Source organism: Hyla sarda, chromosome 1, assembly GCF_029499605.1.
Source record: "Hyla sarda isolate aHylSar1 chromosome 1, aHylSar1.hap1, whole genome shotgun sequence".
Classification (NCBI taxonomy): domain Eukaryota; kingdom Metazoa; phylum Chordata; class Amphibia; order Anura; family Hylidae; genus Hyla; species Hyla sarda.
The window spans coordinates 473,341,941-473,414,029 of NC_079189.1; the positions used below are offsets into that span (position 1 = coordinate 473,341,941).

The 72,089-nt window shown below is 43.2% G+C and overlaps 1 protein-coding gene across 1 annotated transcript; it reads left to right on the top strand.

The window, feature by feature from the left end:
• Positions 1-3,918: 3,918 nt before the first annotated feature.
• On the top strand, positions 3,919-28,380 carry LOC130285591 (phosphatidylethanolamine-binding protein 1-like). Its single transcript, XM_056537193.1, has 4 exons — positions 3,919-4,086; positions 7,964-8,073; positions 14,437-14,537; positions 27,903-28,380. The coding sequence occupies exons 1-4, from the start codon at positions 3,952-3,954 to the stop codon at positions 28,115-28,117; spliced, it is 561 nt and encodes a 186-aa protein (XP_056393168.1). The 5' UTR covers positions 3,919-3,951; the 3' UTR covers positions 28,118-28,380.
• Positions 28,381-72,089: the final 43,709 nt, after the last annotated feature.

The following is a 72,089-nucleotide window of genomic DNA, read 5'->3' on the forward strand; positions in this document are numbered from 1 at the left end:
CCCATTTTGGAAACTACACCCCTCACAGAATTTAAGAAGGGGTGCAGTGAGCATTTACACCCCACTGGCATTTGACAGATCTTTGGAACAGTGGGCTGTGTAAATGAAAAATTAAATTTTTCATTTTCACAGACCACTGTTCCAAAATCTGTCAGACACCATTTTTTAAAATGGGGTCACATGTGGGTATTTATTTTTTTGCGTATATGTCAGAACTGCTGTAAAATCAGCCACCCCTGTGCAAATCACCAATTTAGGCCTCAAATGTACATAGTGCGCTCTCACTCCTGAGCCTTGTGCGTCCGCAGAGCATTTTACGCCCACATATGGGGTATTTCCGTACTCAGGAGAAATTGCGTTACAAATTTTGGGGGTCTTTTTTTTCCCTTTTACCGCTTGTGAAAATAAAAAGTATGGGGCAACACCAGCATGTTAGTGTAAAATATATATTTTTTTTTACACTAACAGGGTGGGGTAGCCCCCAACTTTTCCTTTTCATAAGGGGTAAAGGGAGAAAAAGCACCCCAAATTGTAGTGCAATTTCTCCCGAGTACGGAAATACCCCATATGTGGCCCTAAACTGTTTCCTTGAAATACGACAGGGCTCTGAAGTGAGAGAGCGCCATGCACATTTGAGGACTAAATTAGGGATTGCATGGGGTGGACATAGGGGTATTCTATGCTAGTGATTCCCAAACAGGGTGCCTGTTTGGGAATCACTTGCATAGTTTAGGGTTGCTAAACTCCTAGAATGCCTGGACAGTCAGTGGCTGCCTGGAAATGCTGGGAGTTGTAGTTTTGCAACATCTGGAGGGCTACAGTTTAGAGACCACTGTACAGTGGTCTCCAAACTGTAGCCCTCCAGATGTTGCTAGGCAACTCACCGACTTCCCTAGGATCTAGGTAGCCGCATTGCCGTCCTCTGCTGCCGACGATCGCTGCCAAGTGGACCTTCGTGCCGGTAACAGTCGGACCCCCCGCTTTGTCCAGACTGCTCTGGGTGGGCAGAGCGGGGGAACCGACCATAACCCCCCCCCTGCTATTGGTCGTCTCTTCTGGGCGACCAATAGCAGGGATAGGAGGGGTGGCACCCCTGCCACCTCACTCCTATCCCTTTAGGGGGATCGTGGGTGTCTTGGACAACCCCAATCCCCCTTATTTTCCGGGTCACCGGTGTGAATTCATGATCGCCGACATAGGGGGTTTCAGGACTCCCCTGGGCATTTGCACGGGGTGCCTGCTGATAGTTACCCTGGTCTGGTCTCGGCCCAGCGGGGACCGAAATTCCCATGGGTGTACAGGTACGCCCTTGGTCCTTAACCCCTTAAGGACCAAGGACATACAGGTACGTCCTTGGTCCTGCTCCCATGATATAACACGGTAACCCCGCAACATATCACGGCGGGCCCGGCGTCATAATGAAGCCGGGACCCGCCGCTGATAGCGCGCAGCGCCGCGCGCTGTTAACCCTTTAGCCGCGCGCTCAGAGCTGAGCCGCGCGGCTAAAAGTGAAAGTAAAAAGTGCCGGTTAACTCAGTGGGCTGTTCGGGATAGCCGCGGCGAAATCGCGGCATCCCGAACAGCTTACAGGACAGCGGGAGGGCCCCTACCTGCCTCCTCGCTGTCCGATCGCCGAATGACTGCTCAGTGCCTGAGATCCAGGCAGGAGCAGTCAAGCGGCAGAATCATCGATCACTGGTTTCCTATGAGAAACCAGTGATCAATGATGAAGATCAGTGTGTGCAGTGTTATAGGTCCCTATGGGAGCTATAACACTGCAAAAAAAAGTGGAAAAAAAAAGTGAATGAATATCATTTAACCCCTCCCCTATTAAAAGTTTGAATCACCCCCCTTTTCCCATTTAAAAAAAAACCACAGTGTAAATAAAAATAAACATATATGGTATCACCGCGTGCGGAAATGTCCGAATTATAAAAATATATCGTTAATTAAACCGCTCGGTCAATGGCATACGTGCAAAAAAATTCCAAAGTCCAAAATAGTGCATTTTTGGTCACTTTTTATATCATTTAAAAATGAGCCCTCATACCGCCCCATACACGGAAAAATAAAAAGTTATACGGGTCAGAAGATGACAATTTTAAACGTATTAATTTTCCTGCATGTAGTTATGATTTTTTCCAGAAGTACGACAAAATCAAACCTATATAAGTAGGGTATCATTTTAATTGTATGGACCTACAGAATAAAGATAAGGTGTCATTTTTACCGAAAAATGTACTACGTAGAAACGGAAGCCCCCAAAAGTTACAAAACAGCGTTTTTTTTTCAATTTTGTCGCATGATTTTTTTTCCGTTTCACCGTAGATTTTTGGCCAAAATGACTGACGTCATTACTAAGTAGAATTGGTGACGCAAAAAATAAGCCATCATATGGATTTTTAGGTGCAAAATTGAAAGAGTTATGATTTTTTAAAGGCAAGGAGCAAAAAACGAAAATGCAAAAACGGAAAACCCCCCGATCCTTAAGGGGTTAAGTACCAGGGCGTCAGGGCGTACCTGTACGCCTGTGGGCCCTAAGTGGTTAAAGACAAGTCTTCCCTGGAAGAAATCATTGTGGCCTTCCAGGCAATATGGAAGAGAAAAGTGAATGACTCTAATCAGAGAAGATTCCCCCTATTTGAGTCACTGGACACAACTGCACTGTAATTACTTATACAGTAACCCCCCGACCTACGATGGCCCCGACATATGATAAAATCGACATACGATGGCCTCTCAAAGGCCATCGCCTGTCGATGTCAGCATCGACATACGATGCTTTTATATGTCGGGGCCATCGCATTAACTGCTATCCGATAGCGCAAAATGCTTAAGCTGCTGTCGGATAGCAGTTTAAGCATCCCGGGCAGGTTCACTTACCTATCCCCGCTGCTCCGGGTCCACTTCGCGATCCTCCGGTGTCTTGCGCATCTTCTCCAGGGTCCGGGCCTTGCTTTCACGTCACTACGCACGCAGCGCCGGCGCAGCAGCGTAATAACGTCACCAGAAAGCGAGGCTCGGACCCTGCAGAAGATGCGGAAGAAGCCAGAGGATCGCGAAGAAGACACCGGAGCAGCGGGACAGCATCAGGAGCCCCTTGGACAGCATCGGGAGCGGTGAGGACCTGGTCTGGAGCGGCGGAGACAGGTGAGTACAGCTTCCTATACTTTACATTGCACGGATCCCTCAACATACGATGGATTCGACAAACGATGGGTCGTTTGGAACAAATTACCATCATATGTTGAGGGACCACTGTATATTGTCTAGTCTGTGTATTAATTGTAGGTAGCACAATATGGTGGAAATGTCTTTGCCCATAGCAACCAATCAGTGCTTGGCTTTCATTTCTTAGCGCTCTTGGTTTCTATGCACAACACAGCTTTTTTCCTGTTTTAAAGATATGCCGTACTGCTGTGTATTCGGTGACAGTATGGAGGGATTGCTTTACCATTTTAATATCCCTGCCCATTCTCCAGCGGTGTATTTAGTAACACTGCCTTCGGGCTGTTCTAGGTGACCGCTTCTCGTTATGATATGAAAGGTGTTAGTTGTATCAAGTGACCGCCTCTGACGGTATGACGGGAGTATGAGCGCAGGAATATGTGAGGACAAGCAGCAGGAGTGGGAGGCCCTCGCAGCAGTGGGCAACGAACACGCCCGTCTCGCCTCTCCGTAGTACACATTCCCGCCCAGCAGCACGAGCACTGGAGCGGCTTCTGCAGCGTCTAGCGCTGGTCACCATCCACCACGCTGCAGCTGTCGCTCCGCGTCTGCAGCCTGAGCGCTGATTGGTCCGCTGACACGGGTGATCCCCGCCCGCCAATAGGATCGTAGCGCTAATCTACGCCCCTTGCTCTATTGGCTGAATCTGCCGTTTAGGGGCGGAGTTTTGAGAGCCGTACTGTTAGTTGCGAGGTCGGTAGCGCAGACTTGTGTGAGAGCACGATGCCTGTGGACGTGTCTCAGTGGTGCGGGGCTCTGGCCCTGGACGAGGTAGACGAAAAGCCGGCGCAGCCGCTCAATGTGACCTACGGTCCTTTGGCGATAGAGGAGCTGGGCCAAGTGGTGACCCCTACCCAGGTAGTGATTGTGCAGCCCTGGCATGATCGCCACTCCCACCCTGAGGGCACGGAGCACGCCTTCCATATATATACTGTATATATATCTATCAGCAGCGGGGTATATGCGGCTTTATATAATCATAGGTCAGCTCCTATATACTATGAGGGAATTGTGTATACCGCAGTGTTTCCCAACCAGGGTGCATCCACCTGCTGGGAGTTGTAGTCTTGCAACAGCTGGAGGCACCCTGGCTGGGAAGCCCTGGTATACTGTGCAGGAATTTCGGGCACCTAGTGAACAATGCCAGGTGTACTGGCTGCATAGGGATAAGTGTGAATGATAGCTAAGAGACCTGGCATCAAACTGATAAGGCTCTGTTCACACTGCTGGCATAGAATCCATGATAAAGGACAGGGCTTCACTTTCTGCTCTATAGTGCAGGATGCTATTTCATCAACCAGGGTGCCTCCAGCTGTGGCAAAACTACAACTCCCAGCATGCCTGGACCGCCACACTGGTTGGGAAACGCTGTTTTCAAAAGTGAAGTTGTTTTCCAGGATTTTAGGGGGAAAGAATAGAAATACCAATCCTGCTCTTCTGCCCCTCCGGACTGCCTGGTGAATTCTACATGGGTGGGTACACAACCTCGGCGACCTGAGGACTGGACTAAAAGATTTTTTTATTTTAAATTTTTCCTGCCCTATAGCATTTTTTATTTTATTTTTATTTTTTTTATTAATTTTTTTGTTTAAACCAAGAATTCAGTGCAAAGGCTTTTTATTGGAAGGGTATGTTCACACGTGCATAGCTTGCTGATTCTATTCACATACACACAGTATCCTGCGCATATTTAAAGCTGTGTTCAACCACTTAGTTTACGTCGAACTCTGCAGCTTCGAATCGTGCGCCTCAAATCTGCACAGGATACCGTGCGTGTGAATACATCCTTAGGGTTTGGGCACACCTCTGTATTTTGCTGCTGCTTACTTTCCTACCCTTGAAAGCCAATGGGTTGGAAGATCGGCTTCAGAAAATGAGCATCGAAATACGGCACATGTGACCCGATGGGTGTATTCACACATGTATCTAAGTGACTAAACGTAGCTTCAAATATGCCCAGGTTACTGGAAGTGTGAATTGACCGCTAGGATACATTTACACGTGCATATTTTCTGCAGCGGATTTTGCGGTGCATTGACTTCAATGGGTAGCAAAATCTGCATCCTGAATACACACGTGAACGTACCCTCAATACAGTGTTTTCCAACCAGGGTGCCTCCAGCTGTTGCAAAACTACAACTCCCATCATTCCCGGACAGCCTTCGGCTGTCCGGGAATGCTGGGATTTGTAGTTTTGCAACAGCTGGAGGCACCCTGGCTGTACGTGGGTGTCTGATCATGGGGGTCCCGCCGCTGGGACCCCCCACAATCTATGTGCAGCTCCCAGCATTCTGTACCTGGCGCTGCTCCCGAAACAGAAACATGACCTCAAGCCACGCCCTCTTCATTCATGTCTATGGGAAGGGGCGTGGGCAGAGATCGCAGGAGTCCAGACATCTGCATGTCCTCCCATACTTCCTGTATTTGGTCTCTTTACAGAAATATACAGGCAACAGCTATAGGGACAAAAATATACACATTTTTTAACCAGTGTATATTACAAATCTACATATAATGTTGTTTTCTACATTATATAAAAAGTTTTTGCTAATGACAGGTGCACTTTAAGTGATTACAAAGTACAATTGGGCCTGCAAAAAAAATAACAAGCCCTGATATGGGTGTGTAGATAATAATAATAATAATAAGCGTAAAAGTAAAAATTACTGTACACAAATTGGCCTGGTCTTTAACCCCTTAAGGAATCAGCGGTTTTCCGTTTTTGCATTTTAATTTTTTTTCCTCATCACTTTCTAAAAATCATAATGCTTTCAATTTTGCACATTAAATTCCATATGATGGCTTATTTTTTTTTGCGCCACCAATTCTACTTTGCAGTGACATTAGTCATTTTACCAAAAAATCCACAGTGAAATGAAGAAACAAAATTGAAGAAAAAATGTCATTTTGTAACTTTTGGGGACTTCCGTTTCTACGCAGTGCATATTTTGGTAAAAATGACACCATATCTTTATTCTGTAGGTCCATACGATTAAAATGATACCCTACTTATATAGGTTTGATTTTGTCGGACTTCTGGAAAAAATCATAACTACATGCAGGAAAATTAATACGTTTAAAATTGTCATCTTCTGACCCCTGTAACTCCGTGTTCTGAAGTTTTTATCGGTGCCATTTTTGCATTGATCAGACTTTTTGATCGCTTTTAATTCATTTTTTTTTATATAAAGTGACAAAAAATACGCTATGAGGTTTTTGCGCGTACGCCATTGACCATGCGGTTTAATTGACATATTTTTATAGTTTGGACATTTACGCACATGTTTGTTTTTTATTTAGTTTTTTTTATTTATTTTTTTTTTATGGGAAAGGGGATGATTCAAACTTTTATTAGGGAAGGGGTTAAATTACCTTGTTTCACTTAATTTTTTTTTTTTTTTTTTGCAGTGTTATAGCTCCCATATGGGGCTATAACACTGCACACACTGATCTTTTACCTTGATCCCTGCAAAGCCATAGCTTTGCATGAATCAGCGTTCTAGGGGCTCGATTGCTCAAGCCTGTAGCTCAGGCTTGGAGCAATCAAACGCCGATCGGACGCGACGGAGACAGGTGAGGGGACCTCCGCTGGCGTCCTAGCTGATCGGAACATCGCAATTTTATTGAGAGAGTCCCGATCAGCACGACTGAGCTGTCGAGAAGCTTTTACTTTCGTTTTGGTCCGCCGTGACAGATCTTTGTGCCGTGCGGTATTAGCCCAGGGTCCCGGCTATCATTAGCGGCCAGGACCAACCCGGTGTGATGCGGGGTCACGGCGTGACCCCGTTTTAAACACCGGGACCGGGTGCAGGGCATACAGGTACGCCCTGCGTCCTTATAAAGTTAAAGCGTAACAGTCAGATCCAACAATAAACATTTTATTTTATATCACTCAATCAAATTTTTGTGTCTAGCACCTTTTATTTATTTATTTTTAGACTTAATTTAGCTCACTAGTCTGAATTCCTCTCAAAGGGAGGGGGCGTGGCCTCACTGTGCAGGTCTCAGTAGCGGGACACAAGCTGACAGTGGGAGGATTCTTCCTCCAGCTGTGAGCCCTGCACTCACAGCTGTCAATCAAGGAAGTGTGTCCATGACCTGGGGATGACACATGGACACAGCAGGACTAGAATGTGTCCAAGCAGGCAGGGGGGTGACAGTTCGGCTTTTTCAGTATGAAATACAGAAAATTTTCTAATGAAAGCAATTGCAAAACCTTTTTGTTTTGTATGCTTTACAACATATCAAAAGTTTTTGTATCTGACAGTGCCTATTTAAGGGGTTTAGTGTCAAAACCCCTGGTATTTGGTCTCTTGGGCCTTTAACCTTTTGTTAAAACAGACGAGGGGGCACTCCCTCCGTCTGGAGAAAAGGTTTAGTCTCAAGGGGCGACATGCCTTCTTTACCATAAGAACTGTGAACTTATGGAACAGTCTACCTCAGGAACTGGTCACAGCAGGAACATTTTACAGCTTTAATTCAGGGTTAGATACATTCCTGGAACAAAATAACATTAATTCTTATGAAGAAATTATAAAATCCCATCCCTTCCCCAATATCGCGCCACACCCCTACCCTTCAATTCCCTGGTTGAACTTGATGGACGTATGTAACTAACTATGTAACTATGTAAGATGTAAAATCTCCACTGTGTCTATATCCCAGCGATTCAATGTATTGTTCAGTAAGCGGATACTAGATAATATTTCAATTAAAATTTTTACCTTGTAAATAGGTCCAGAACCGTCCAACCAGCCTATCGTGGGAGGGAATGGATAACGGCAAGCTGTATACTCTTGTGCTTACAGACCCTGATGCACCAAGCCGAAAAACTCCAAAATTCAGGTTAGATCTGTAATGTTACAAGGGCCGTAGTCACTTATGTGCTGCAGAAACAGTGTTTTGTGGATAGAGGACAGGCTGCAGATTTCTATTCCCCAGTATGCGCTGTTCTGCGGCAACTTTCCTCTAGATTTCATGCAGATTTTTATCTGTGGATTGCAATGGAAAGCTTAAAATCAATAGCAAGCAGTCAGTAGGTAAACCGTGCACATATTACTGTGGAATTCAGGCTATTGCCATAGTTAAAGTTTAGTTTGCGGAGTGGAAGGAGATATGGCTGGATACTTCCAAATTTTTTTAAATTTACTGGGGCAAGATAGTGCTGCAAAACTGAAATAAATAGCCTGCATGAAAGTAGTTTTATACATACAACAAAATGGATTGCAGGAGCAAAATGGATCTGTCTTGGAGTGTGAATACTGAATTCTGAATTAATTGAATTTGAGCCCTCTGTCAGATTTAGTACATTATATTAAGTACCGTAGTTTTTCAGAACTTGGACCTGTTGCACACAGGCGTATTGGTATACATTGGTCCCTCAATGTACAATATTTATTGGTTCCAGGATGACCTTTTGTAAGTGGAAATCATTGTACCTTAACCCCTTGGACGGAGGGTTTTTCCTCCTTACATTTAAAAAATCATAGCTCTTTCAATTTTGCACCTAAAAATCCATATGTTGGCTTATTTTTGCGCCACCAATTCTACTTTGTAATGACATCAGTCATTTTACCCAAAAATCTACGAAACAGAAAATATTTTTATAATTCGGACATTTCCGCACGCGGTGATCTCACATATGTTTATATTTATTTTTATTTACAGTTTTTATTTATTTTTTTACTTTTTTTTTAATTTTTTTTACTTTGCAATGTTATAGCTCCCAAAGGGGGCTATAACACTGCACACACTGATCTTTTACATTGATCAATGGTTTATCATAGGAAACCATTGATCAATGATTCTGCCACTTGACTGCTCATGCCTGGATCTCAGGCCCCTTTCACACTATATAAAAACACTTCTGTTATGAATGCCTGTCAGAAAATTCGCAGTTATACGGCCGGTACAAAATCACTAACGGCCGATAGAAAATCCCATTATAGTCTATGGGATTTTTCTGATCGCCATTTTAACCCGTTATCGCCAGTTATTAATAACGGCCATTACTTTGTGATGGGCGTTAGTAACGGGAGAACTAGTGCATGCACTATTTCTCCCGTTCATTCGCCCATCACAAAATAACGGCCGTTATTAGTAACGGGTTAAACCGGCTATTAGAGGTTCACTTCGAGCCAATTTACTGTTTGCTCAACTCTACTTAACCCCTTACGGACCACAGGTTTTTCTGTTTTTGCACTTTCGTTTTTTCCTCACCTTTTTAAAAATCATAACCCTTTCAATTTTGCACCTAAAAATCCATATGATGGCTTATTTTTTGCAGTGACATCAGTCATTTTACCCAAAAATCTATGGCGAAATGGAAAAAAAAAAGAATTGTGCGACGAAATTTAAGAAAAAACACAATTTTGTACATTTTGGGGGCTTCCGTTTCTACACAGTACATTTTTCCCTAGAAATGACACCTAATCTTTATTCTGTAGGTCCATATGATTAAAATTATACCCTACTTATATAGGTTTGATTTTTGTCATACTTCTGGAAAAAATCATAACTACATGCAGGAAAATTTATACGTTTAACTCCTTAAGGACTGAGGGCGTATGGGTACGACTCCCAGAATGCCCTTTGGTAGTCTGTGCATGCCTGGGGGTTGTAGTTATGCAACAGCTGGAGGCACATTTTTTCTATGAAAGTGTGCATCCAGCTGTTGCATAACTACAACTCCCAACATGCACAGACTACCAAAAGGCATGCTGGGAGTTGTAGCAGTGTGCCTCCAGCTATTGCAAAACTACAACTCTCAGCATGCCCTTCGACTGTCAATGCATGCTGATTGTTGCAGTTTTGCAACAGCTGGAGACACATTGGTTGTGAAACACTGAGTTAAGTAACGAACACTGTTTCGCAACCAATGTCAAACTCCCAGCGAGAAACTCACTGTAAACCCAACCGTGTGAATGTACCCTAAAAACACTACACTACACTTACACAAAATAAAAAGTAAAACACTACATATACACATACCCCCTACACAGTTCCCCCCCCCCCCCCCCCCCAAATAAAGTCTATTCCCACCAAAACAGAGCCTCCAGCTGTTGAAAAACAACAAATCACAGTATTGCCGGACAGCCACTGACTGTCAAGGCATACTGGGAGTTTTGCAACAGCTGGAGGCACCCTGTTTTGGAAACACTGCCGTAGGATAATTTTGTGGCGGATCCAAACCCCCAATTTAGTCCTCAAATGCGCATGGTGCTCTTTCACTTCTGAGCCCTGTCGTATTTCAAGGAAACAGTTTAGGGCCACATATGGGGTATCTACGGTAAAGGTAAAGTTCGGGTCTACACCGGCATGTTAGTGTAAAAAAAAAAAATATATATATATATTTTTACACTAACATGCTGGTGTTGCCCCATACTTTTAATTTTCACAAGCGGTAAAAGGGGAAAAAAGACCCCCAAAATTTAACGCAATTTCTCGGTAGTACAGAACTACCCCATATGTAAAGTGCTCTGCGGGCACACAACATTGCTCAGAAGTGAGAGCGTGCCATGTAGATTTGAGGTCTAAATTGGTCATTTGCACTGGGGTGGCTGATTATACAGCTGTTCTGACATAAACGCAAAACAATAAATACCCAGATGTGACCCCATTTTGGAAACTACACCACTCACGGATTGTAACAAGGGGTATAGTGAGCCTTAACACCCCACAGGTGTTTGACAAGTTTCCGTTAAATTTGGATGTGAAAATGAGAAAAAAACTTTTTCACTTAAATGCTGGTGTTATCCTACATTTTTTTTCATTTTCACACGGGAGAATAGGAAAAAAGCACATATGTGGATGTAAAGTACTCTGCGGGTGAACTACAATGCTCAGAAGAGAAGGAGCGCCATTGGGCTTCTGCAGAGAGAATGTCTGAAATTGAAGGCCACGTGTGTTTACAAACCCCCATAGTGGCAGAACAGTGGACCCCCCATGTGACCCCATTTTGGGGTGATTGGGGTGTTTTTTTTTTTTTTGCTTTTTTTTGAGGGGTTTGGTTTCCAAAATAGTATGCCATGTGTTTATTATTTTTTTTTTTTTTTGCTGTTCTGGCACCATAGGGGCTTCCTAAATGCGACATGCCCCCCAAAAACCATTTCAGCAAAACTTGCTTTCCAAAAGCCAAATGTGACTCCTTCTCTTCTGAACCTTGTAGTTAGCCCGCAGTGCTCTTGACATCCTAACATGGGGTATTTCCATACTCAAAAGAGATGGGGGTTACAAATTTTGGGGGCATTTTCTCCTTTAACCCCTTGTAAAAATATAAAATTTGGGGGAAAACCAGCATTTTAGTGAAAAAAAAATATAAAATTCATTTACACATCCGACTTTAACGAAAAGTCGTCAAACACCTGTGGGGTTTTAAAGCTCGGCGAACCCCTTTTTACATTACTTGAGGGGTGTAGTTTCCAAAATAGTATATATATTTTTTTCCTCTTTCTTCTGGCACCATAGGGGCTTCCTAAATGGGACATGCCCCCCCAAAAAGCCATTTCAGAGAAATATTCACTCTCCAAAATCCCATTGTCGCTCCTTCCCTTCTGAGCCTTGTAGTGCACCCACAGAGCACTTGACATCCACCAATGAGGTATTTCCTTACTCAAGAGAAATTGGGTTACAATCTTTGGGGGGCTTTTTCTCCTTTTACCTCTTGTAAAATTTCAAAAACTGGGTCTATAAGAACATGCGAGTGTAAAAAAAATAAAGACTTTGAATTTTCTCCTTTACCTTGCTGCTGTTCCTGTGAAACTTCTAAAGGGTTAACACACTTTCTGAATGTCATTTTGAATACTTTGCGGGTGGAGTTTTTTTTTATTTTTTATAATGGGGTCATTTATGGGGTATTTCTAATATGAAGACCCTTCAAATCCACTTCTAAACTGAACTGGTCCCTGAAAAATTCAGTTTTTGAATTGATCCTGATCTTTGAAGCCCTCTGATGTCTTCCAAAAGTAAAAACATGTCAACTTTATGATGCAAACATAAGGTCGACATATTGTATATTTGAATCAATATATAATTTATTTGGAATATCCATTTTCCTTACAAGCAGAGAGTTTAAAAGTTTTATTCAATTTTACCGTAAATTTTACGGCGTGAAAACGAAACCTTCCAAAGTTTGCAAAATTGCGTTTTTCTTTTTAATTTCTCCACACAAATAGTATTTTTTTTTTTGGTTGCTCCATACATTTTATGGTAAAATGAGTGATATGAACAACCGGTCGCACAAAAAACAAGCCCTCATACTAGTCTGTGGATGAAAATTATGAGTTATGATTTATTTGAAGGCGAGGAGGAAAAAACGAACGTAAAAATAAAATTGTCTGTGTCCTTTAAAGGGGTAGTCCAGTGGTGAATAACTTATCCCCTATCCTGCGATCTCTCTGTACGGGGGCCAGGCTCTCCGGCCAGATAGCGGGTGTCGACCACCGCACGAAGTGGCGGTCGACACGCCCCCTCAATACATCGCAATGGCAGAGCCGGAGATTGCCGAAGGCAGTGTTCCGACTCTGACATAGAGTTGTATTGAGGGGGCGTGTCGTCCACCGTTTTGTGCGGAGGTCGACACGCCCCCTTCCCACTGGCTGTCAGGGCCCCGTACAGGAGATTGCGAGGGGCCCCAGTGGTCGGACCCCCTGCGATCTGCAACTTATCCCCCATCTTTAGGATAGATGATAAGTTATTCACCACTGGACTACTCCTTTAAGGGGTTTAATAGAAGTAATTTACAAATCTGTTTAAAGGAGTACTCCGCCCCTAGACATTTTATCCCCTATCCAAAGAATAGGGGATTAGATGTCTGATCGCGGGGGTCCCGCTGCTGGGAATCCCCATGATCTCTCCTGCAGCACCAGCTTGTCATTAGCTGCACGGAGTGAAGAGCGAGGTGCTGATGACTCGCGATACAGGGGCCGGAGTATCATGACGTCATGCCCCACCCCCTCAATGCAAGTTTTTGGGAGGAGGCATGGTGGCTGTCAAGCCCCCTCCCATAGGCTTACATTGAGGGGGAGGGGCATGTCACAACCCCTCCCCCTTGTAATGTCATGCCCCACCCCCTCCGTGCAAGCCTGTGGGAGGATACTCCATCCACTGTATCGTGAGTCATCTGCATGGAACTATTTTTGCTCCGTGCAGCTAAGTGGATGCTGCAGCAGAGTGGCGGGACCCCTCCCCCCCTCAGAGTACCCCTTTAACTTTCTGGCACCAGTTGATTAAAAAAATAATAAAAAAAAAAAAAAAAAGCTTTCCAGTAGAGTACCACTTTAAGCAGAAAACGAGTTCCAAATGTCATAACATTTGTGACTAATTTTATGGGGCGGCACTGCGATCTGCCCACTTCTCGGCCGGCTCCCAGCGTGGAAATCTGCAATTGTGGATCCGGAGTTTGTGAATATACACAAATAGCTCATATGGTGTGACTGTTCACCATGCTGACCGCAGAGAAGCACATTTTTGGTTACCTAACTTTAAGCTGAGTCAGTTGACCCTGACTGATCGCCATCGATATACAATGTTTTATAAATCAGGCAGCACGCACATAACAACCAGTCTTAGATTTATTAAAACCATTTGTACGAATACTACTATACTAGTCAGATTGTTTTTATAACAATGTGGACATTGTCTAAGAAGGTGGCTGATGTATCTTATTGTAGAATTCTTAGATTGTGTAGTCAAAGGTTACACTGTTTAAGAATGCACCAGATTTATTAATTATCAGGCCGTTTCTTAAAGGGGTATTCCGGGCAAAAACATCTTATCCCCTATCGAAAGGATGGGGGAGAAGATGTCTGATCGTGGGTGGCCCGCCGCTGAGAACACCTGCGATCTCCCTGCAGCAGCCCGCATTCTATGCGTAGCTGCGTCTGAAGTTTCGGAAACCGCTGGGCTTCCGAGACGGCGACGTGACGCCACGCCCCCTTCATTCATGTCTATGGGAGGGGGTGTTTTTACAGGTGACCAACGGTAGTGTGAAAGGGCCTTAGAATGTCTAGTCTAAGTTTAGACCAACTGTTGGTTTAATCTGGGCTAGAATCTTGCAACAGAATTCTGGCACATTTTTGGCCAGATGGTACATGTGTGGCATCTTGAGCCAAGCCCCCATTTTCTTGAAGCCTCATGTTTTGGACAAGCCTTACTGTTATGAAAATTGTCCATTACTATCTGTCCCAGGTATTTTCTTATGTGTTCCAGGGAATGGCATCACTTCCTTGTTGTAAATATGAAGGGAAACGACATCAGCAGTGGTTGTGTCTTGTCCGATTACATTGGTGCAGGTCCACCCAAAGGAACTGGTGAGTGTAACCATATTTCCCTCGAGTGTTGTCCTGTAATTTTGTAAATGTGCTCCAACTATGCAAAAATATACTTTGCATATAACATTGCTTACATTTTGGCTGAAGTGTAAGGTCTAAGAAGGTGGTACATAACACAGGGATTCAAAGGACACCCAAGGGAATCCATTTGTCATACACACTGTTTTCAGGGTTCCAGTTGTGTCATGAGAACAGCTGTGATGACCAACGGAGACATGGACTTCACAAGCCTCTGACCGTATCCCTTGGTATCTGGTACAAATATGTCAGCATATACTTTAGTCTGTGTGTGTTGTAATGTGAAGGAATGGGAACCCCCCCCCCTATTGGGTAGATGGGTTGCTCAGTAGGTAGTTTTTCCCATTATACAAGTGCCCCCTGTATGTAGGTGTCACAAGTGTGTATGTTCCCCACAGTAGGTAGGTTTCCCCAGTTTTCTGATGTTCCTAGTATGTCGCTTTCTGTAGTGATTTTGTCCTCTAAATAGAACCCCCTCCCCCTTTTCCTGTAGTTATTTGAAGTTTACCTACAAGAGGATCCTACATACTGGGGCAACCAATCTTGCCCCCCCCCCCCCCCTGTATGTACCTTGATCCCTGTAGGTAGGACCCTCCTGTAGGGAGCTTGCTCTTTGTATGTAGGACCCCCTGTAGGAGGTATTTGGCCCCGGGAGATAGGTAACTTTGCCCGAGGTAGGTATCTTGGCACCTGTAGGAAGGACTCTGCTGTAGGTAGCTTAGAGTAGGTCTCCCCTGCAGGTAGCTTGCTCCCTGTATGTAGGATCCCTCTGTAGGTATGTATCTTGGCCCCAATAGTACCCCTTTTACAGGTGTAGAGGAGTACGGGGCTGTGTAGGTGTAGAGGGTTGTAATGGAGTATTGGGGTGCCATAGGAGTGTAGAGGGGTGATAGCGCTGTAGAGGAGTACAGGGGTGTAGAAGGCTGTAGAGAAGCACAAAAGTGACAGGGTGGTAGATGGGTCACAGAAGACACTAGAGGGGTGATATAGGGGTGTAGAAAGATACAGGGATGACATTGGGGTGTAGAAAGGTGACAGGACTATAGGTGTGACATTAATGGACAGAGGACTGTAGAAGAGCAGGGGGTGACATAAGGGTGCACCGAAGTGAAAGGGCTGTGGAGGACCACAGGGGTGACTGGACTGTAGAAGAGTATAGGGGTGACTGAGGACTGTAGAGGAGTGAGGGGAGGGGGTTGGAGGGTCACATCCATATAGATGATGAGAGAGTGGTACCTGAAGTTCAGCACGGCAATGTGATTCTGGATCCAGGCCCAGCAGTGCTGCACCAGCTCCTTACCACCATGCACATCATCCTGCTGGGGGACCGTGCAACATCATAACGGAGGATCCAGAGGCCAGAGCTGCCATTTACCGCCTGGAGGAGCAGGATACCCGGAGGACAGAGCCACTGCATCCCCATTCCAAAGCACGTGAAACACAGATGTCTCTTCTTCCATCAGCACAGTTAGTGAGTTACAGGAGTATCGTGGCATCCTGGATGAGAATCACTGGCCTAAAGCATCTCACTATCTTGACCAGCTTGTCTTCTTTCTATAGTGTATCCTGGTGCCACCTCTTCCCTGTGCATTGCACATAGCCATCCACATGATAAAAAGAAAATGCAATTCATCAGACCACGCCATCTTTTACCATTGCTCCTCGTCCAGTTCTGATGCTTGTGACCTCTGTAGGCTCTTTTAGCAAAGGAGAATCTGCACTCCGATGGATTTATGACATGTGCAGCAAGCTGTGAGGACTCCTTTTGATCATAGCTAGCATTAAAGGAAAACTGTCAGCTTGCTCCCCCCGCACTTACCAGCGGCCGCTGATGTCAGAGTGCCAGTTACCCCGCCTGCGCCAATTAGCACCTAATTAGCATATGCGGAAAAACAAAGATTTCGGCAGAACGGATCCGGGCACAGTAGGCATTAAACTGATGGCATTAGCAAGCTGACAGTTTTCCTTTTTAAAGGGGTATTCTGGTGGAAATTTTTTTTTTTTTCACTTTGTCCACTCATGACAGCACCACATGAGATTGCCCCCTATCTGCATAGGAACAGGAAGCACAAGAGAGGTTAAAAGGCCCCTCCCTCTATACTCCCTCAGTGTTTCCTGTTCCTATGGAGCAGTGGTTCAGAGAGGTCTGTACCTTTTTCCCTGCGGGCTGTGCATGGTGGAGTCCAGACGGGGGGAGTCGGCCGCCTTGGGCCTCCCTCTCCTCTTCCCCGCACCGGGTTGAGGCCTGCTGTGGAGGCACATCTCTGGTTCCGCTTTCGGTCCCCTGCGGCGCTCTGGGAATTTATGCAGGGGACCTGGTTCATGTGGCTGGCTTCGGGTGCTCCGGCTCCCCTGGTTGCTTGTGGGTTCTGGCGGGGTCGTGCACATTCAGTGATGTTGCGCATACGTATGACCCAGCGCCCACGTGCGTCTCCAAGGATTGGATGGAGCCCGAGGCCCTCCAAGATGGCGGCGCCCATCGGAAGTGAATTTGGGAGGCGGGCGCCAATTTTCAAAACCCTGGGCATATAAGGAAGCCCCAGGTCTATCCACATCCTCTGGACACCATGGATGGTTCGGTCGCTGCCCACTCTGCATCTCTGGGGTGCACAGGACCCGGCAATCCAGTGAGTAGCTGACCCATTGTGAGTACACTTACTACTTTTTGGGGGGGGGGGGGGGGGGGAGAGAGAGGAGAGAGTGTATTGTCTATAATTGTACACAGAGGAGTTATAAGAGGTATTATTTCTACTCTGAGGACACAGCAGAAATTTTCGCTAATACTGTCAGAAATGCGATGAACATTCCGGAAACTGACGAACCTACCTCTGTCCAAGACCGCATGTTTGCGGGTTTGAAACCTAAAAGACAACAGGTGTTCATAACAACATTAACCCCTTAAGGACCGGGGGTTTTTCCGTTTTTGCATTTTCATTTTTTGCTCCTTGCCTTTAAAAAATCATAACTTTCAATTTTGCACCTAAAAATCCATATGATGGCTTATTTTTTGCGCCACCAATTCTACTTTGTAATGATGTCAGTCATTTTGCCCAAAAATCTACGGTGAAACGGAAAAAAAATCATTGTGCGACAAAATTGAAAAAAAAACGCTGTTTTGTAACTTTTGGGGGCTTCCGTTTCTACGTAGTAAATTTTTCTGTAAAAATGACACCATCTTTATTCTGTAGGTCCATACGATTAAAATGATACCCTACTTATATAGGTTTGATTTTGTCGGACTTCTGGAAAAAATCATAACTACATGCAGGAAAATTAATACGTTAAAAATTGTCATCTTCTGACCCCTATAACTTTTTTTTTTAGTTTTCCATGTATGGGGTGGTATGAGGGCTAATTTTTTGAGCCGTGATCTGAAGTTTTTAACGGTACCATTTTTGCATTGGAATTTTTTTGCGCGCACGCCATTGACCGAGCGGTTTAATTAATGATATATTTTTATAATTCGGACATTTCCGCACACGGTGATACCATATATGTTTATTTTTATTTACTGTTTTTTTTTTTTTTTTTTTTATTGGAAAAGGGGGCGATTCAAACTTTTAAGGGGGAGGAGTTAAATGATCTTCACTTTTTTTTTTTGTTTTTCACTTTTTTTTTTTTTTTGCAGTGTTATAGGTCCCATAGGGACCTATAACACTGCACACACTGATCTTCATCATTGATCACTGGTTTCTCATAACGCTATTAGAGGCGGGTCCCGGCTTCACTATGACGCCGGGCCCGCCGTGATATGACGCGGAGTTACTGTGCTTCTCAATTATTTTCTATTTTCTGTCATGCCCCCCCCTTAGGAAGAAGAAAACATTTTGCGCCCCCCTCGCGCTGTAAATGGTATCATTTGTCTATAAAATTGTTAGAAGTACACCTCTGCATAACACTGTATCATAGCAGAAAAAGAGAATGGAGACACTTATAATGTAAAAATTATATAACTTTATTGAATATACATTAAAAATTAATTAATTTAAAATCACAAATAGGGAGAAGCATCCACAAAGTGGGAAGACAAAGGCGTTGCTCACAGACAGATCCACATTAATAAGTTATATAAGGAAAAGTAACATGGTGCATAGTCACACATGTGTGCATTAACAGCACATACCGTATTTATCGGGGTATACCACGCACCGGCCTATAACACGCACCCTCATTTTACAAAGGATATTTGACGTCATGCGCCGCGCCATTCAGCGCATAGCAACGACGCCGGGGACGCATGCCGGAGGCCTGCAGCAGCGCGGACCCGACTCAGGTAATTATGCCACCGGGGATGGGGGGAGGCAACGGGGCAGTGGCGCCGGCAATGGGTGCCGCTGCCCCTTCTCTCCCCCTGGCTGTCGGCGCCGCTTCTCTCCCCCTGGCTATCGGCGCCGGCACCGATAGTCAGGGGGACAGAACGGGCAGCGGCGCCGATAGCCAGGGGGTGAGAAGGGCCGACAGCAGCGCTCTAGACCCCAGGAAAGGCAGCGGGAGAGAAGCGGGCAGCGACGGCCTCTCTCCCCCTGCCTTTCCTGGGGGTGTATCGGCGTATAACACGCACACAGACTTTAGGCTAAAAATTTAAGCCTAAAAAGTGCGTGTTATACGCCGATAAATACGGTATATAGGCACAACAATGCTCTAATTATCATACAGTACAATGCACACAGTGAAGACAATAGGCATACCAAACTGTAACATCCAGTTCCCAACAGGGTCTGCTGGAGCAACGCCACCCCAACGCACGTTTCGGCGAGTCCTTCGTCCTGGGGATAACACTGTATCCTTATTAACGTATATGGGGCTCTGTACACTGAGGACAAGCAGGGCTCTGTACACTGAGGACAAGCGGGGCGGCGGACGCACTGCTCGGTGGCACAGTGAACTCTGACATGGTGGGCTGCTGCGCTTAGATGTGAGGTCACGTCACCCCAGTGACGTGACCTCACGTCTGAACGTAGCAGCGCGCCACGCTGGAGTTCAAAGCGCCTCTCCCAGGCAGCCACATTGACAACCCAGGGCCGTAAGTAAGATCCAGCCGTAAAGTTGCTAGGCAACCGACGCCGTGTGAGTTGCCGCTTGCGAGTAAGTCGGCTAATCCGATCTAGACATCCAATATGACAGTATTTGCCAAGGACAAACGAGCCCCCCCCTTTACGGAGCCTCGCGTGTCCCCCCCCCCCCCCCAAACACACACTATTTGAGAAGCACTGCCCTAAGGGAAGCCATGTCCCTACTGGGATCCATGACTTCCTGCATACCAGCTGTTTCCTGGTGCCAGTCATTCCAGATCTCTGATAAATACTGAAGACCTGGGATCGCTCTCAGTTCTCTAGGAAAAAAAGATGAGAATTCCTCTTTTTGTAAAGAAATCGCTAAAGTGGTGGCTAAAGAAGGAAAATCTTCTGGTAGGGTTGCCATGGATTCTTCTTCCATCTATCTCTAGAACAGATGCCAGTCTATGGGACTGGGGAGCTATAGTGGAAGATCTTCATCTGCAGGGTTCATGGTCCCAAGAAACCCGAACCTGTTCCTCGAACTATCGAGAACTAAAAGCGATATTCAAAGCTTTAAAAGCTTCAAAAGATCTAGTGAGGGACCTTCATGTAAAAGTCTACTCGGACAACACTACAGAAGTGGCCTTCATCAATCATCTGGGGGGGGAACAAGACACACACCCCTGAAGATTCTAGCACAGAGGATTATTTTTTTTTTTTGGGCAGAACAAAGTGCTATCCCTTTCCGCAGTACACCTAAAAGTATTGGACAATCAATCAGCCGATTTTATTTTTGTCGCCATATTCTGGATCCAGGGGAATGGTCCCTGAATGCACAGGTCTTTCTCTCTCTGACTCGATCTTGGGGTCTTCTGGAAATAGACCTTTCTCTATCGGCTCCATTGGGGGACACAGACCATGGGTGTATGCTGCTGTCTCTAGGAGGTATGACACTATGGCAACAAAAAAGTCGGCTCCTCCCAACAGGATAAACCCGCCTCCAGGCCCTGAGCTAATCAGCTAACCCAGAAGCGTCAGATGCTCTTCAACAGATATGGTCGTTCAATCTAGCTTATGCTTTTCCACCAGTTCCTCTAATCATGAGAGCTCTCCAGAAGGTGAGACTAGGAAGAGGAAAACTAATCTTCATAGCTCCGATGTGGCCAGAGAGAAGCTGGTTTAGCCTTCTAAAAGAACTTGCCATAGCAGAACCCATCCTTCTTCCTCAGAGGGGCGATCTGTTGTCCCAGGACCCTCTTTTTCACAAAAATCTAACCAATCTCCACTGGCAGCCTGGCTATTGAGAGGGTTGTGTTAGAGTAAAAGGGTCTCTCAAAAAAGGTGATTGATACTCTCCTAAAAAGTAAGAAGGATTCTACTTGCTCCATTTATCTTAAACAATGGAACAAGTTCCTGTCCTGGTGTGGCTCCTCTCTGCCAGATCTGCTTAACCCTGATATTCCCAGGATATTAGATTTCCTGCAGGATGCTTTTGATCTAGGTTTATCTCTGAGTACACTAAAGATCCAGGCGGCAGTACTTGGCTGTTTGACGTTAGCATTGCTGAACACAAATGGGTCAAAAGGTTTTTTTCAGCAATTTCCAGAATGAGACAAAAAATTTCTAATCTTTCTTCCCCTTGGGACTTAAATATTGTATTATCATCCTTTAACTAAAGATCCTTTTGAGCCTTTGGGTTCCTTACCTTGAAAACTGTTGTTCTGGTGGCAATAACATCTGCCAGAAGAGTAAGTGAAATCCAAGCCTTGTCTATTGATTATCCTTACCTTTTTGTACTTGAAGATAAGATTATTTTAAAGGGGTATTCCAGGAAAAAACTTTTTTATTTTTTATCAACTGGCTCCAGAAAGTTAAACAAATGTGTAAATTACTTCTATTAAAATCTTAATCCTTTCAATAATTATCAGCTGCTGAAGTTGAGCTGTTTTCTGTCTAGCAACAGTGCTCTCTGCTGACATCTCTGCTTGTCTCTGGAACTGCACAGAGTAGAAGAGGTTTGCTATGGGGATTTTCTTCTAAACTGGGCGGTTCCCTAGACACATGTCATCAGAGAGCAACTTCAGCAGCTCATAAGTACTGAAAGGATTAAGATTTTTTTAATAGAAGTAATTTACAAATCTGTTAAACTTTCTGAAGCCAGTTGAGATATATATATATTAGTGTTTTTTTCCTGGATAACCGCTTTAAAACATAATCCTGCTTTCCTCCCAAAAGTTGTATCCAATTTTCATTGGTCTCAAGACATAATTCTTCCCTCTTTCTGTGCCAGTCCCAAAAATAGTAAGGAGGAAGAAATCCATAAGCTGGATGTCAGGAGAGTGGTCTTAAACTATCTAGAGACCACTAGAACCTTGAGAAAAGACTCTCTAACCTTGGTTCAGTATCAAGAACCAAACAGAGGGAAGAAGGCATCGAAAAACTCAATCTCCAGATGGATTAAGTCATTCCTATACTTCTGCAGGTAAAGAGATTCCGGTAGGCATCAAGGCTCATTCCACTAAGGCTGTTTCAGTCTTCTGGGCCGAGAGAGCTTCAGCCTTTCTAGAATAGATATGCAGAGCAGCAACATGGTCTTCTCCGCATACCTTCTTAAAGCATTTTAAGCTGGATGTGGCCTCCTCTCAGGACCTCAGTTTCAGCCGGAAGGTGCTGCAGGCTGTGGTCCCTCCCTAAGTCTACATTTATCTGGTATGTCTCGAGGTGCTGTCGTGAGTGGACAAAGTGAAAAGTGGGATTTATGACTTACCGATAATTCAGTTTTCATGAGTCCCTCACGACATCACCTATCTATTCCCACCCTTATTATTTATATGTACATGTATATAAACATCTGCTCTCTTAGTAATTTATAAACACTGAGGGAGTATAGAGGGAGGGGCCTTTTCCCCTCTTGTGTTTCCTGTTCCTATGCAGATAGGGGGGCAATCTCATGTGGTGCTGTCGTGATGGACTCATGAAAACAGAATTATTGGTAAGTCATAATTCCCCCTTTTTAAATCGTCTGGTGTCAGAAAGTTAAAGATTTGTAAATTAATTCTATAAAAAAAAAAAAAAAAAAAAAATCTTAATCCTTCTAGTACTTATCAGCTGCTGTATGCTCCAGAGGAAGTTTGTTTTCTTTTTGAATTTCTTTTGTCAGCTCTGCTGACACCTCTGTCCATGTCAGGAACTGCAAAGGATTAATGTGACCGTGCATGTGATTGCATACATGGCAGTCACGCCCTTACACAAGCTTTCCACACTGCCAGCTCATCATCGCATACTTGGCTGGCCAGAAGGCTGGAGCTGCAACAGCTGGAGGCACCCTGTTTGGGAATCACTGGCGTAGAATACCCCTATGTCCACCCCTATGCAAATCCCTAATTCAGGCCTCAAATGCACATGGCGCTCTCAATTCGGAGCCCTGTCGTATTTCAAGGCAACAGTTTAGGGCCACATATGGGGTATCGCCGTACTCGGGGAAAAATTGCCTAACAAATTTTGGGGGTCTTTTTCTGCTTTCACCCCTTATGAAAAGGTGAAGTTGGGGTCTACACCAGCATGTTAGTGTAAAAAAATAAACTTTTTACACTAACATGCTGGTGTTGCCCTATACTTGTAATTTTGACAAGAGGTAAAGGGGAAAAAAGCCCCACAAAATTTATAACGCAATTTCTCCCGAGTACGGAGATACCCCATATGTGGGCGCAAAGTGCTCTGGGGGCGCACAACAAGGCCCAGAACCGAGAGTGCGCCATGTACATTTGAGGTGATTTGCACAGGGGTGGCTGATTGTTACAGCGGTTTTCACAAACACACACAAAAAAAAAATGTGACCCCATTTCGGAAACTACACCCCTCACGGAATGTAATGAGGGGTGCAGTGAGAATTTACACCCCACAGGTGTCTGACAGATCTTTGGAAGAGTGGGCTGTGCAAATTAAAAATGCTGTACAGCCCACTGTTCCAAAGATATGACAGACACCAGTGGGGGGTAAATGCTCACTGTACCCCTTTTTACGTTCCTCAAGGGGTCTATTTTCCAAAATGGTATGCCATGTGGGGGTTATTTTGCTGTCCTGGCACCATATTGGCTTCCTAAATGCGACATGCCCCCGAGCAAAATTTGCTCTCAAAAAGCCAAATATGACTCCTCCTCTTCTGAGCATTGTAGTTCACCCATAGTACACCTCAGGTCAACTTATGGGGTACCTCCATACTCAGCAGAAAATACCCCCCAAAATTTGTAACCCCATCTCTTCTGAGTATGGAGGTACCCCATAAGTTGACCTGAGGTGTACTATGGGTGAACTACAATGCTCAGAAGAGGAGTCATATTTGGCTTTTTGAGAGCAAATTTTGCTCGGGGGCATGTCGCATTTAGGAAGCCCCTATGGTGCCAGGACAGCAAAAAAAAAAAAAAAAAAAAAAACACATGGCATACCATTTTGGAAACTAGACCCCTTGTGGAACGTAACAAGAAATAAAGTGAGCCTTAATACCCCACAGGGGTTTCACGACTTTTGCATACGTAAAAAAAAAAAAAAATTTTTTTTTTAAAAATCGCTAAAAGCTGTTTCCCCCCCCCCAAATTTCATTTTTGCAAGGGTTAATAGCAGAAAATACCCCCCAAAATTTGTAACCACATCTCTTCTATTAACCCTTGCAAAAATGTGAAATTTGGGGGGGGGGGGAAAACACACCTTTTAGTGATTTTTTTTTTTTTTTTTTTTTTTTTTTTACGTATGCAAAAGTCGTGAAACCCCTGTGGGGTATTAAGGCTCACTTTATTTCTTGTTACATTCCACAAGGGGTCTAGTTTCCAAAATGGTATGCCATGTGTTTTTTTTTTTTTTTTTTTTTTTTTTTTTTTTTTTTTCTGTCCTGGCACCATAGGGGCTTCCTAAATGCGACATGCCCCCGAGCAAAATTTGCTCTCAAAAAGCCAAATATGACTCCTTCTCTTCTGAGCATTGTAGTTCACCCATAGTACACCTCAGGTCAACTTATGGGGTACCTTCATACTCAGAAGAGATGGGGTTACAATGTTTGGGGGGTATTTTCTGCTATTAACCCTTGCAAAAATGTGAAATTTGGGGGGGGGGAACACACTTTAGTGAAATTTTTTTTTTTTTTACATATGCAAAAGTCGTGAAACCCCTGTGGGGTATTAAGGCTCACTTTATTCCTTGTTACGTACCTCAAGGGGTCTAGTTTCCAAAATGGTATGCCATGTGGGGGATTTTTGCTGTTCTGGCACCATAGGGGCTTCCTAAATGCAACATGCCCCCCAAAAACCATTTAAAAAAAAAACGTACTCTCCAAAATCCCCTTGTCGCTCCTTCCCTTCTGAGCCCTCTACTGCGCCCGCCGAACAATTTACATAGACATATGAGGTATGTGTTTACTCGAGAGAAATTGGGCTACAAATATAAGTATATATTTTCTCCTTTTTCCCCTTGTAAAAATTCAAAAATTGGGTCTACAAGAACATGCGAGTGTAAAAAATGGAGATTGTGAATTTTCTCCTTCACTTTGCTGTTATTCCTGTGAAACACCTAAAGGGTTAAAACGCTGACTGTCATTTTGAATACTTTGGGGGGTGCAGTTTTTGTAATCGGGTCATTTGTGGGGTATTTCTAATATGAAGACCCTTCAAATCCAGTTCAAACTTGAACTGGTCCATGAAAAATTGTGAGTTTGGAAATTTTGTGAAAAATTGGAAAATTGCTGCTGAACTTTGAAGCCCTCTGGTGTCTTCTAAAAGTAAAAACACGTAAATTATATGATGCAAACATAAAGTAGACATTGTATATGTGAATTAAAAAAAAAAAATTATTTGGAATATCCATTTTCCTTACAAGCAGAGAGCTTCAAATTTAGAAAAATGCAAAATTTTCAAATTTTTCATCAAATTTTGGGATTTTTCACCAAGAAAGGATGCAAGATACCACAAAATTTTACCACTGTTAAAGTAGAATATGTCACGGAAAAACAATCTTGAAATCAGAATGATAACTAAAAGCATTCCAGAGTTATTAATTAAAATTACAGTGGTCAGATGTGCAAAAAATGGCCGGGTCCAGAGGTGTAAAATGGCTGGGTCCTTAAGGGGTTAAAAAAGCATAACTCTTTTAAATTTTTCACCTAAAAATCCATATGATGGCTTATTTTTTGCGCCAATTCTACTTTGCAATTACATCAGTCATTTTACCCAAAAATCTACGGCGAAACGGACAAAAAAATTGAGACAAAATTGGGAAAAAACAAACAATTTTGTAACTTTTGGGGGCTTTAATTTCTACACAGTAAATTTTTTTTTGGTAAAAATGACACCTTCTTTTTATTCTGTAGCTCCATACGATTTAAATGATACCCTACTTATATAGGTTTGATTTTGTCGTACTTCTGGAAAAAAATCTAACTACATACAGGAAAATGTATACGTTTAAAATTGTCATTTTCTGACCACTATTACTTTATTTTTCCGTGTATGGGGCGGTATGAGGGCTAATTTTTTTGCACGTGATCTGAAGTTCTTAGCGGTACCATTTTTGCATTGATAGGACTTATTGATCGCTTTTCATTCATTTCTTTTTTTCATGATATAAAAAGTGACCAAAAATGCATATTTTTATAATTCGGACATACGATATGTTTGTTTTTATTTACACAGTTTTGGGGTTTTTTAATGGGAAAAGGGGGGGATTCAAACTTTTATTAGGGGAGGGGTTAAATGATCTTCACTTTTTTTTTGCAGTATTATAGCTCCCATAGGGACCTATAACACTGCACACACTGATCTTTTACATTGATCACTGGTTTCTCATAGGAAACCACTGATCGATGATTCTGCCTCTTGACTGCTCATGCCTGGATCTCAGGCAATCGGACAGCGAGGAGGCAGGTAGGGACCCTCCGGCTGTCATATAAGCTGTTGAGGATGCCGTAATTTCGCCGCGACTATCCAGAACAGCTCCCTGAGCTAACCGGCATGGTTTCACTTTCATTTTAGACGTGGCGTTCAACTTTGAACGCCGTGTCTGAAGGGTTAATAGCGCGCGGCACTGCGATCAATGCCGGACGCTATTAGCCACGGGTCCCGGCCGTTGTTGGATGCCGGGCCCGACCCGCTATGACGCAGGGCCATGCCGTGGCCCCCTGTTATAGAACGGGAGCGGACTCGGGATGTACAGGTACGCCCTGTGTCCTTAAAGGGGTTTTCGGTGCTTACACATCTTATCCCCTATCCAAAGGGCCTGTGGTCGAGCGTAATCAGACCCGGAGCGAACACGCTCCGGGCACTGATTACAAACGGGGTGCCGCATGCATGATCGCGGGCGTCCACAGGGATTATGCTGGGGGATAAGGGGATAAGATGTGTAAGCAACGGAGTACCCCTTTAACAGGTTAAACTATGTTTAACTTTCTAGCACCAGTTGATTTAAAAAATAAATACAATTTCCACTGGAGTACCCCTTTAATACTAGCCATGATCAAAAGGAGTCCTCACAGCTTGCTGCACATGGGGGCTGCATAGTCACAAATCCATCGGAGTGCCCCTCTAACATTTATTGCAATTTGTGCTACATAGGCTCTTTTTTTAGATCAGACAAGCTAGCCTTCTCTGTGTAGTATTGAACCTTGTGCATACATGATTCTGGCTCACCATTTGTCTTTCCTTGGACCATTTATGGGAGGTACCACAGCATACAGGGTACAGTCTACACAAATATATATATCTATATATCTATGCTCTGATCCAGTTACCTAGCCTCACATCTTGACTCAAGTCAGTCTCAAATCCTTACACTTGACCATTTTTGCTTCTTCAAGCACATCCGCTTTAAGAACTACCTGTTCACTTGCTGCTATCTATATCCTACCCCTTGACAATTGCCACCATCACCAGTCAATATTGCACCACACCACTGCTTTCTATAGGGGAGACTACAGAAACCATATTATGGTCAAGGTGATAGGGATATTTTCAAAACTGTGTCCACAGGACTTCTTAATGAGGGTCATCCTTCACATTGATGTGTGTATTAATATGACTTCTGGATGTGTGATGTCTATGCTGATAACCTGTCAAAAACATATATTGCTTCATTCAAACAGTGGGTCCGTTGAGTTTACCAGGCTGTACCTAGTCACTTAGTGACTTATTTAACCCACTTTCCAAACATATACGTTCCAGCGGGACTGGAAAATAGAGACAGGCACACTTTTTAGTCTCTCATCCTATTTTGACAGGCTATATGGGTAAGGCAATGTGGTGTAAACTGAGCCTAAATGATGTGTGTATCTTGTTGTGTTATTTTCCAGGACTTCATCGTTACGTCTGGTTGGTCTACCAACAGAAAGAACAGCTCAAATGTGATGAGCTAATTCTCACCAATCGCTCTGGACAGCATCGAGGGTTGTTCAATGTCCTTTCTTTTCGCAAAAAATATGGCCTGGAAAGCCCGGTTGCAGGAAATTGCTTCCAGGCAGAATGGGATGATTATGTCCCCAAGCTGTATGAACAGCTGGGATCCTAAAAGATAACGTGCCCCCTTATTGCTCTCTAGTAATCATTGCACCTAACTATTTAGATGACTTGTAGTGGCATAATGGGTGGTTCAGTTTTTCTATTGCTCAAGATTCCTGCTCATTGTCAGTACCTTCTGTATTAAATCTCCATTGCCAAATACCGCAGCATTATAACAGTGTTAATGAACATTGCCTTAAAATGTGTTTTAGTGCATAACTGATCCCATGTAGAATGACTTTTCATAAAAATAAAGCAAAACATATGGGTGTATGAATTGTATTGCTGCCTTTTTTTTTACCACATCTGCTTTTATTTTATTTTTTAAACACTTATTTTGCTTTGTCTCCCAAGGTAGGAAAACTATAGAAAGGGATAAAAGTTCATAATCTGTTGTCAATTTTAGCTTTGTGGTATATACAGATATAGTATGGGAAGAATCATTCATTTTTACAGACTGGGTTGGATAGTGACAATGCTCTTGTACTGCTGGAGTCTGGGTAACCTAGTAAAGTCAGGATCTGAGATGTTGACCTAGTCACAAGGAAAAGAAAGTACACCCTCTTTGAATTCTAAGATTTTTAGTGTTTTAACAATTAATCGATACCCGTATCCCATTACCTAGGGATCGACCGATATCTATTTTTTTTATTTTATTTATTTATTTAGGGCCAATACTCTGTGGAGGTTAGGGGCGATAGCCGATAACTTATACCGATATTCCGGTATAAGTTATCGGCTATTTATCCCCCCCCCCCCCCCCCTTGACACCGCTGCAGATCACTGATTTAAAGCAGGCGCTTTAAATCAATGAACTGCAGCGGCTTTTGCGCCACCCGCTTCTCTCCCCCTGCCTGTCCGGGGGTCCTGAGACCTATCACCGCCACCGCTCCCCCCCCACCGCACCACACCCGCCCCCCCGCACCGCACCGGCCCCATTGCCTCCCCCCATCCCTGGTTTTAGAATTACCTGTTCCCGGGTTCCACTCTACATCTGGCTCCGGTGGCTGTCACTGTGCGCACTGACGGTCACGTCACTCGTCATTGCGCACAGCGTAACGCAGGATGCAGCAGGAGCCAGAAGTAGCGTGGCCCCCGGGAACAGGTAATTATAAAACCGGGGATGGGGGAGGCAATGGGGCTGGTGCGGGGCGGTGGGGTGGGTCGTGCATTATCGGTAAGGTAATTGCCGATACCGATAACGCCCAAAATCGTGAATATCGGCCAAACCGATAATCAGTCGATCCCTACCATTGCCCTCCGGTGCCTTTTTGAAGATGCTGCTGGCCTGCAACATCTGCAGCCTAACTCCAGCACAGAGACCACTGCCTGGAGTGCAGTCCTGACATCGCGGGAGCCCACCTGTCCAGCATCCTCGGTGCAGTGACTGATCTTCCTGGTGTAGGGAGGATGGTCATCAATAAGGTCCGTGAACCGTTCCTTCTCCCCTGCAGTGAGATTCATAGGTTCAGGTGCTGTCCCCTCTTTTCTCCCCTGTTAACCCTTCGCTCTTACCCTCTAATAACTCTTCAGGTGCTATCCTCTTTTTTTTTTTCTTTCTTCTCCCCCCCCCCCCCCCCCCTTTTTGACTCTTCACAATTTGCCGTATACGACGCACTTTTTCTTCCCCAAAACTGGGGGGGAAAGTTGGTGCGTCTTATACGGCAAATACACATTAAAACCTGTCCTATCGCGGCGGTCCCTATGGCCATCAACGGCCGGGACCCGCGGCTAATACAGGACATCACCGATCGCTGTGATGCCCTGTATTAACCCTTCAGACGCGGCGATCAAAGCTGACCGCCGCGTCTGAAGCGAAAGTGACACTAACCCGGCTGCACCGGGAGGGACCTTACCTGCCGCCTCCTGGTGTCTGCTCCGTGCGCACGCCGCCCCGTCATCCAATAGGAGCGGCGTGCGTAGCGACGGAGAGTGAGGATACCTTGCAGCAGACACATTCCGGAAACTGGGACACCCGGGGGACGCGGCGACAGCGATGGAGGGCGACATCCAGGGCAGGGGTGATAGGTCCGGAGTGGCGGAGACACGTGAGTATTGCCTCCTATACCAGTGGTCTTCAACCTGCGGACCTCCAGATGTTGCAGAACTACAACTCCTGGCATGCCAGGACAGCCAACGGCTGTCCGGGCATGCTGGGAGTTGTAGTTTTGCAACATCTGGAGGTCCGCTGGTTGAAGATCACTGTGACCTATACTTTACATTGTATTCTAGATTTTCCTCATTTAAAATTGTGTGCGTCTTATATGCCGTAGCGTCCTATAGGGCGAAAAATACAGTAGTTCTTGTTTTCTTCTGTTAATCTTTCCCTGGTCCCCTAATCCGTTTATTTGTTTTCTATTTCCTCTCATCCAATTTAATCAAACCAATAATTGGCCAGATAAATTTACATGTAATTGTTAGTTGCCCCTCTAAAGGTTTTATGTATGACACAGTGAAAAATTTGGACATTTTTGAAAGTTTTTAAGGACCAGGCCAAATTTATTTTTGCATCTTTATTTTTTCCTCCTCGCCTTCTAATAATCATAACTTTTATATTTCCATCCACAGACCCATATGAGGGCTTGTTTTTTGTCACCAATTTTACTTAGTAATGACATGACTCCATTTACCATAAAATGAATTTATGGTGCAACCAAAAAAATATTATTTGGGGGGAAAATTGAAAAGAAAACTTAATTTAGCAAATTTTGGAATGTTTTCACACTGTACACTTTATGGTGAAAATTAGAGAAGAACGAACTTAGTGATTCAATTCGTCACGAACTTCTCCGCTCGGTAGTTGCTGACTTTAGCCTGCATAAATGAGTTCAGCTTTCAGGTGCTCCGGTGGGCTGGAGACTCTCTCATAGGACTCTCTATATACCTTTTCCAGCCACCAGAGCACCTGAAAGCTGAACTCATTTATGCAGGCTAAAGTCAGCAGCTGTTGAGCCAAGAAGTTTGTGATGAATCAAATTACTGTAAGTTCGCTAATCTCTAGTAAAAATGAGTCTTCATTCTGTGCGTCAGTACGATTAAAATGATATCCATGTTATATGCTTTTTATAATTGTACCGCTTAAAGAATCTCAAACGTAAGAAAATTAGTATGTTTGAGATTGCCCTATTTTGACCACCTAAAATGTTAATTTTTCCATATACGGGACGGTATGAGGGCTCACTTTTTGCGACGTGATCTGTAGTTTTATCGGTACCACTTTAAATTTTTATTTTTCTATAAAATGTGACAAAGCAGCAATTTTGGACTTTTTTCCATTTACGCACGCGGCAATACCAAATGTGTAATTTATTTTTCTCTTTTTGGGGGGGGGGGTAAAATGGGGGCAAAAAGGGACTATTTTAAATTTTTATTGGGGGGGATTTTTAACTTTTTTTTTTCCCCTCCTCCATACTTTGTCCCCATAAGGACTATTTATAGCAATCATTTGATTGCTAATACTGTTCAGTGCTATGCATAGAGCATAGTACTGACGTGTTATCGGCAATCTTCTGCTCTGCTCAATCTCAGACCAGAGCAGGAGACCCCTGGAGACTGCATGAGGCAGGTGAGGGGGACCTCCGTCTGTCATGCTGGATGATCGGATCCCCCGCAGCAGCACTGCGGGCGGTCCGATAATCCATTTTAAGTCCTGTGCTTTGTATTGATCACGGCATATGAGGGGTTAATGGCGGACATCAGCGCAATTGCTGATGTCCGCAATTACCGGCGGGTCCCTGGCTGCTAGCCGGTGGTCATGTACATGACGTAAATGTTCGTCAGGGTGCGCAAAGTACCACCACATGATGACCTACATTTACATCTGATGTCGTTGAGGGGTTAAACGAGTACTTCGCTGCACCACCCAAAACATGCCACAATGTAGCCCATGCAATTACCTTTTAAACGACCCCTCTTTCATGAACCTAGTACGCAAGATTTTTGCAATGGTGGGCTGTGCGCATGAGTGGTACCTAAGTGCTGATTGGAGGTCAGCGCTGTGATAGGTGTATGCAGAGCTGAGCCTATGGCAGCTCAGCGCATAAATGAATAAATTAAGTTAGGGGGAGTAGCAGACTCCAGGCTGGGAGGCTGGCACAGCCCGCAGTGACTCATGGGATCGATGAGTCACCGGGCGAAGATGGCGCAGGATCGAGAAAACGCGGTCAAGCGTCAAAGGCACCATCTTCCGGCCTGATGGAAAACCGAAGAGAAGTCTGGAAAGAAGACGATATGGACAAGGTGAGTACATTACAATGTAATATAACTTTTATTCATGCTTCTTTTCACAGGTAAAAGTTTTGCGTCGGAGTACTCCTTTTAAAACTGGTGAAATTAAACCTTGATGGGATTAGTTCTTGAAAAATTAAGTACACCCTTACTGCTTCTGTAGGAATTAAGGTAGTAAGTAGCAACCAGGTGTTGCTAAGCAAATGCCCTTTCTTAATTGATTATCATCAAGTGTGACCACCTTTAATAAAACCAGAACTTTTGGCAGTTTGTAGCATTCCGGTGAATGTTAACAAAGTGAAAGAAATCAACAATGATGTTAGAGAAGCAATTATTGCGGGCTAATAGTTTAAGGGTTATATAGGCTATTTTATAACTATTTTAAGTTAAAAAAAAAAAGGAAACTGGGGGGGGGGGGGTGAGGAGTGGGAGAGAGAGAGAGAGGGTTATTATAGTTATTAGCTTATTTATAGTTATAGTTATTATTAATTTTAGTTATTAGCTTCTGAAGTTTTCTGTCTAACTTCTCAATGATGATGTCACGTCCTGGGAGCTGTGCATGATGGGGAGAATATCCCCATAGGATCTGCACAGCTCCTGGGATGTGAGTCATCAGAGAGCAGTTAGACAGAAAACAACAACTCCACTTCAGAAGCCAATAACTATTGGAAGGATTAAGATTTTTTAATAGAAGTAAATTACAAATCTGTTTAACTTTCCGGAGCCAGTTGATATATAAGAAAAAGTTTTGGCCTGGAATACCCCTTTAAGAGCTACATCTGACTCTACAAGTCTCAGCATGTTAAATGTTCCAAGTCATTTTACCTCTACCTTCTAACTCTGGATATGCCGCTGCCACTTTATTCCCTGAAAGTGGTATAACATTTTAAATAATTACTCAAAAGGTGGATTTATGGTCCCATTTCCACTCTATGCACATAGCACATTATGCTGGATACCACACATCTTAGATTTCTGAATACCAGCCAAATACTTTAAAGCATAAATCGGATGATGGTTCTGGCCAAGCCTGGACTAGGACCAAAAATAGGCTTGGGTATTTTGGATCATGCAAACCTGGAGATTCTCAGGCATGATGGGAGTTGTAGTTTTGTAACAGCTGGAGAGCCACAGATTGGGGTACAGTTTTACCCATCACTGCTGAAGTTACAAGTGACTACAGCTCTGATGGAAGTCAAACAGATTATACAAAGATATCAGTCCTGAGTGACATTCTCTGTTGTCGTTCATTTTCCTTTTTTCTTCATCTCGTTCAGACACCATGACTTCTTCCAGCTACTTCTGATATCATTGGTTCCTCACTTTATTAGCAGATCCTCATCCTCTATGAAGACAAAAAATCATTGTAACCCTGTATGATACTGGGCCCCCTTAATATAACCCTGCCAAACATCATGCTCCCTGAAAATAATAATGCCACATACTTTCTTTTCAGTTTGGCTGAACCCCACCCCTGTATTGTCCTCTTTTAGACCCCTCTGCCCCCACACCTGTAAGCCCTCCAGACCCCTCTGTCCCAAAATCCTCTGCCTCCATAGACCCTGTAAGTCCTCCACTAGACCCCTCTGTGTCCCCCCCCCCCACCCTCTCCTCCAGATGACTCTGATTCCCAATCCACTCTGTGCCCTCCCCAGATTTCTCCTCCAGATGGCTCTGACCTCCCAAACCCCCTCTGACCCCCCTTCCCCCCCCTAAATCCTCCTGTCTTCTCTGCTCGCTGGTTCTCCAGCCACCTTTCTCCTTCTCTGCCCAGGGCCCCCTTATTGTGGCCTATCTCACCTTATGGATGTTGTGGCACAGTGCATTGAGGATGTGGAGGTCGATAGGCAGGCGGCAAGATCCGGATGGTGCTCTCTTCCTCCTCTGAGCATAGCATCTGAAGCAGGGACATGTCAGGGGTGGTAGCAGACGTGTGTGGCACATCTGCTTCCAACAGCCAATGTTGCTCTTAAAAATGGGCCCCCTTCAGTGCACTTGCCAAACAGTGGCCAGAGGATGCAAATGCCCCGGTGTGCTCCATCAACAGTATGGCCCTGGTTCAGGCAGCAGCATATGTGTTAAAATTTTGTGGCAACTTCTGAGCCTGAGACTTTTACAAGGTTTCACCTGTCATTCTCCTTTATGGAAGAATATTAAATGCCCTAAAATTTTGCAACAAAGAATTTTCCCAGTGGGAAGATACTGGTGTGATTTTATTTAGGGCAAGTGTGGGACCTGGCATACCCAGCATTCCTGCCTCCATCCCCTCTGCTCCAATATACTCAGCCCACAGTGTGCTCACATGAGTGAAGGGTACTCCATGAATATTTGAGGCGGGCTGGTAGGTGTGCGTATTGGTGCAGAGGGAGTAGAGGAAAGGATGCAGGGTATTGCCAGGTCACCTTTGAGCAATGCTGGGCATTTCCAGATAAGAAATTATTTCTAATAAAGTAGGAAACCCATGAACTGGACTGAGGATCCTGGTGCATGATACCTCATTGTAATGAGGTTCACCCGCACTATAGCGCTGTGTATTGGGTTTAGTGAGGGTGAACTCTCTCGGTTTCCCTTTTAACTTGCTTGAATTTGCAGTTTTCCTACTTTTTCCTTGATCCAATGACTTAGTCTGATCGCCATATTGTAGTCAGAAAATTTTTGCTCTGTCATGGGGCAATTGGCATCAGCCTCATTTTGATAGGGGTGTCTTGCTCTGGATCAACACTGTAGGGTTTTAGGTTGAACTTGGTCTCTTTTTTTTTTTTTTTTTTTTTATTAAACCTTACAAACAATGTATTTATATTATATGTACTGCTGCTTGTAATTTTATTAACATAATCTCCTAAAATATGCTGCCCCATTTATGTTTGTATTATGCCTAATATCTAAGATGTGTGGTGTAATTTCATGCCTACTATTTTACATATTGGAGGGAAAACAATCTTAAAAGGAGATATCCAGTGGTGAAAAACTTATCCCAAGGATAGGGGATATGGCAGGTCAGACTTAGGATAGGGGATACGTTTTTCACCTCTGGACTACCCCTTTAACTCTATCAGAAACACACAGCTTGCTTTCTAGTAATTTTTTGTACTTACCAATATTTGTTGTTTGGTTTACTTTAACATCTGTAAAAGATCTTCTTGTTGCGGGTGTTGGCTTTACATCACCGGTGTGAATCCTCAGAGCAAGCGCTCATTCCCTCTGTCAGCACTCGCTCCCGCAATTTCTGTCTAAAAAGAACATGGCTGCATGTCTTAAAAGGCGTTTTCTACAAAAATATACAAAACTTTTGAAAAAAATTGTAAGAAATAAAAGTTTGTGCATTAAATTGTGCCTAAAAATTGTCAATTTTTTTTATTAAACGAAGGCAGAGGAACATGACATACATACAAGCTGGAACATGCCGTAGCAATCCCGCAGGACCTGTACGTCTGATCAGTGAAGAGTAGGACATTATGTTCTCTGATGACAGCCGTGATCAAACATTGTGGCTACAATGCTGCACTTAACAGTAAAAGAGAGTCTTATGTGAGATAATGGAGGCGCTAAGAAGAGTCTACTCTGGGCTGTTGCACACCACACTCATTTTTACATTGCATATACTATCTATCTGCTAAGAGCCTCAATTTTTTGACCATTGTGTGCTGCTGCAATCTTCTTTTTTGTATACTCTGTATCTGCCACAGCAGTGTGCACCCGTGTATTAGGTTGTTGTGCTAGCTAATTATCTTTTTGCTTGTATTTACTACACAGGGGGAATGGCACCCTCTTTAGCTGTGCACCCCTCCCCCTTTCTCCCAGGTGGTGGTTTAAATTGTATATGGTTCCAGCATGTCACCCAGTCAGAGGCTTTATGCCCAGCAGAGGTGAGTTGGTATCTGAGTGTTAGGCTCAGAATGTGTGTTAGAATCCCATCCTAAATGAGGCCACCTTCCCGTGGTGGATGGGGGACACGTTTTTGATCAAAAAAGTGCGCTAAGAGCCTCAATTTTTTGACCATTGTGTGCTGCTGCAATCTTCTTTTTTGTTTACTCTGTATCTGCCACAGCAGTGTGCACCCGTGTATTAGGTTGTTGTGCTAGCTAATTTTCTTTTTGCTTCTATCTATCTACTAATTCTTCCATAAGTTGAGAAAGTGCAGCTATATGTATACTCTTGATGTAGGATATATACACTCTAAATTACTGCATTAGAGTGCGTTCCCACAGGGCGTATACGCAGCGTATTTTACACTGCACAAAATTTACGGCAGCAGCGGGAAATACGCTGCATATTCTTTGCTCACTATACACACAGGGCTTTCTGGCAGCAGCCCCTATGTGTGTAGTGAGTTTTAGAGGCAGGGCCGTGTGCTGGCGTGACTGTGACATGTGGCTCCGCCGCCAAAACTCACTACATGCATAGGGCTGCCGCCAGAAAGCCCTGTGTGTATAGTGAGCAAGGAATACGCAGCGTATTTTCCGCTGCTGCCGTAAATTTTGCGCAGCATCAAATACGCAGCGTATATGCCCAATAAGCTGCGTATACTCCCTGTGGGAACGCACCCCTAAGGTGGAAGACTGAAGACATAGGGCTTATACTATGGTTAGTAGTAGTTGTTTGGTAGTGGTTGTAGTAGCAAGAAAGTATATGCAAATGTACATGGTAGCAGTGCAAAAGAAAAAAATTTATGGATTTCAGCTGTACCATTTCATGAAGGATTTACCCCCTCACAAACGCAATATACAAATCTGCCCCATTTTTTATTTTATTTTTTTACTTATGTACAGAATGGGACAAAAGACAAAACAAACTGTATGCCACTGCATAAACTGGAAGCATGCTACTTTTAGAGGCCCCTTAAAACAAATGGAATTATCATAAGACTGCATAAAAATGACTTGTCATCCAAAAAAACTTTCAAGGCTCTTAAAATATTGCATGGTGAATAAATTATTTTTTTGTATATAGGTAATGGGGTTATTTTCCTACCTTGGGGGATCACCTCTGTGTGAGGGGGCATGTAGAATTCCATGCACGTGAAACTGAAACCACCTGATAAATATATTCCATATAATATTATATATTGAAAAATTACATAATATTTTTAAGTCAAGATAAGCCACGTGTTTAAGCTCACCAGTTGTCAAAGGATATGTCTATAGATAGACAACATGACACACTATATACAATTTCAGTATATATGTAGCAAGGGAATGGGCACATAATCACATTGAGACTTTAGAGAAGTATCATATATGTAAGCTTAATAGTATCCAATCAGATAACAATGTAGCCATGACATAATGCATACACCCAGAAAATATATATATATATATATATATATATATATGTATGTATATATATTCATTCAGCCAACCCACTAGGAGGAGATATATGCTACATAGGTATAGTTATGGATAGTAGACACAGGATTACTTAGGATAAACACACCCACATATATAAAGGACACGCTTCAATCCTATTAAACACACCCATCGTTATGGTATATAAAGTTCAGGACATCAAGAGGAAGAAGCTAAGCTAACGAAGGAGGAAGGAAGGCGGGGCCAAGCCTGCCTGATGAAGGATGACAGCTAGAGGATGCTAACAGGCAGCCATCTTAAAAGGACATTTCAAGATGGATTCCAGCTGGTGCGACAAGTCTAAGGACATGCCTACATAACCTTCCTACTGTATTTACTTATGCTAAGGACTGCCTCTACATGAAGATTTCTTGTCTTATGTACTGTCTACCATGATGTCAAGAAGATTACAATAAATGTATGTTTTTTTTTTTTTTATACAAGCAAGAACTCACTTTTTCCTCTGTGGTTAGACCAAGTCATAGTGACCGGTTATATTTAACACCACCAGGTTAACATGTATGGAGTAGATTTTCAATCACAGATATACAGTGAATTTGGAAAGTCTTTATGCCCTTTTACTTTTTAACATTTTGTTATGGTGCTAAAATTAGAACCCTCGCCTTCAATGTGTATTCAGTACCCCATAATAAATTTGCAGAAAATCCTAAAAATCTGTTTTTCACATTCTTATTTCAAAGGAAAAACTAATATTTTGCATGGAAACTATTCAGACCATTTACTATGACTCTTGAAATTTAGCTCTAGGGTCTTCCCATTTCTCGTGAGCATCTCAGATATTTTTACACCATGATTGAAGTCACCTGTGGTAAATTCAGGTGATTGGACATTATTTGTTAATACACAGCCCCGTCTAAGGTCTCACAGCTGACAACGTATAGCAGAGCTTTTACCAAGTAATGAGGTGGAAAGAACTGCCAGTGGAGTTTAGAGATCTGATTGTGTGGCACAGATTTGGAGAACAATATAGATTTAAAAAAAAATCTGCACTGAAAAGGTCCTAGGAGCACAGTGACCTCCATAATTCTCAAAAAGGATAAGTGTGGGACAACCAGGAATCTCCCTAGAACTGGCAACCCAACCAAACTGAATAATCGGGGCAGAAGGCCATTGGTAAGAGAAGTAAACAAGAATCCAGTGGTCACTCTGGTTGAGCGCCAAAGATTTGATCCTGTGTGCAATTGATAGAAAGTTTCAGAAGGTCAACCATAACTGCAGGACCCCACCAATCTTTCCTTAGTAGACACATGAAAGCCTGTTTGGAGTTTGCAGGAAAGTATCTAAAGGACTGCGAAATAAGATTCTGGTCTGGTAAAACAAAGATTTAAAACTGTTGGTTAGTGCTGGGCGGTATGACCAAAAATATGTATCACAGTATTCTTCAAATTTATGGCGGCTCCATGGTATTTGACAGTATTTTTTCCCCCCACTCATTTCCCCCTTACCACCATACTCCTCTCTCCCCACGATTGAATTATCAGCTGCAGTGCGTTGGGGAACTAATCACATATGACCTGTGGGCACTGTCCTGCTGTCCTGTTTCTCCCCCCACCAAATGAATGAATTAATCAGCCACAGCGCTGTCACCACATTGGGGGACTAATCAGGTTACCCGTAGGTGCTGAGCTCCTTTTTCTCCTGTGAGCAGTGGCGCTGGAAATGAATGAGTTGTAAGCCACGAGCCAGGAGGGAGAACTGAAGCAGTCACCTCTACCTGCAAGCGCTGAAAGCCAGTGGGCGGGGGGCGCTGCAGAAGTTCTGATCAGAACTGGACATCGCCCGTGGGTCATATATGATTAGTTCCCCAGCACACTGCGGCTAATAATTCATTCGAGGGGGGAGGGTCGGTATATCGCCCAGCACTACTGTTTGTTTTTTACTCTTGGCATCCTGTCTTGAGGAAATTAGGCACTTTTCTTCACCTGCCCAATCCCATTTCTATAAGAAAGCATGGTGGTGGCAGCATCATGCTGTGAGGTGTTTTCAGAGGCTGGGACATGGAGACTGGTCAGAGTTGATTGAAAGCTGAAGTACAGAGAAACTTTCCAACAAAACAATCAGAATTTATCAAAACATGTGCAGAGGAAAAGTGGAGCAATTGCCCATGGCAACCAAGTTGCTTATTTTATTTTTTTGCTCTGGACAGTTCCTGACATTGACAGAGGTGTCAGCAGAGAGCACTGTGGTCAGACAGAATTAAATTCAAAAAGGAAAGAACGTCCTCTGTATTATACAGCAGTTGATAAGCACTGGAAGGATTAAGATTTTTAAATAGAAGTAATTTACAAGTCTGTTTAACTTTCTGGCACCAGTTGATTAAAAAAAGTACTCCTTTAAGAGAATATGCCAGCATAATAGGCAAAGTGGTTGCTACGTACCCACGTTTCTTCCTGGTTCCAATCTCTTAAGACAATGTTTCCACTAGAATTACTATCTTGCTCTGCCGATGGCTATAGCAAAAGGAGATATAATCTCTGTTACATCTGGACATACCTCTTTCAGGCCAGATATAATAAACTTCTTATTCCACAATCACCTCAGATGCCCTCTAGCGGGATGGGGACCAATCTCTCCCTTGGGAGCAGTGAGAGGGGAATGTTACAGTCCAGAATTGGACCTTTACCTGAATTTGTTGCTCTCAATTAGAGTTGAGAGTAGCCAAGCTAGTCCTTCAGTACCTAGTACTTCTGACTCCAGCTTTAATCAGTACTCACTTAACAGCTGTAGCAACGCTACACCAATATCTATTCCAGAAGATAGAGCATATATTTGGGATACAAGAGAGAGCTTTTTGTTTCAACGACAAAGGTTCAGACCCATATGTTTGTAGCATGGCTTTGAACTCAGGGAGCTTGGGTTCTTATTGTTACAGATTATGCAAAACATTAATCAGGGCTAAGTAGACACGTTGATCCTCATATATCCGGTATGGCTCTTAAAACTATAGCTCGTGTTGTTGCACTTAAAGATGTCCAGAAAAAAAAAATTATGTATCCACTATCGGCATAATAGGAGGTAAGTGTCTGATCTCCCATACGGGGGCCATGGCTCTGCTCCACTAAATGACATTTCGCATGCCCCCTTCATTCATCCCTATGGGAGAGACTGAGACATAGTGTTAGGAGGTGGCGTATTTCGACCAGCTGACATGCTGGGTATGAAACGGACATTATTAGAGCTGGGGCCCCATATGAGAGATCGCAGAGCATCCCAGCAGTCAGTCTCCCCGCGATCAGACATTTATTTATCCCCTATCCTGAAATTTTTTTTTCGCTGGACATCATCTTTAATAAACAAGGGCCTGAAGCTTTCCAAGGTCTCACAGCAGACTGATTCAAAGGGTCCATGGATATTCTTTTGTGGCTTCCTCCATCAGTGTGGATCACCACTCATATGTTGTTATTATTCACCAGTTTGTCAGAGCACGTGAACAATCTAATCAATAACTGCCTACAATCTAGAACTCTATATAAAACCATTATTTACGAATTTCAACACTGGTGCTCAGTTATGAGACTACAATTGCAACCGTTGAGCATACTAGAAGTGGCCCTTGAATGCCTCTACTTTAAATACAACAATGGTATAGCTCCCAATGGTATAGCCCGTTTAATATCGATGAACCATGGCTGTCAAAGACACCAACAGGGGTTCCATTTAATCTATGCTGTGGCTGCAAAATTAGCAAATCCTACAGGGATGGGATATCTTTTTCTATCATGAACTGGATAAAACTGTACATTTTTTTGATTATTTTTTTTTTAATGATCATATTGCTTTAAGAGTCTGTATCCAATTGATGCAATGAACTACACATAAGACTTACAGAAGATACCAGTGAGATGAGACAGGCCAAGCCAATCTCTGAATCAAAATATTAAAATCTCAGACATCCTAAATTCCTTAGTGTGTAATGATGATACAGAATTCCCTTCCGATGTGCAAAACCTTACAATTATCAGTATACACTTTTTAGCCAATATTATGAACTTAACCAGAGTCATGTGTTACTTTTAAAAGGTCATTAAATCTAATGAGTAATACGCTGAACTGGATTGATGTACTTTGTCTTTTTAGGTCTTACATATTACGTTACTATGTTCACAATTTTTTCTACGTAGAAATATCTACGCTTTATAATGGGCTAAAGCCAACTACACTAAGGGTACATTCACAATTACCGTATCTGCTGCAGATTTGCTGCTGATTTGATGCAGTTAAATCAATACAAATAAATAGTTCAACACAGCATGAAATTTGGGGCATCAGATCAGCTGCTAATGCGGTATGTGTGAATGTACCCTAAATGTACAAATTTTAACAGAAGAAAAAAATAAAATCAACTCACCAGATCACTTTGTATAAAAAAAAGAGTAGGTTCAAAAGTGCAACAACCAGACTGTACCAGCAGCAAACACCTATTCCTTCCATAAAAGTGAAACCATGTTTGCTACTTCTGGGAACTCTAAATTGATTATGCACTTAAATTAAGCTGAGGACTGGCGATATGAAACTTTAACTTTGCTTGTGGTGATGGGTTTGCCAGCATCATAAAATTATGATTTTCTATCTGGGCTGAAGTGTCAAGGAGGTTGGGACCATACTGCTTAACCCCTTAAGAATGCAGGAAATTGTCACTTTAGTTTTTCCTCCTCACCTTCTATCAATCATTAAAGCTTTCAATTTTCCACCTACAGACCCATATGATAGCTCGTTTTTGCACCACAAATTTTAGATGCTTAACCCCTTAAGAACATATCGTTTTTCCGTCTTTGCACTTTAGTTTTTTCCTCTTTACATTTTAAAAATCATAACCCTTTCAATTTTGCACCTAAAAATCCATATGATGGCTTATTTTTTGCGCCACCAATTCTACTTTGTAATGATATCAGTCATTTTACCCAAAAATCTACGGCGAAATGGAAACAAAAGTCATTGTGGGACAAAATGGAAGAAAAAACGTCATTTTGTAAATTTTGGGGGCTTCCGTTTCTACGTAGTACATTTTTCATTAAAAATGACACTATCTTTATTCTGTAGGTCCATACGATTAAAATGATACCCTACTTATATAGGTTTGATTTTTTATTAGTTCGGAAAAAAATCATAACTACATGCAGGAAAATGTATAAGTTTAAAATTGTCATCTTCTGACCCCTATAACTTTTTTTATTGTTCCATGTACGGGCCGGTATGAGGGCTCATTTTTTGTGCCGTGATCTGAAGTTTTTATTGGTACCATTTTTGTTTTGTGCAGACTTTTTGATCACTTTTTAAACCAAACCAAAAAAAATTACTTCAAAACTCACTTTCCAAAGACTACAATGATAACTGTCCCTCTATATTTCAAGTCAAGTCAACCCCCTCCTCTCTGTTTTCAGATGGGATTATGATAGATCAGACAGGAGTGAGCACAGAGGAGTGCTAGTCCCGCCCTCACTTACTGGACTTTGTCCCTGCCTGTACTTCAGCTTGGACAAAGATGACGCTGAAGCCGGACAGGATTATGTTCTGGATGGTATGGGGACCCCTATTTATTTATTTATTTTTAAGTCTTGATTTCTATAAAAAGGGGATAAAATAGCTTTCTGTCCCCACCCTTCCTAGCTCTATCAGATATCGCTAAGGAATTAGGATCTATAGTAGTTTTAAAGGGGTAGTCCAGTGGTGAAAAACTTATCCCCTATCCTAAAGATAAGAGAATAAGTTTGAGATCGCGGGGGTCCGACCGCTGGGGCCCCTTGCGATCTCTCTGTACGCTCTCCGGCCAGATAGCGGGTGTTGACCCCCGCACCGGCCGACACGCCCCCTCAATATATCTCAATGGCAGAGCCGGAGATTGCCAAAGGCAGCGCTTCGGCTCTGCCATAGAGTTGTATTGAGGGGGCGTGTCGGCCGCCGCTTTGTGTGGAGGTCGACACGCCCCCTTCCCGCAGCCTGTCGGGGCTCCGTACAGGAGATCGCAGGGGGCCCCAGCGGTCGGACCCCCCGCGATCTGCAACTTATCCCCTATCTTTAGGATAGGGGATAAGTTGTTCACCACTGGGTCACCACTGGACTACTCCTTTAAGTCCTCTAAGGCAATGTGTTCACACATTGCGTTTCTTGCTCTGTTTTTCTGTTTTTGCTGGGATTTTCTCCAAATCACAGCAATAAAGGTTGCTTTTACAGCAACTGTGCAGATCATGGTAAAAAATTTTAACTTTCACAGCAACTGTGGAAAATCACAGTAGAAACAACCAAAGCATAGTCAAAATGTGTGAGAAATTAAGTAAAAATATAATGTGTGAACACAGCCTAAAGACTTCAAATCTTCGTAAGTTGTGATTATAGGTCTAATTACTTTCTCCTGATGGCTATATTTCTCTAAAAAAAAATAAAAATAATAATCACTTTGAATAAGAAAACTGCATACAGTGTGAACTGATACGAACTCACATTTGAGTCTAGTGCGTTTACCTGGGTGACCACTAGCACCAGCAGCTAGATTAAATTAATAGGTGCAGTGATCAAATGCCCCACCCAATCTTCCTGCACAGCCAGAGGATAAATGGGAAAGGTAGGCATCATTATCAAGTATTTTCAGTGCCAATAGCCTACGCTACACTATATAAGCAGAAAAAAACCTGTAATGCTTCCTTAAGTACCGTAGCATTGTTTGTCCTCCTCCCTGACCTGGTTGATTGACATACACACTGACTACAAATCCCACGTGATACTAAACTACTTAGACAGCTTGGTCCCACCTCCTTGGCACTTGAGCCCAGGAAAAATAATTTTAGAAGTTCTTGAAAACCAATTAACTGTAACTTGTCTACAGTTCATAGCCTTTACATGAGCTTAAAGGTTCACTTTAATGCATGATAGTAAACTTCATAGGAAACTTTTTAGCTTTAGATCAAAAAGGGGCTCCAGCTTAAAGAATTCTTATTAAAAATATATTTTCTAATACTATGCAGACATGTCAAAAGCCGAGGGCTCAGTGCAAAGACCCTCTCTGATCTCTAGATATAGCTGGTTCTCAGGAGACAAGCTCCAATATAGTCTCAATATTTTTTTTTCCACTTTGAATTTTTATTAGAGGGGCTTTTTATATTTAAACTATGCCTCCTGATTTTTCTAATAAAAAAATAAACATATGTGGTGTTGCTGCATGTGTAAATGTTCAAAATATTAAATAATATTATTGATCATGCACTGTAAATAGTGTAAACTACTACACATTAGAAACACTAAAAATAAACCACTAAACACCAGAATTGAAAATTTTTTGGTCACATAACGACCCTGATTTAACCCCTTAAAGGAACACAGGTTTTTTTCATTCTTGCACTCATATTTTCCACCTCACCTTCTAAAAATCACAAAGCTTTCAATTGTGCACCTACAGACCCATAGGAGGGCTTTTTTTTTTTTTTTTTTTTGCACCACCAATTATACTTTATAATGACAGGAATCATTTCACCACAATCTACCTTGAAACAAAAAAAAATAATAATGTTTGTGGGGCAAAATTGAAAAAAATTTCGTTTTGTAACTTTTGGGGGTGTCCGATTCTACACAGTGCACTTTTCGGGAAAAATGACACCTTATCTTTATTCTGCAGGTCCATACAATTAAAATAGTACCCAAGTTATATAGGTTTTATTTTGTTTTACTTTTAACCCCTTTAACCATTTTCACCTTAAAGCGGTACTTCATCCTGATCATGCACATGTAACTTTTATGTGTCTAGCCTCTGTATTTCTCTTGAAATCAGCTTATATCAGATCACACTGAATTATCATCTTCTCTTAGGCAGGGGTGTGTCCCTCTCTTGCCCTCACTGTACATGACTCAACTTCCTCCCTCACTGTGTGTCACTGAGCTGTCAGCTGTCGTCCTCGTGTAATCTCCTTAAATGGGCACTGTCATGAAATAAAAAAATTGATATGTTGTAGTACTTAAGTACTACAACATATCTCTAATATACTTAAATTAAAAAAAGTGATTTTAAACCAGTTTAAAATCACTTTTAAATTCGGCCACTAGGGGTCGACCTAGTGGCCGAATGCATTCTGCAGTGACGTCACTACAGAATTTCGACTAATTGAAGATTGGCAACGAGTCGAAATTCAGTTACTGCGGTGCTCGCTCCCGCCTGTCAATCAGACAGGCGGGAGCGAGCGCTTTGCAGGAAGTGAATGCGCGCAGGCTCCCGGGGACAAGGTAAAGTATTATGCCGTGGGGGGGGGGTTGAGTGTTCACCTATACAGTGTGCCTCCAGTTTCCCCACTACAACTCCCAGCATGCCCTGACAGCCAATAGCACACTGCCAGACGGACAAAAGGCATTTTTAATATATTTAAAAAAAAAATTAACCCCTTAAGGACCAAGGACGTACCGGTACGTCCTTGGTCCTGCTCTCCTGATATAACGCGGGGTTACACAGTAACCCCGCGTCATATCACGGCGGGCCCGGCGTCATAGTGAATCCGGGACCCGCCTCTAATAGCCTGCAGCGCCGATCGCTGCGCCGCGCGCTATTAACCCTTTAGCCGCGCGCTCAGAGCGAAAGTGAAAGTTGCCGGCTAGCTCAGTCGGGCTGTTCGGGATAGCCGCGGCTAATTGTGGCATCCCGAACAGCTTACAGGACAGCGGGAGGGCCCCTACCTGCCTCCTCGCTGTCCGATCGCCGAATGACGGCTCAGTGCCTGAGATCCAGGCATGAGCAGTCATGCGGCAGAATCGTTGATCACTGGTTTCTTATGAGAAACCAGTGATCAATGATGAAGATCAGTGTGTGCAGTGTTATAGGTCCCTATGGGACCTGTAACACTGCAAAAAAAAATTGAAAAAAAAAGTGAATAAAGATCATTTAACTCCTCCCCTATTAAAAGTTTGAATCACCCCCCTTTTCCAATAAAAAAAAAACACAATGTAAATAAAAATAAACATATATGGTATCAATGCGTGCGGAAATGTCAGAATTATAAAAATATATCATGAATTAAACCACTCGGTCAATGGCGTGCGCGCAAAAAAATTCCAAAGTCCAAAATATTGCATTTTTGGTCACTTTTTATATCATTTAAAAGCGATCAATAAGTCCTATCAATGCAAAAATAGTACCGTTGAGCCCTCATACCGCCCTATACACGGAAAAATAAAAAAGTTATAGGGGTCAGAAGATGACAATTTTAAACGTATTAATTTTCCTCCATGTAGTTATGATTTTTTCCAGAAGTATGACAAAATCAAACCTATATAAGTAGGGTATCATTTTAATCGTATGGACCTACAGAATAAAGATAAGGTGTCATCTTTACCGAAAAATGTACTACGTAGAAACAGAAGCCCCCAAAAGTTACAAAACTGCGTTTTTTTTTTCAATTTTGTCGCACAATGATTTTTTTTTCCGTTTCACCATAGATTTTTGGGCAAAACGACTGACGTCATTACAAAGTAGAACTGGTGGCGCAAAAAATAAGCCATCATATGGATTTTTAGGTGCAAAATTGAAAGAGTTATGATTTTTTAAAGGCAAGAAGCAAAAAACGAAAATGCAAAAACGGAACCCCCCGGTCCTTAAGGGGTTAAAGGCAGGGAGGGGATTAGGGATAGATGGGTAATAGGCAGGGACAGAAAAAAGAAAAAAAGTGATGGTGGGAGCTACCCTTTAATACTGAGCTGGCACACTGTAACAAACCCCCTCCCCATCTCCTTACTACTGGGGTACATGTTGATGTATAAGGCTGAACATGCTGTCACACTTCTGCTCCTTCTCCTCTATGCTATGGATAGAGCTGTGCACTGAATCATTCTCCTTCTCAATGCTGCTGAGAGCTGGGGAGGTGTGAGGGGGTGTGGCCTCCTCTCAGCCAATCACAGCAGCTCACACACTGCCAGCTCTCTGTGTTCGGAGATCTTCACACATGGAGCGCACACAGGCTTGCTTGTAAAGCCTCCCCCTCACCTCCTGTATTCCGACTGAGACGCTGATATTGCTAACGTCGGAAAGACCATAGTAACAGGTGTGGGGCATTTTATGAGGACCTCTAGGGGCCACTTTTATAGGAGCAGTTTTCTAAGGGAAACTGGAAAAAAATAATGAAATAGTATTAAAAATACACTTATTTTCTATGGCTCTATTGTTTTAAAAAATATAGTTTTGGTGATCGTGAACATTTAAGGACGTAGCAAATTTTTGTTTTTTCCTCCTTCCATTCTACAAATCATAACGCTTTCAATTTTGCACCTACAGACGCATATAAAGTCTTGTTTTTTTGCGTCATCAATTGTACTTTATAATGACCACTTATTTTATAATATCTGCAGTGAAAGAAAAAAATATTTTGTGGGGTGAAATAAAAAAAATAAAAAAAACGCCATTTTGTAACCGTTTCTACGCAGTGCACTTTTCGGTAAAAATGAAACATTATCTTTATTCTGTAGTACCATGCGGTTACAAGGATATCCAAATGGGTTTTATTTTATTTTAATACTTAAAAAAAATTATAACTACATGCACCAAAATTAGTATGTTTACAATTGGCATCTTCTGACCCCTATAACTTTTATTTTTCCATATGGGGTTATATGAGGGCTCATTGTTTGCGCTGTCGTCTCTAGTTTTTATCGGTACCATTTTTGTTTTGATGGGACTTTTTGATCGCTTTTTAATAATATTTTTATGGTATATGAAGTGACCATAAAATGCAAAAATTTTTGATTTTGGTATTTTCACGTGTACGCCATCGACCATGCGGTTTAGCTAACCTTATATTTTAATAGTCCGGACATTTACGCGTGTGGCGATACCACATATGATTTTTATTCTTTATAACATTATTGTATTTAACCCCTTAGGGACCCAGACCATTTTCACCTTAAAGGGGTACTCCACCCCTAGACATCTTATCCCCTATCCAAAGGATAGGGGATAAGATGTCAGATCGCCATGGTCCAGCTGCTGGGGAGCCCCGGGGTCCCCGCTGCGGCACTGCGCTATCATTACAGCACAGAGCGAGATCGCTCTGCACGTAATGAAGGGAAATACAGGGGCCGGAGCATAGTTACGTCTTGGCTCCGCCCCTCATGACGTCATGGCCCGCCCCTTTCAATACAAGTCTATGGGAGGGGGCGTGGCGGTCGTCTCGCCCCCTCCCATAGACTTGCATTAAGGAGACGGGCCGTGATGTCACGAGGGACGGAGACATGACGTCACGCTGCTCCGTCCCCCGTATCGCCCGTCATTACGCAAAGAGCGAACTCGCTCTGTGCTGTAATGATAGCGGGGCGCCGCAGCGGGGATCCCGGAGCTCCCCAGCAGCGGGACCGCGGCGATCTGACATCTTATCCCCTATCCTTTGGATAGGGGATAAGATGTCTAGGGGCAGAGTACCCCTTTAAGGACCCGGCCATTTTTTGCACATCTGACCACTGTCAGCATTAATAACCCTGGGATGCTTTTACTTTTCATTCGGATTCCGAGATTGTTTTTTTGTGACATATTCTAATTCTAAAATGTCATCGATACTTGCATAATTTCTTGGTGAAAAATTCCCAAATTTTATGAAAAAGTTACAAATTTTGCTATTTTTTTTTTTTCACTTTGAAGCTCTCTGCTTATAGGGAAAATGGATATTCCACATAAATTATATATTGATTCACATATACAATATGTCTACTTTATGTTGGCATCATAAAGTTTACATGTTTTTACTTTTGGAAGACATCAGTGGGCTTCAAAGTTCAGCAGCAATTTTCCAATTTTTCACAAAATTTTCAAAATCGAAAATTTTCAGGGACCAATCCAGTTTTGAAGTGGATTGATTTGAAGTGCCTTCTTATTAGAAATACCCCATAAATTACTCCATTATAAAAACTGCACCCCTCAAAGTATTCAAAATGACATTCAAAAAGTTTAACCCTTTAGGTGTTTCACAGGAATAGTAGCAAATTGAAGGAGAAAATTCAAAATCTTAATTTTTTACACTCGCATGTTCTTGTAGACACAGTTTTTGAATTTTTACAAGGGGTTAAAGGAGAGAAAGCTTCCTAAAATTTGTAACCCAATTTCTCTCGAGTAAGGAAATACCTTATGTGTATGTCAATACAAGCAAAAAGAAAAATAGCCAGCACAACAACCTAATACACGGGTGCACACTGCTTTGGCAGATACAGAGTATCTTCTTTTTTGTATACTCTGTATCTGCCACAGCAGTGTGCACCCGTGTATTAGGTTGTTGTGCTAGCTATTTTTCTTTTTGCTTGTATTTACTACACAGGGGGAATGGCACCATCTTTAGCTGTGCACCCCTCCCCCTTTCTCCCAGGTGGTGTTTTAAATTGTATATGGATCCAGCATGTCACCCAGTCAGAGGCTATATGCCTAGCAGAGGTGAGTTGGTATCTGAGTGTTAGGCTCAGAATGTGTGTTAGGGTCCCATCCTAAATGAGGCCACCTCCCCGTGGTGGATGGGGGACACGTTTTTGATCAAAAAAGTGCGCTAAGAGCCTCAATTTTTTGACCAATGTGTGCTGCTGCAATCTTCTTTTTTGTATATTATGTGTATGTCAAGTGCTCTGTGGGTGCACTAGAAGAGGGCTCAGAAGAGAAGGAGCGAGATTGGAATTTTGGAGAGTGTGTTTTTCTGAAATGGTTTTAGGTGGGCACGTCACATTTAAGAAGCCCCTATGGTGCCAGAACAGCAAAAAAAAAAAAAAAACACCACATGGCATACTATTTTGGAAACTACACCCCTCAAGGAACGTAACAAGGGGTAAAGGGAGCCTTAACACCCCACAGGTGTTTGACGACTTTTCATTAAAGTTGGATGTGTACATTTTTTTCTTTCACTAAAATGCTAGTTTTCGCCTAAATTTTTAATTTTTACAAGTGGTAATAGGAGAAAATGCCCCCCCAAATTTGTAACCCCATCTCTTCTGAGTATGGAAATACCCCATGTGTGGACGTCAAGTGCTCTGCTGGCACGCTACAATGCTCAGAAGAGAAGGAGTCACATTTGGCTTTTGGGAAGCAAATTTTGCTGAAATGGTTTTTGGGGGGCATGTCGCATTTAGAAAGCCCTTATGATGCCAGAACAGCAAAAAAAAAAATAAAAAAATAACACATGGCATACCATTTTGGAAACTACACCCCTCAAGGAACGTAACAAGGGGTACAGTGAGCCTTAACACCCCACAGGTGTTTGACAAATTTCAGCTAAAGTTGGACGTGAAAATGAAACAGATTTTTTTTCACTAAAATGCTGGCGTTACCCCAAATTTTTCATTTTCACAAGGGTTAATAGAAGAAATGGGGTTACACATTTTGGAAGGCTTTTTTTCCTGAGTATGGAAATACCCCATATGTGGATGTAAAGTGCTCTGCGGGCAAACTACAATGCTCAGAAGAGAAGGAGCACCATTGAACTTTTGGAGAGAGAATTTGATTGGAATAGAAGTAGGGGGCCATGTTCGTTTACAAAGCCCTGTGTGGTGCCAGAACAGTGAACCCCCCCCACATGTGACCCCATTTTGGAAACTACTCCCCTCAGAATTTAATAAGAGGTGCAGTGAGCATTTATTTGGCGTTTGACAGATCTTTGGAACAGTGGGCTGTGCAAATGAAAAATGTAATTTTTGTAATTTTTCATTTTCATGGACCACTGTTCCAAAAATCTGTCAGACACCTGTGGGGTGTAAAGGCTCATTGTACACCTTATTTAATTCTGTGAGGGGTGTAGTTCCCAAAATGGGGTCACTGTTCTGGCACTATGGGGGCTTTGTAAACACGCATGGCCTTCAATTTTGGACACATTCTCTCTCCAAAATCCCAATGGCGCTCCTTCTCTTCTGAGCATTGTAGTTCGCTCGCAAATCACTTTACATCCATGTAAAGTATGTTTTTACTCAGAAGAAATGGGGATACAAATTTTGGGGGGCTTTTATTTTCCCTATTCTCCCTTGTAAAAATAAAAAATTTAGGGTAACACCAGCATTTTAGTGAATTTGTTTTTCATTTTCACATCCAACTATAACTAAAATTCATCAAGGCTCACTTTACCCCTTGTTACGTTCCGTGAGGGGTGCAGTTTCCAAAATGGGGTCACATGTGGGTATTTGTTTTGTATTTATGTCAGAACCACTGTAAAATTAGCCACCCCTGTGCAAATCACCAATTTAGGCCTCAAATGTACATGGTGCGCTCTCACTCCTGAGCCTTGTTGTGCGTCCACAGAGCACTTTACACCCACATATGTGGGTACTCAAAAGGAAAAAATGACCCCCAAAATTTGTAACGCAATTTCTCTTAATGCTTGTGAAAAATAAGTATAGGGCAACACCAGCATGTTGGTGTAAAAAATTTAATTTTTTTGCACTAACATGCTGGTGTAGACCACAACTTTACCTTTTCATAAGGGGTAAAAGGAGAAAAAAATAATTTGTAATGCAATTTCTCTCGAGTACGGAAATACCCCATATGTGGCCCTAAACTATTTCCTTGAAATACGACAGGGCTCCAAAGCGAGAGAGTGCCATGCGCATTTGAGGCCTATTTTGGGATTTGCGTCCGCCACCAAAATTCCCTACGGCAGTGTTTCCCAAACAGGGTGTCTCCAGCTGTTGCAAAACTCCCAGCATGCCTTGACAGTCCGTGGCTGTCCGACAATACTGGGAGTTGTTGTTTTTCAACAGCTGGATGCTCCGTTTTGGAAACAGTGCCGTCCAAGAATTTTTTTTTTTATTGGGGGGGGGGGGGGGGGGGGGGGAGACTGTGTAGGGGTATATGTAGTGTTACTCTTTATTTTGTGTAGTGTAGTGTTTTTAGGGTACATTCACAGAGTCGGGTTTACAGTGAGTTTCTCGCTGGGAGTTTGAGCTGCGGTGGAAAATTTGCCGTATCTCAAACTTGCAGTAGAACTCGCTGTAAACCCGCCCTTTTGAATGTACCCTGCACATTCACAAAGGGGGGGGGGAGCAAACCTCCAGCTGTTGCAAAACTACAACTCCCAGCATGCACTGACAGACTATACATGCTGGGAGTTGTAGTTATGCAACAGCTGGAGGCACATTGGTTGCGCAACACAGAGTTTGCTACTTAACTCAGTGTTTTGCAACCAGTGTTACTCCAGCTGTTGCAAAACTAGGACTCCCAGCATGTACAGTCACTCAGTTCATGACTATACATGCTGGGAGTTGTATTTTTGACACAGCTGGAGGCACAATGATTGCGAAACACTGAGTTAGGACACAAACTGCTTCACAACCAATGTGTCTCCAGCTGTTGCAAAACTGCAACACTCAGCATGCATTGACAGTTGTAGTTATGCAACGGCTGGATGCACACTTTTTCATAGTTGGAACTCCAGCCGTTGCAAAACTACAACTCCCAGCATGCCCTTTGGCTGTGCATGCTGAGAGTTGTTGCCAAGCCTCACCTCCTGCTGTCTCCTGCCGTCTGCATCACCGGGACCATTGCCACTGCTGCCTCTGGGACCGCCGCCTCCGCTCCTGAGGGGACCCTGCCGGACCAGGGAAAGGTAGGAGACCCCAGCCGGCCCCGATCACCGCCCAGCAGGACAGTAATTCACCCTTTTTTTCCGGGTCACCAGAGACCAGATTGACCCAGAATCGGAATTGAGGCGGGGGGGCCCTATTGGGGGCTAAAATATGCAGTCTTCTGATTGCATATACTGATCAATTCTATGCCATAGCATAGTATTGATCAGTGTTCTCTACGCTCTGCTGCTCCTGCAAGCGGGACCCAGCAGAGAGCAGCAGCGACTTGGGGCATGGGAGGAGCTTCGTGACCTCACCGCTGCTGCTCTCTGCTGGTTCCCGCTGATAGAGAACAGCAGTGGTGACATCGCTAAGCTCCGCCCGTGCCCCAAGCCGCCTAAGCTAACGGAGAAGACTACCAGAGAGCCCCTGCACGGAACGGGACAAAGTACGTACCATTGTCATCAGCGTCACTTGCACTACCTGTCGGTACCGACAGGTTAGTGCAGGTGACACTGGTGGCAGATCTCCTTTAACCTTCTGGCACCAGTTGATTAAAAAAAACAAAAAAAAAAAAACACATTTCCAGTGGAGTACCTCTTTAACCCCTTAACGACGCAGGACGTATATTTACGTCCTGCGCCGGCTCCCGCGATATGAAGCGTCGGTCCCGGCGCTAATCAACGGCCGGGACCCGCGGCTAATACCACACATCGCCGATCGCGGCGATGTGCGGTATTAACCCTTTAGAAGCGGCGGTCAAAGCTGACCGCCGCTTCTAAAGTGAAACTGAAAGTGACCCGGCTGCTCAGTCGGGCTGTTCGGGACCGCCGCGGTGAAATCGCGGCTTCCCGAACAGCTGATCGGACACCGGGAGGGCCCTTACCTGCCTCCCCGGTGTCAGATCGGCGAATGACTGCTCCGTGCCTGAGATCCAGGCAGGAGCAGTCAAGCGCCGATAATGCTGATCCCAGGCGTGTTAATACACGCCAGTGATCAGCATAGGAGATCAGTGTGTGCAGTGTTATAGGTCCCTATGGGACCTATAACACTGCAAAAAAAATGTTAAAAAAAAGTGTTAATAAAGGTCATTTAACCCCTTCCCTAATAAAAGTTTGAATCTCCCCCCTTTTTCCATAAAAAAATAAAACAGTGTAAAAAAAATAAACATATGTGGTATCGCCGCGTGCGTAAATGTCCGAACTATAAAAATATATAATTAATTAAGCCGTACGGTCAATGGCGTACGCGCAAAAAAATTCCAAAGTCCAAAAAAGCGTATTTTGGTCACTTTTTATACCATTAAAAAATGAATAAAAAGTGATCAAAAAGTCCGATCAAAACAAAAATCATACCGATAAAAACTTCAGATCACGGCGCAAAAAATGAGTCCTCATACCGCCCCGTACGTGGAAAAATAAAGTTATAGGGGTCAGAAGATGACATTTTTAAACGTATACATTTTCCTGCATGTAGTTAGGATTTTTTCAAGAAGTGCGACAAAATCAAACCTATATAAGTAGGGTATCATTTTAACCGTATGGACCTACAGAATAATGATCAGGTGTAATTTTTACCGAAATATGCACTGCGTAGAAACGGAAGCCCCCAAAAGTTACAAAATGGCGTTTTTTTTTCGATTTTGTCGCACAATGATTTTTTTTTCCGTTTCGCCGTGCATTTTTGGTGTCTACATCAGATTTTTTGGTGCATTGCTCCAAAATTGAAATCCAAGCCCGAAATAGAGTAATGGCGACCAGAAAAGGGGCGTATGCTCACAACCTCACCAATTTATATTTAATTGACAGAAAATCCTGTTAATAAATGGATGACAATTTCCACAAAAAAAAAGCTGGTCAGAAAACTTTCCTTACCTGTGAATTGGAGAATTCCTATAGTAAATAGAGTCGAATCCTGCAAGTCTAAAACAACATTTCACACTAGTAAAAAGCCAACATATTAGGGCTAATGTATCAGAAAAAAAGTAATAAAAAGCAATAAAAAAGTTCCATCCACTACAAAATAGTTAAGATAAAATCTACAGATCGTGGTGCAAAAAAATAAAAAAAATTATTTGAAGGGGTCAGAATTGGGCGATTTTGAACATAAAACAATACAATACACATACATTTATAACAAAGCCTATAAAATTGGGTATTTCTGTAATCATAGTGACCCATAGAATAAAGAATACGTGTCAAAATCTATTTGTTTTCGGGGTCTTCGTCCTGTACTTCCAGGGTGTAATTACTGTTTCAGCCACTGCTTAGTACTTCATATGCCAGAATGCATTGCTATCCCTCACAGTCCACCCACCCTGCTTACTTCCCCAGCACTCCTGCCTGTTGCAGCACTTATTCCCTGTCTGCTCCCCTGTCTTTGGCAATGCCCAGCACAAGGCAGCATGCTGTAAACATACACCTATATCTTTATTGGGACATTTAGGAGGTGTATCATAGGGAGAAGGTGATGTAGATAGTAGAGGTGTGGAGACCAATCAAGAGACAGGGCTGTAACACAGAGACAAAATCCAGCCACAACTCCTGAGAGAGCAGAGAATGATCAACTTGGGAGAGAGGGAGAAACTGGGGATCTGGGCACAATATCAAATTAAAACTAAAAGAACTACAAAACTTCCTGTCAGGTGTGAATTACGTAAACACATGCTGAAGCTAGTACAATTTATGATAACACTATATTAGTAAGTTATATATCTTGGGCTTATTTAAAGAACTGTAGTGCAATATAACTTATCCCCCGTGATCTCCTGTATGGGGTGGCGACAGTCTGCAGGAAGCCGTGGCAGACACGCCCCCTCCATGTATCTCTATAGCATACATGGAAGTGGGGGGGGGGGGGTTAGCCTCGCTCAGCTCAGTATTTGGCACCAGCTCCCTGGACACATTTCACTACACCCCGATCTCTGCGCTCTCACAGCAAACTGTATCCTCTCTATGAGAGCAGAGAGATCGGGGCGGAGAACAGGGGTGTTAAAAATTGTGTCCCCGCTGCTGCAGCTCGCTCTCGAAATGTGTGTCTTGGGGTGTGGAGGCAGGGGAGACCGTGATTACCACTTCTTCAAATCAGTGTACTCGTGCCTCACTGCTTCCCCACAGATTTTGTACATCCTTGAGGCAGAGGAGAGTGGTGATCGCATTCTCACCTGCCTCTGCGCGGGGGAAGCAGTGAGGCACGGGTACACTGATTTGAAGAAGCAGTAATCAGAGGCAGGGGACAGCGGTGATGGATAGCGGTCTCCCCTGCCTCTGCGCTAGGACACATATTCCTACATCCTCGTTGTGGGGATCAGGATGGAGAGAGCCAACAGCAGGGACACAGATTTCTACATCCCCCAGGCTAATGAAAGCTGATCAGGTTCATAGTTTTACAGCAGCAGCGAGAGTGAGCCACAGCAGCAGGGACACAGTTTTCAACATCCCTGTTCTCCGCTTCTGTCCCGATCTTTCTGCTCTCATACAGTTTGCTATATTCAGCTGTAAGAGCGCGGAGATCAGGGTGTAGTGAAATGTGTCCAGGGAGCTGGTGCCAAATACTGAGCTGAGCGAGGATGCACCCCCCCCCCCAACAACCAATAGCATGTGGCGGGTGTGCGCGTCTCAGCAAATCATAGTGGCTTTGCTGACTCACCATTTATCATCAGCTGCTTGGGAACATTTCTCTACAGGGAGCAGTTTTCTTCACTACAATGGCACGACCATTACACAATACATAGTGCTGAGGATTCCAGATCTATACATTGATCAACACAGCTGTGGTACCGGAATAGTCAAATGTTTTGTCCTGGAAAACCCCTTTAAAGTCCCAAATACTCAGCTATTGGTTAATTTTGTAGAAATAAATCTATATGGTTTACTTTAAATGACATAATGGGTTTAAAAGAAAGTTAGGCTTTTCTTCATCCTCCTTAATGGTATGTATACAATCTCTACCATTTATCCTGTTATATGCTAAGAAGTCAAAGAAATGACCAGTCAATGAGGGTTTCCACCACTGTTGGACCACCCTGGGGAGAACAAAGGCTAGGCTAAGGTACAAACATAAGCTAGATATATAATCAATTATTTTCATGCTAATCTATGCCCTTAAGCATTTTTTGTGACAGTATTTTTAGGTGTACTTTTCAGTAAGTACACCAAAAACAGACATAAATACGGAGCTAAATGCAATCAAAGATATCTATATATTTTAAAATATAAGTGATATACAGTTAGTGTCAAAAAGGCGGTCTAATTTAGTACTAAAATCCCCCCAACCCTTTGGGAATCTATGTTCCGCTGTTGGGTCTTGGGGCCATAATATGGACACAAAAATGCCCATACAAGGTAATGGAAACTTGTTACAGGTTTTCATAACAGACAAAAAAAAAAATCTCAATATATCACTTTGGGAGATGCTTTTAATCAAAAGGGCTATGAAATCATAAAAGAAATGGCTTGCCGTACTAATGTTAAAGAGGTTCTCCCACGAAAGTTACTCATCAAACTGCATGATGTGACGAGTGTCTAATTGAGGAGAGCTTGACTGCTGGGACCCCCACTCTATGGAACCATTACTATCTCAGCTCTCTCTTTGGCCCATTGAGTTGGAGCATGTTAATTTGGCGCTTTATTCAAAAGGGAACACAGGACTCCCCTGCAAAACATTTTTTTAAATTAACTGGTGCCAGAAAGTTAAACAGATTTGTAAATTACTTCTATTTAAAAATCTTAATCTTTCCAGTACTTATCAGCTGCTATATGCTCCACAGGAAGTTCTTTTCTTCTTGAATTTCTTTTCTGTCTGACCACAGTACTCTATACTGACACCTCTGAAAATGTCTGGAACTGTCCAGAGCAGGATTGGTTTTCTATGGGGATTTGCTCCTACTCTGCACAGTTACTAAAATGGACAGAGGTGTCGGCAGAGAGCACTGTGGTCAGACAGAAAAGAAATTAAAAAAAAAAAGAACTTCCTGTGGAGAATATAGCAGCTGATAAGTACTGGAAGGATGAAGATTTTTAAATAGAAGTAATTTACAAATCTGTTTAACTTTCTGGCACCGTTTGATAAAAATAAAAAAAAAGTTTTACAGTGGAGTACCCCTTTAACCTCACCATATCGGGGATCGCCGCAAATCACCGGTCAATTCAGACCAGCGATTTGCGGCTATTCTGGGTCATTCGGGTCTCTAGTGACCCAGAAAAAAAAGGGTGAATGGGGCTGCCCGAGACAGCCCTATTCACCCTTACCAAGCAGGAGTGAGCTAGTACGGGTGCCACCTCACGATCACGTGATTGATCGGTCGGAACGACCCACCAGTCACGACCCTGCTGGTCGGTGATCGGGATGGCGATCGGGGCCGGCGGGGGTCTCCTACTTTTCCCTGGTCCGGCGGGGGTCCCCTCTGGTGAGGTGGTGGCGACAGGAGCAGCAGAATCGGTGGCGGCAGCGTTCCTAGCGGCAGGATAGAGAGGAGAAGATGAGGGCTGTTCACCTCCTGCTTTTGCTTAGCAACAACTCTCGGCATGCAAAGCCAAAGGGCATGCTGAGAGTTGTAGTTTTGCAACAGCTGGAGTTCAAACTACAACTCCCAGCATACCCTTTGGTAGTCTGTGTATGCTGAGGATTGTAGTCATGCAACAGCTGGAGGCACTTTTTTATATGAAAAAGTGTGCTTCCAACTGTTGCATAACTACAACTCCCAACATGCACAGACTACCAAAGGGCATGCTGGGAGTTGTAGCAGTGTGCCTTCAGCTGTTGCAAAACTAAAACTCTCAGCATGCCTTTCGACTGTCAATGCATGCTGATTGTTGCAGTTTTGCAACGGCTACAGACACATTGGTTGTGAAACAGAGTTTGTTACCTAACTCAGTGTTTTTGCAACCAGCGGTAAAAGGAAAAAAAAAGACCACCAAAATTTGTAAAGCAATTTCTCCTGAGTACGGAAATACCCCATATGTGGGCGTAAAAAATGCTCTGCGGACGTTTTTGGAAACTGCACCCCTCACGGAATGTAACAAGGGGTATAGTGAGCCTTAACACTCCACAGGTGTTTGACAAATTTTCATTAAAGTTGGATGGGAAAATGAAAAAAGCCCATCCCATTCACTAAAAAGCCCCCAAAAATTCGTAACCCCATTTCGTCTGAGTAAGAACATACCCCATGTGTGGATGTAAAGTGCTCTGCGAGTGCACTACAATGCTCAGAAGAGGAGGAGCGCCATTGGGATTTTGAAGAGAAAATTTGTCCGGAATTGAAGGCCACGTGTGTTTGCAAAGCTCCCATTGTGCCAGAACAATGGATGGGGGGGGGGGGGGGGTGAATTTGTTTGGAATGGAAGTCAGGGGCCATGTGCATTTACAAAGCCCCCCGTGGTGCCAGAACAGTGGACCCCCCCCCCCCACATGTGACCCCATTTTGGAAACTACACCCTTCATGTAATGTAATAAGGAGTACAGTGAGCATTTACGCCCCACAGGTGTCTGACAGATTTTTGGAACAGTGGTCCGTGAAAGTGAAAAATTTAATTTTTCATTTGCACAGCCCACTGTTCCAAAGATCTGTCAAACACCAGTGGGGTGTAAATGCTCACTGCACACCTTATTAAATTCTGTGAGCGGTGTAGTTACCAAAATGGTGTCACATGTTGGGGGGTCCACTGTTCTGGCACCACGGGGGGCTTTGTAAACACACATGGCCCCTGACTTCCATTCCAAACAAATTCACTCTCCAAAAGCTCAATGGCGCTCCTCCTCTCCTGAGCATTGTAGTTTGGCCAGCAAAGCACTTGACGTCCACACATGGGATATTTTCATACTAAGGAGAAAATGACCCCCAAAATTTGTAACCCCATTTCTTCTATTAACCTGTGTAAACATGTAAAATTTGGAGAAAAAAAACAGGATTTTAGTGAAATTTTTTTTCCCATTTACACATCCAACTGTAACAAAAAGTTGTGAAATACCTGTGAGGTATTAAGGATCATAGTACGCCTTGTTATGTTCCTTGAGGGGTGTAGTTTCCAAAATAGTATGCCAGGTCATGTGTTTTTTTTTTTTACCTGCTGTGCTGGCACCATAGGGGCTTCCTAAATGCAACATGCCCACCAAAAACCACATTTCAGCTAAATTTGCCTTCCAAAAGCCAAATGTGACTCCTTCTCTTCTGAGCATTGTAGTTCGCCCGCAGACCATTTTACGTCCTAACATTGGGTATTTCCATACTTAGAAGAGATGGGGTTACAAATTTTGGGGGGCATTTTCTCCCATTACCTTTTGTAAAAATGGTAAATTTGGGAAAAAAACTGTCCTTTAGTGAAATTTTTTATTTACACATCCGACTTTAAACTAAAGTCGTCAAACACCTGTGGAGTGTTAAGGCTCACTGGGACCCTTGTTATGTGCCTTGAGGGGTGTAGTTTCCAAAATGTTATGCCATGTTGGGGGGGGGGGGGTTCTGCTGTTCTGGCACCATAGGGGCTTCCTAAATGCGACATGCCCCCCAAAAACCATTTCATCAAAATTAACTCTCCAAAATCCCATTGTTGCTCCTTCCCTTCTGAGCCCTCTACTGCACCCGCTGAACAATTGATATCCACATATGAGGTATTCCCTTACTCGAGAGAAATTGGGTTACAAATTTTGGGGGACTTTTTATACTATTACCCCTTGCAAAAATTCAAAAACTGGGTCTACAAGAACATGAGCGTGTAAAAAATGAAGATTTAGAATTTTCTCCTTCACTTTGCTGCTATTCCTGTGAAACACCTAAAGGGTTAACACACTTACTGAATGTCATTTTGAATACTTTGAGAGGTGCAGTTTTTATAATGGGGTCATTTGTGGGGTATTTCTAATATGAAGGCCCTTCAAATCCACTTCAAAACTGAACTGGTCCCTGAAAAATTCCGATTTAGAAAATGTTGTGAAAAATTTGAAAATTGCTGCTGAACTTTAAAGTCCTCTGATGTCTTCCAAAAGTAAAAACATGTCAACTTTATGATGCAAACATAAAAGTAGACATATTGTATTTGTGAATCAATATATAAAATGTATTTGGGATGTCCATTTTCCTTACAAGCAGAGAGCTTCAAAGTTAGAAAAATGCTAAATTTTCAATTTTTTCATAACATTTTTGAATTTTTCAACAAGAAATGATGCAAGTATCGACGAAAATTTACCACTAAAATAAAGTAGAATATGTCACAAAAAAACAATCTCGGAATCAGAATGAAAGGTAAAAGCATCCCAGAGTTATTAATGCTTAAAGTGACAGTGGTCAGATGTGCAAAAAATGGCCGGGTCCTACACTGAAAATTGGCTGGGTCCTTAAGGGGTTAAATGCTGTAATCATGCCACTTAAGGCAAATCTTACAGCCAGTTCACCTGCTCTAAACCCAATACACAGGGTTATAAAACTTACCTAGATCTGTGGTCCGGTTGCAAAGACAGACCTGTTCACTGCGGCCCCACCCCAACGGCTTGAATTACTGCTCGTGTCATCGCTCTGCTCCCTAAGCAGACGGAGCAGGGCAGTGACGCGAGCCCTTCCCGCCCAGGGCACTACTTGCCAGGCGGGACTTTATAAATGAATATCTTCACCATCCCTGGGGGCACAAACATCCCCTCGGGATGGTGAGGATAATTATTTTAGCATATGTAACGTATTGCCAAGCGTTATATATGCTAAAATATGCTGATTGGTCCCTTTAAAATTGCCCTATTCGGACCACCTATAACGGTCTAATTTTTCTGTATATTTAGGGCTGTATGAGGAATAATTTGAGCCATGATCTGAATTTTTTTTTTGTACCACATTTACGTATATGTAACTTTTTACATTTTTTTTTAAATAATTTTTTTGGGGGATGGGATGTGACCAAAAAGCAACAATGTTAGACTTTCTTTTTAAAAAACAAAACCATTTACTCCGATTACCATACGGGATGGATGGCGGACCAGTGAAGAGGACACTGTGAAAGCAACCAGAGGCAGGTGAGGGAACCTCCGGTCGCTATCTTGGCTCATCGGATCGTCGCCGTTGCATTACAGCAGATGAACACAGATCAGTATTGAACACAGCATCTGATGGGTTAAAGACAGGCATCAGTGCTATTGCTTATGTCCACCATTACCGGTGGGTTCCCGGCTTCTGATAGAATCCGAGACACGCCGTGCATGAAGAGAGAGCAGCTCCTGCTATCTCTTCATGTACAGGATGTAATTGTACGTCCTGGTGCACGAAGTATCAGCGCATCAGGATGTACATTTACTTTGAATGTTCTTAAGGGGCTAAAATATACAAACTTAGCTTGACAGGTTTCTTCACATTTTTTTTTTCAATAAAACACTAGATGTGATTACATATGCAGCTTTAGATACAGTTTTTAGCACAACAGTAATGCATAAAAAAGTTAGACATCAGTCTTAATGTTATTTAATAAAAAAGAAAAAAAAAAAAAAAAGACCTACATCTAGGAAGTTTGCAGGAGAATATTTCCGGTCTTGTATGGTTGCCAAGGCAATCAAATCACCCACTTGCTTGCTATCGAATGCACGAGACATAATTCATATAGTTTTCCATTTGGATCTGTGCATGTAAAACCTGCAGCACACCATTCCATCTCTGACTGATTGCTCGAAGCAGAGCCCTGTTTTCACAACTTTTACAATTTTTATGGACAGCGCAGGAACAACAATTGGTAACAGGTCTTGGTGCTGAAAGTGGAAATGGCGAAAGAGGACACGTTCCAGCTCCCAGCACTTTGGGAACGCCTCCAATACTTTGCACCAGCCTTTCTTACAGATTTCCTTTAAAGAGAATGTCCAGTTTCTAAAAACCGATGGCCTATCTTATGTTGTCTTGTTCACCAAGCCTTTACTTACAGCTTTGTGATTTAATAATTTAATTCAATCTGGCGGTATAACTTTTTGCTACTGGAACATACTGAACTAGCAACTTTTTATACCAAAAATCTAAAAGGGGGTCAAACATCCTGTTAACCTGGAATTTCATAGACCATTTGTTCAGATACACCCAAAATTGCATTGAAACATGGTCTTTTATGGGGATGGTCTTTTCAAAGAAAAAGGCCACAATACATAATAGTGAACTGAAAATCCATTACAATAAATCTGGTCTGGTAAAGAGGTGGTCTTTTAGAGAGTTTCAATGTATTTGTAGATAGAAAGTGTATCTGGTGTAGGATTCTAGTTTTAGCATCCATGTGGTTACACCACTAATGTCTATACATTATTCGTCGGGGTTGCAGGAAGTTTCCAGGTTGATACCATCTGTGTACAAACAATGACCCTGAGCCTCTAGCAAAGGGGCACCTCAGAAGGAAGCCCATGTCCACTTTTGTGTCAAATTCCTCCAATCAGCCTAGAATCAACAATATTTTAGATCCCCATGGTAAGTAGCATTATTAGGTTATGTTATGGATTAGACGCATTGATAACTCTGAAGTGGATGCCGATATATTGGCTATTTGAGTTGAAAAATGGATGTTCTCTAGAAAAAGGTTATATTTATATCTATATTAGGGATGCACTGCAAAATGGCCCTTTCAGCCAAGGGAATTTCCTGACGATAATTTTGTTGGGCGTGGCTTAACCTCTTTCCGACCTATGACGTACTGGTTCGTCATGGGACAGGTGAGGGGACTAAGTTGCGGGCCCACTGGTCAGGTCCGCGCTGCCAGTTGTGACATCAAATTTTTTTTTTTTTTTAGTGGCTTCTGGCCACCCGCACTAAATTGCACCCCCAGAATCCCACCCTTCATACTTGCCCGGCGACCAAGAGCCCCACAGATGCACACAAACACGCCCGAAGCAAAACTACAACTTCCAGCATGTTGCACCATAACCTGAACTGTAGAACTATAAAGTGTAACATGCTGGGAGTTGTAGTTTTGGTTCAGGTCAGCTGCAGAGCTATAGGCTGCATCAGGGCATGCTGGGAGTTGTAGTTACTAACTGCAATTCCCAGTATTCCTTGACGCATCCTATGGCTCTGCAGCTGACACAAACCAAAACTACAACTCCCAGCATGTTACACAATAACCTTAACTGTACTACTATACAGTGCAACATGCTGCAACACCCACATAACCATAGGCTGTTTCAGGGCATGCTTGGAGTTGTAGTCATCTAGTAACTAAATGCAACTTCCAGCATTTTCTGACACAAAATGCACCACATAAACTGGAGAAACTGGTCCCTATTGAGACTGAAAAATAGTGATTAAAATATTTTTAAAAGTGCGTATATATGTGAATAAGCCCCTTTCCTAATAAAAGTTTCCAATTTTCTTTAAATAAAAATAATGTACAAAAATAAACATAAGTGGTATCGCTGCATGTGGAAATGTCCAGACTATTAAAATATAATGTTAATTAAACCGTACGGTGAACGATGTAAATGTAAAAAATTGTTCAGAATTGCTAATTTTTGGTCACTTCATATGAGAATTTTTTTATAAGGTGATCAAAAAGTTATATGTAGACTTTTCTGGGCTTGGCTCGGGTGTAAAAGGAGCTACAGCTCTCCCGCCGCTAATAGTCTGGCATGCTGCAATCACCATGGCCGCTATTAAACCATTAGATCACTGCTGTCAAAGTTGACAGCAGTGTCTAAAGGGATCTTATAACCATCCCTGGTGGTCTAGTGGGGTGGATCGTACTATTTTGGTTGAAATTATTTTATCTACATGGACAAGTGGATTTTCTTGAGGGACAAGAAGATTGTGTTCCGCTTTAGTCCCTTGGACAAGTAGTTTTATTTTAAATTCCCACACCCCTGTGTATTGTGAACCCTGAAGAAAAATTCTGCCCAACAAAATTGTGCTACTTCATATATATATTTTGCCTTATTTTTTTCTGGCTCTGTAATACATTATATGATAAAAAATATATATATATATATATATATATATATAAATAAATCTGCACCAATGAAAATTACAACTAGTCCCACAAAAAAGAAGCATCAATACAACAGACTATTAGTTGTCTGCTTGCTAGGTGCATAGTATTACGCGACATAGTATTACTACGCATTCTCCTTTGTGATCACTAATACAACTTTGTCAGTGGAAAAATAAAAATGGTATGGGCGAGGAGCAAAAAAATTATAATAAGTGAGCCAAAAATATAAATAAAATAAAAATTCTGGGTCATGAAGGGGTTAAAGTAGCGGACGTGGCTTGGAACTCCGTCAAGTCCGGCAGAAGAAGCGCAGTTGGCAGCAGAATCACCCCATCTTCCCATTATGAAGCAGGGCCAGTATGTAATGCTTACTGCATTTTTCCCACATTGGCCCATGGTTTATAAGGGGGCCAGGGATGGTTTAGTGTACAGGGCGTGATGGCGTATTGAATAATTCATATTTGCGTGCTCTCTCCGGCGCCACACTGCCTCCTCCTCCAATGTGTCATTGACTGCCCGCTCAGCCAATTATCAGATGCAGATGACAGGCCAAGCGAGCAGTCACTGTCAAGACAAGTGTGTCTCGGAAGGTGGGCGCTGGAGCACCCATTCAGGAAATCTTAAGGGGGGGGGGGGTTCCAAGAGGTCAGATCCCGTGATCAGCCCCTTTAATTTACTGTTTTGCATCAGTATGATTTATTTTCAGCAACAACAAACCTATTTCTATGGCAGGACTAGAAAATCTGGTCTAAGCATGTTTTGGGCACCTGTGTAGAAGAAAGACCGGGCTGAACGCGAGAGGGTACAGAAGAGGGCGACAAAGATAATTGCTAGGATGGGAGGATTACACGACCAAGACAGGTTATCAAGTTATTTAGTTTGATGAAAAGACATTTTAGGGGTGATTTGATTACAATGTACACATAAATAAATGGACAGTACAGAGATCTTTTATAGTAATCTTTTTATACCTAGGCCAGCAACCATGACAAGGGGGCATCCTCTAAGTCTAGAGAAAAGGTTTTTCCATCATCCCAGCCTTAGAGATTCCTTACAGTAATAGCAGTGAGACTATAGAACTCTCTCCCAAATGATGATGATGTTATGTCTGACTCAAGCAAGTTCACGAGGGGCCTGGATGTTGTTCTACAGGGTGGGCCATTTATATGGATACACCTTAATAAAATGGGAATGGTTTGTGGCACATTAGTATATGTGAGGGGGGAAACTTTTCAAGATGGGTGGTGACCATGGCGGCAATTTTGAATCCAACTTTTGTTTTTTCAATAGGAAGAGGGTCATGTGACACATCAAACTTATTGGGAATTTCACAAGAAAAACAACCATGTGCTTGGTTTTAACGTAACTATTCTTTCATGAGTTATTTACAAGTTTCTGACCACTTATAAAATGTGTTCAATGTGCTGCCCATTGTGTTGGATTGTCAATGCAACCCTCTTCTCCCACTCTTCATACACTGATAGCAACACCGCAGGAGAAATGCTAGCACAGGCTTCCAGTATCCGTAGTTTCAGGTGCTGCAGAATGGGCAAAACAAAAATTGGAACAGGACCCTCAGTTTACGCAGAAGATTTTGTTCAGTGATGAGGCAAACTTTTATGTGAATGGTGAAGTTAACAAACAAAACCACCGCTATTGGTCTGACACTAACCCACATTGGATAGATCCCTCTGTTGGAACACAAAAATTGATGGTATGGTGTGGTGTCTGGGGTACAACGATAGTGAGTGGGTCATTCTTCATCAATGGAAACCTCAAGGCCGCTGGATATGCAAAATTACTACATGATGATGATGTGTTTCCCTCTTTATGCACTGAAGCTGGCACGTTCCCTGAGTTTTTCCAGAATGATGGTGCACGACCACATTATGGGTGTCAGGTCCGAGCATTCCTAGATGAACAGTTTCCTGGAAAGTGGATTGGTCATCGTGGGCCAGTTGAATGGCCCCCAAGGTCTCGCGATCTGACCCCCTTAGACTTTTGTCTTTGGGGTCATCTGAAGGCAATTGTCTATGCTGTGAAGATACGAGATGTTCAGCACCTGAAACTATGGATACTGGAAGCCTGTGCTAGCATTTCTCCTGCGGTATTGCTATCAGTGTGTGAAGAGTGGGAGAAGAGGGTTGCATTGACAATACAACACAATGGGCAGCACATTGAACACATATTATAAGTGGTCAGAAACTTGTAAATAATTCATGAAAGAACCAAGCACATCATTGTTTTTCTTGTGAAATTCCCAATAAGTTTGATGTGTCACATGACCCAAAACAAAAGTTGGATTCAAAATTGCTGACTTCAAAATGGCCCCCATGGTCACTACCAATCTTGAAAAGTCCCTCCCCTCACATATACTAATGTGCCACAAACAGGAAGTTAATATCAACAACCATTCCCATTTTATTAAGGTATATCCATATAAATGGCCCACCCTGTAGTAAAATATAGTATTATAGGCTATGTATACTAGATTTATATGGATAGAACATTGCTCCAAAGACTTGTTCTGATATATGGTCCTATTGGAGTCGAGACTCACTGTAGGTTTTTAGGTTGAACTTGATGGACTCTTGCCTTTTCTTCAAACTTACAAACTATGTAAGCATCAAATAACTTCTTCTGCACTCGGATGATCTTGCATAATGGCTGCTATGGGGACAAAGTGGGAAAGACCATCTCATAATTAGGGATATGCAGTGATGGAAACGATACTGCTGCATGCCATTTGTCAAATTTCATTAGCAGTACCCACCCTTTCTAAATGTTGCCCAGAGATGTTAAAAGTTTTGATCACACCTGGTCTCAACTCCCGAGACCCTCTGCGATAGCTAGTTATACACCGCACAGCATTGCGCAACCACTTCCATGGTGGTCATCAGAACCTACCTTTTCTCTGCAAATGTTGGGAAAATATCAGATTTAATTTAGAGCCAGCGACGGCTTGACATGCATTACCCCAAGCTTATAACTAACAACTGCAGCAGGTCTCAGAAGAGATGCAATCAAAACTTTTGAAATGTGTGGGCAACATGTTAAAAGTTTTTATTTTGTAACCCCTAATAGGGTTTTTGAGGGCTTTTTTTGAGCCACCAATTGTGCATTTTAATGACATCAATCATTTCCCCACAAAATCTGTGTCAAAACAAAAAAAATGAAAAACTCATGGGGCGAAATTGGAAAAAACTATTTAAAAAAAAAAATCACTTTTTGTAAGAAATTGAGTATGCTCAAAATTGTCCTATTCTGATGCCTACTTTTTATTTTTCCATATACTAGGATGTATGAGGGCTCAATTTTTGAGTCGTGATCTGTAGTTTTTACAGGTACCATTTTTGTTTTGATGAAACTATTTATATATTTTTTGGTATATGAAGTGACCAAAATTCGGGAGTTTTGATTTTCTTTTTTTTAATGCATATACGCCATTGACTGTGCGATTTAATAAAGATTAACAGTTCAGATATTGACGCACACAGCAAAACCACGTTTATTTTTCCTTACATTATTTTATTTAACCCCTTAAGGACGGAGGGCGTACCTGTACGCCCCCGTTTCAGAGTCCTTAACCTGTACGTCCTGATTCCGCTCCCGATCTATAACGCGGGGCCACAGCGGGGCCCGTGGCTAATAGCGCGCGGCATTGATCGCGGTGCCGCGCGCTATTAACCCTTTAGACGCAGCGTTCAAAGTTGAACGCCGTGTCTAAAATGAAAGGGAAACCATGCCGGTTAGCTCAGGGAGCTATTCGGGATAGCTGCGGCGAAATCACGGCATCCCGAACAGCTTACATGACAGCTGGAGGATCCCTACCTGCCTCCTCGCTGTCCGATCGCCGAATGACTGCTCAGTGCCTGAGATCCAGTCAAGCGGCAGAATCATCGATCACTGGTTTCTTATGAGAAACCACTGAACAATGTAAAAGATCAGTGTGTGCAGTGTTATAGCCCCTATGGGAGCTATAACACTGCAAAAAAAAAAGTGAAAAAATAAAATAAATAAAGATCATTTAACCCCTTCCCTAATAAAAGTTTGAATCACCCCCCTTTTCCCATTAAAAAAAAGTGTAAATAAAAATAAACATATGTGGTATCGCCGCGTGCGGAAATTTCCGAATTATATCGTAAAAATATATCGTTCACTAAACCGCACGGTCAATGGCGTACGCGCAAAAAAATTCAAAAGTCCAAAATAATGCATTTTTGGTCACTTTATATCATAAAAAAAATGAATAAAGAGTGATCAATAAGTCCTATCAATGCAAAAATGGTACCGCTAAAAACTTCAGATCACGGCACAAAAAATGTGCCCTCATACCGCCCCATATGCGGAAAAATAAAAAAGTTATAGGGGTCAGAAAATGACAATTTTAAAAGTATAAATTTTCCTGCATGTAGTTTAGATTTTTTTCCAGAAGTTCAACAAAATCAAACCCATATAAGTAGGGTATCATTTTAACCATATGGACCTACAGAATAAAGAGAAGGTGTCATTTTTACTGACAAATGTACTGTGTAGAAACAGAAGCCCCCAAAAATTACAAAAAGGAGATTTTTTTATACTTACAGTAAAATCTCTTTCTCAAAGGATCCATTGGGTGACACAGACCTTGGGTATATGCTGCTGTCTCTAGGAGGCTTGACACTATGGTAACCAAAAAGTCAGATCCTCTCAGCAGGATATACCCGCCTCCAGGCCACTGAGCTAATCAGTTTTAGTCCCAGAGCAATAGGAGGAGACCGACAGGTCAAAGGAAAAAACCATGAACTGTCCGAGAACCAGAAGAAAAAAATAACTGAACACTCCCTCAGACAGATAACCGAATAGGAACCCCAGAAAAGGGCGGGAGCTGTGTCCCCCAATTGATCCTTCGAGAAAGAGATTTTACTGTAAGTATAAAAAATCTCCTTTTCTCTATCGGCTCCATTGGGGGACACAGACCTTGGGACGTACCAAAGCTGTCCCTTGGGTGGGCAGAGAAAAAAAGGTGAGGCAGTCTGCTGTACCACCGCCGCCTGTAACACTTTACGGCCCAGACTAGCATCAGCCCATGCGAAAGTATGAACCTGGTAGAATCTCGAAAAAGTGTGCAAAGACGACCAGGTGGCCGCTTTACAGATCTGCGAGGCCAAGGTCTTGTTTCGGAGAGCCCAGGATGCCCCCACAGAACGGGTGGAATGAGCCAAAACCCTGAAGGGTGGGATCTTCCCCTTGCAGCGGAAGCTTCCAAAATAGAACATTGGATCCACCGAGAAATGGTGGCCTTGGAAGAAGGCTGTCCCTTTCGATGACCTTCCATAAGGACGAAGAAAGAATCGCACTGACGAAAGGAAGAGGTGACAGAAAGATAAGTCCGAACAGCCCGTATCATATCCAATTTGTGGAGTAAGCGCTCCCTGGGATGAGAAGGAGCGGGACGGTACAACACAATGAAGGACAATGAAAGATGAAAAGCCGAAACGACCTTAGGTAAGAAGGACGGATCTGGCCGGAAAACAACCTTGTCCTGATGAATTATCAGGAAAGGAGAACAGCAGGAGAGAGCTGCCAGTTCAGATACTCTCCTAATGGAAGTAATGGCTATAAGAAAAGCCACCTTCCAGGATAGGAGGCGAAGGGGAACCTCCCTAAGAGGCTCAAATGGTGCGTCTTGGAGAGCGCCTAGAACTAAGTTCAAGTCCCAAGGGGGAGAAGGGGACCGGTAAAGAGGGACAGTGTGTGCCACGCCCTGAAGGAAGGTCCAGACATGCGAATTGGAAGCAAGAGGATGGTGAGAGAGAATGGAAAGGACTGAAACCTGACCCTTAAGGGAGCCGAGAGCCAGCCCTTGTTCCAACCCCGACTGCAAAAAGGAGAGGAGATGGGGAACAGAAAAGGTAACTGGAGAAAAGGTCTGAGTTTCGCACCAACGAAAGTAAGACAGCCAGGTACGGTGATAAATTTTCGCAGAGGAGCGTTGCGAGCCCTGAGCATGGTGCGAATTACCTGAGAAGAGAAACCGCGGGCCCTTAGAACCGTGGTCTCAACCGCCACGCCGTTAAATGCAGCGACTGCACATTGGGGTGGCAAAGGGGACCCTGTGACAGTAGGTCTGGACGAAGTGGACGACTGAACGGAACGTCGCCCAGAAGCCAGACCACATCGGCAATCCATGCCCTTCGGGGCCAGTCTTGAGCCACCAGAATGGCCGGGACTCCTTCCGCCTTGAGCTTCCTCAGAACCCTGGGAAGGAGGGGGAGGGGAGGGAACAGATAGGGCAGGACAAAGCCCAACCACAGAATCACTAGGGCATCCATGGCTAGAGCCAGGGGGTCCCTGGACTTTGACACAAACGTCGGAATTTTCCGGTTGTGTCGAGATGAGAAGACATCCACGTCTGGGGTCCCCCAGAGGTCGCAGATCTGTGCGAACACCTCCGGAAGAAGAGACCACTCTACGGGGTCGGCTGAGGACCAAACTGAGGAAATCCGCTTCCCAGTTGAGCATTCCCGGAATGTGAATCGACGAAATGGACGGAACTTCGTGTTCCGCCCAGAGGAGGATCTTTGTCACCTCGAACATGGCTGCTGAGTTGCGAGTGCCGCCCAGCCAATTGATGTACGCCACGGCCGTGGCGTTGTCCGACTGGACACGGAGGCCCTGAATCAGGGACTCTCAATGCTTCAGACAAAGATATATCGCCCTCAATTCCAGGATGTTTATGGAAAGAAGGGCTTCTTGGGGAGACCAGAGGCCTTGAACCGTCTGATCCCTGAAAACAGCCCCCCAGCCCGACAGGCTGGCATCTGTCGTGACCACCTGGCAGTGGAGAGGAAGGAAGGAACGCCCCTGAAGAAGAAGGGGGGAGCGGAGCCACCAGCGCAGAGACCGACGGGTCCGAAGAGGGAGAACAATCATGTGATCGAGAGAGAGAGACCTGTCCCACCGGGCAAGAATCGCCAGCTGAAGAGGACGG

Bases quoted from the DNA above. Each gene is read 5' to 3' on its own strand.
- LOC130285591 (XM_056537193.1), top strand. From the start codon at position 3,952: ATGCCTGTGGACGTGTCTCAGTGGTGCGGGGCTCTGGCCCTGGACGAG. The intron at 8,074-14,436 runs GTTAGATCTGTA...TATGTGTTCCAG, and splicing joins CGAAAAACTCCAAAATTCAG to GGAATGGCATCACTTCCTTG. The intron at 14,538-27,902 runs GTGAGTGTAACC...GTTATTTTCCAG, and splicing joins AGGTCCACCCAAAGGAACTG to GACTTCATCGTTACGTCTGG.